At 59.8% G+C, this 68,955-nt stretch overlaps 1 protein-coding gene across 4 annotated transcripts; it reads left to right on the forward strand.

Annotated features, from left to right (window-relative positions):
• The first annotated feature begins 5,710 nt into the window (after window positions 1–5,710).
• On the forward strand, window positions 5,711–56,685 carry PRR5 (proline rich 5). 4 transcript variants are annotated; one of them, XM_088025404.1, is made up of 9 exons: window positions 5,711–5,729; window positions 29,287–29,406; window positions 38,854–38,934; window positions 43,974–44,022; window positions 45,147–45,204; window positions 49,880–49,971; window positions 50,404–50,544; window positions 53,941–54,076; window positions 55,710–56,685. In XM_088025404.1, exons 2-9 carry the CDS (start codon window positions 29,297–29,299, stop codon window positions 56,183–56,185), a joined length of 1,143 nt encoding a protein of 380 aa, XP_087881530.1. In that variant the 5' UTR covers window positions 5,711–5,729; window positions 29,287–29,296; the 3' UTR covers window positions 56,186–56,685. The 4 variants fall into 4 exon arrangements, with proteins under 4 accessions (XP_087881530.1, XP_027971349.1, XP_027971351.1 ...); XM_028115548.2 differs by lacking the exon at window positions 5,711–5,729 and having other exon boundaries at window positions 29,031–29,406; XM_028115550.2 differs by lacking the exons at window positions 5,711–5,729; window positions 29,287–29,406 and adding an exon at window positions 35,626–35,691.
• The last annotated feature ends 12,270 nt before the right edge of the window (window positions 56,686–68,955 follow it).

Consider the following 68,955-nt stretch of genomic DNA (forward strand, 5'->3'; position numbering starts at 1 on the left):
CCTCCCCCAGCCAGCCTGCTGGGCCCTGTCACCACAGCAGTATCAGCCGCCGACGGTCCAATGTCGAGCTGGCACAGCCCCCAGCCAGGTTCGAACCTCCCACCTCCCCTCCAGCTCTCTCCCCCCTCAGTCTGAGGGTCTGGAGAAGGAGCCTGTCCTCTTGGTGGTCCAGGGGAAGCCTCCCCATTGCCTAATGTCTCCGGCAGAGGCCACCGGGAGCATCCCTGTGGGTGAGCAAAGAGGGGCCATCACCCGTGGCCTAGAGGGAGAGCCACCACGGCAGCGGGGGGTGCTCGGCAAGGGGGTAGGAAGGACCTACGGGGTGTTGGGCGGGTGCAGGGGGGACACAGGGGGCCTGAGGAGGCGGGGCTCTGCTCCAGACTGGGTGCTGTCAGGAAGGGGGCATCTCAATAACCCTCGTCCAGGGGCCCCTGGCTGGTTCAGTCGGTACAGCGTGCGACTCTTGATCGTGGGGTCGTGAGTTCGGGCCCCACACTGGGCATAGAGCTTACTGGAAAAAATAAATAAATAAATAATAACCCCTAGTCCACAGGGCCTGCAGCCGGCTAGAACTGGGTTTGGTCATTCTGTGGCCTGCACAATGTTCACGCTGTCGTCTGTGTTCAGTGATGACCGACGGGTCTTGTCTTTGTCTTGATTATCAGCTAGCAGCCTTCTCTGATGTTGTTCTGTGTGGTCGTTTATATTTCACAGGAGGACAAGCTGTTCTGGAGAGGGAGGGCTCTCCAGAGAAGGGAACAAAAGGTGGACCCTCCCCACAGCCCCTCAAATGTTCAGGAAAATTCCCAAATGCACCACATGCTGGGATGGAGAGCTCAGGGGTGGACGTGGTGGACGGGCCAAGCTCTGCACTGAGGTTTCCCGGGTCCCCTGGATTTCCCCTGGGGTCCAGGGACAAGGGGTGGGGGCTACCAGGCAGTCTGGGTGGACTGGAATCCTGGGTGGACGGGGCCGGGGGACAAGAGTGGACACTCCCAAGATGAGCGGTTCAAGGTTGCATCACAAGGAGATAAACTCTTGGTACCTGCTTGTCAAGGTGGGCTCCATCCCGACAGTGCCCTCTCGAGTACAGCTGGCACTTCCAGAGGGAGAGTCTGGAGCCTCCTAAGAGAGACATAGCTAAGGACAAAGGTCCCCTCAACCTGCGTGGCCCCAGCCTGGCTGGAATCCAGATCCTTCCTGGCTCCCACAGCCTACTTGTCAACCTGAGCTTTGTGCACAGGTGTGATACCCAGGTATAGCACAGAGGTGCAATGTCCAGGTGCCATGCCCATGCATGGTGCCAGGTGTGCCGCGCAGGTGAGGTGTTCATTTGTCAAAACGTCTTTTGGGTGGCAGCTTCATACAACGTTCTGCAAGTTACTTCCGCCATTTGCCAGACTTCCGCTGAGCACCTACTGTGGGCCAAGCCCGGTGCCGCACCCCAGGGACCCGGAGCTGAAAGCCAGCCTCCCCACTTCCATTCCAGAAAAGAAAATGAGGAGTTGAGGGAAGTACCTCTGAGGCTCCTCCTGTTTGTCGCGGCTTACCAGCACACCAGCTCTGTAACTAACAGGTGCCTGCCAGTGAGTGCGTAGGGACCTGCCTGCTTAAGCAGTGCCATCTAATGGAGCATCTGAGACAAAAGGTCAAGTCCGAGAAGCTGAAGTGCAAAAGGAAAGCTGAGTACACAACGGGGAAACGTATGCAAATGTCATGTTATCATTGCTCAGAAAACCTTATCTCCCCTTCATGTCCCAAAATGCTACCCAGCACCACCCTTTTAAATCTATAATAGCAGATCAGATCTGCAAAGCAAGGAAGAGGGGCATTCTAGTTCTTCCACTGGGTAGGAGAGGCTGGGAGTCATTCTGTTTTGCTTTTTCCATTATTAGTTATTTTATGTATATTTTTTGCTACATGTTAAGCACCCTATGGGAGGAAAGGGAATGCCAAAGCACCCGCCAATCTCTCCAATCTCACGGGAGCCCCTGGATGGAAGGCTTGGAGGCAGGGCTCAGCTGAGCTGCAGGAGACAGCCTCCAAACCCAGCCTTGCTGTGGATACTAGTCTCCTGTGGCCGCTCTAACAAATGGCCACATATTTACAGGCTTAAAACAAATCATTCTCTGCAGTTCTAGAGGCCAAAATTTGGGAGGGGCTGCATTCTTTCTGGAAGCTCAAGGAGAGAATCTGTCCTGTTACCTTTTCCAGCTCCTAGAGACCACCTGCTTTCCACAGCTTGTGGCCTCCTCCTCCCTCAAAGCCATGGGCGAGGCATCTGTCATCCCCCTCCGTTTCTGATCCATGCCACCCATTTCTTCCTCTAGCCCTCCTGCCTCCTTCCAAGAAGGATCCTTGTGATGACAGGGGGCCCATCGGATAATCTAGGATCGTGCCCCCGTCTGAAAAACCTTAATCACGTCTGCAAAGTGCCTTTTGCCCTGAAAGGTAATATCCTCACAAGCTCTGCGGATTAGGACGTGGACATCTGGGGGCAGGGGGTGTGCATTACAAACCTCGTGTCATACACTATATGACACTGGGCAAGTCACTGCACATTGCTGGCCCCTGTCTCTCTGCCTGCACTGACTGGGGAGGTGTCTCCAAGTGTCCTCCCCATGCAGAGAGCCCTTAGAGTCTGCAGGCTTTCACCCTGTCCCACAACAGACACTCACCCATCGGAGAACTCAATTTTGCACAGGGCTGTAGATTTGCAAAGCACTTTTCTTATGTGCCAGACAATGAGCAAAAGCTCGTTAGATATTTTTCAGTGACTCAATCGACCCATGAATAAATATATAAATACACAAACTCGTGAAATACCAGGTGTGACCACCCCCATTGTGGGGACAAGGAGCCTGAGGCTCAGCGTGGACAGGTCACCTGACAAGGGCCTCAGCCTTGGTCTCCTAGCTGCAGAACGTGTGTCCTTCCAGCACCAGGACAGTCCGGGCACACGGGGTGGGGGGGGGCGGGCCACTGGCTTCATCTGCTCGCTTGGAGAGCAAAGGAAGGAAATGGAAGGTCAACCGGCTGCTGTGGTCAGGACAGGGGCCTCACCTGAGCCTCCTGGTGGTTTCCCACAGCCTCACGTGACCCTCGGAGCCGCTCTAACACACACGAGCGCTCGAACTGGGGTTTCCTGCCAGGCCCTAGGGGATACTCAGTTCTCACCGAGTTGCTAAAAGAGGCAGATGGTTATCCTGGGAGTAGTCACTGGCATGCTCTCCAGGGGCTCCTGGGGGTTGGCTGCCGTCTATACCACCCGTGTCTCCTTCATTTTCACTGTTTACCCCCAGACCTGGGCCCCTCAGGGGAGAAGAGCTCAAACCCCCCAAAAGTCAGACATAGAGGCTTCAAACCAAGAGGTCTTTGGGTTTAAGTACTGGCTCTGTCATTATTCACTGCATGGTCTTGGGCATTTTTTTTAACTTAATATTTTTAGAGCAGCTTTATGTTCACAGCCTAAATGAGAGGAAGGTACAGAGATTTCCTATGCCCCCCTGCCCCCCTCACCATGCATGGTCTCCCCCATCATCAGCATCCCCCACCAGAGTGGGACATCTCTTACAACGGATGAACCTGCATTGATGTAGCACCCAAAGTCCAGAGCTGACATTAGTATCCCTCTTGGTGTGCATTCTGTGGGTTTGGACAAATGTGTGACGACATGCATCCACCACCGTAATGTCATCCGTGTGGTCCAAACAAGGGACATACGAAAGGGACTATTTACAGAGGCGTGGGCAGGTTAAGGAAGCACCCAGAGGCTGTGATTACAGGGAGCTGCTACCATCCTTGGGGCTGAAAAGAACAAGCCAAGGACGTGGTGTTTCATATGGAAGCCAGGGGGAGCTACAGCTGCGGGGGGAGGGGGGTCCCAGCAAGAGCTATGATCACAGGGGGCACAGCCAGTGCCAGGGATGCGGCACGTGGTCAGCGGCAGGAAATGCCCCATCCTCTCTCCATCTCCTTCCTCATCTCCAACTGCTGCTTCTGTTGCTGTCCCAGCCCCAACCAGCTACCAGCGGAGGATGCCAACCATCAGCGTGGGCACAGAGCCGGGCAGAAGACGGACCTGGTGGGGGGACAGGGGTGCCACAAGTGAAAAGTGACCAGCGGTGCTCACTATGGGACCATCCATTACCCATTCTTTCCACAAACATCTAGTTGGCACCTTCTAAGTACCAAACACTCTCCTCACCGCTGGGGATCCTTTGGAGGAAGAAAAGAGACAAGGCCCCTCTCCCAGGGAATTCGCATCCTAGTGGACAAACTCAACACGAAAGAAATGACCAATTACAGAATAAAATGCCAAGCCCAAGCACTAGGAAGAGAACCAAAGCAGGACAAGGGAAGAAAAGAAAAGGAGGTTCTTTGAGATAGTCCGGAGAACATGCTGGACATCCCCAGGACCCACTCGCTACCTGTGCTTTCTCCAACTGGTCCCTCTGTCCAGATGCCCTCCCCACCTTCTGGATGCCCTGGCCCACTGCCCAGGCAGAGGTGCTTGCCCCTCGACCCCAGCGAAGCCCATCGGCACACTCCCTCTCCTGGCCTCCAGTCACCAGGAAGGCCTGCTGCCTAACCTATCCCATTTTAACAAGGGCAGGTGGCTTAGCTTCTCACAAGCACCATCATGGGAGAGAAAGTCCTGAATACAGACAGAAATATTTGCATAATTGCATTTCAAAACTTTAAAACCATCCCTACACTTTAACACACGTCTAAGGACCAGTACCCGCCAGGGAAGGCTCCAGCCAGATGGCCTTGCCCCTGAGGGCACTCTTCTCTGCCTGTTAATCCTGCCACAGAATTCCTGGTCCAGGAGCCACCCTCACCCCTGTCCCCCTTCCCAGCACAGTGTCACAAAGGAGACAGGGTGGACCTTTTTAAACAAAGGATGAAAAGAACCCCTTCTTTATACTCTCGGGTGTGGGACCTGGGTGTTCCATCTGGGGTATGAGATATGGGGTGCCCGACATTTCAACCAGGCCAGTACTTCTCAAACTTCTCGGAGCTTGGGAATCACCCGGAGAGCTTGGTAAAAACCCAGATTCCTAGGCCCCAACCCTAGATTCTGTAAGTCTGGGCTGGGGCCTGAGAACGTGCATAGCTAGCAAGTTCAGGGAGATGCCCCCCCAGCAGATGGGGCCAGACTTTGAGAACCAGAGCCCTGGGCCAGTCAGACGCTGGAAGCATCTCTTTGCTCCATCCCTGCCCCCTCTGCCAGCTGCCAGACCCTGAGCGACCGCCCCCCCCACCCCCCACCCCCGCCCAGCGGGGCAGGGACTGAATCCGAACGTCTGATTTTTCCTCCCGGCTCGCAGCGCCCCGCGCAGGCGGAGGCTCGAGGAGAGGGCGCTCGGTGGGCGTTAAAGGACCGCCGAGGGGTGGGTTACTGGGTGGCCGGGGACGCCCCATCCCTGGCGGGCACCGCCTACAGCCTGCGCAGTGCACCGGGGTGGGGGATCTGCGGAGGGCGCCCCGGCCCCAGCTCCCCGATCGGGCGGGCCGCTTCCCCGGCGGCCGCAGGTCGCGTCCTCGCGCGGGTCTCGCTCACTCGCATCGGCTGCGGAGCCCGGGCGGCGGTGGCCACGGCCGCGTCCGGAGCCCCAGCGCGGGCCCGGGGGCGGGGCGGGGCGGGGCCTCCGCGGCCCCCTCCCCCGGCCCGGGCTCGGGCTCTGCGCGGTGGCGGCGGCGGCGGCGGTGGCGCGGGGACCAAGGTGAGCGGCGGCGACGGGCCCCGGAGGCCCCGCGGGGGGGAAGGGGCCGGGGGGGCGGGGGAGTCGCACGCGCGCCCCTGAAGAGGCCGGGCCGGGTCCGCCGGAGCGCCGTTTATGTGTGTCTGTGTGTGTGTGTGTGTGTGTGTGTGTGTGTGCGCGCGTGTGCGTGTGTGTGTCTGTGTGTGTCTGTGTGTCTGTGTGTGCGCGCGCGCGCGCGTCACGCCGAGTGCGGGGACATGGGATGGGGTAGGGGTCGGGCGGCCCCGGCAAGGGGCTCCAGCTTCTCCCACTACGAGCCCCCCCACCCAGGACCTCCCAGCTCCCCTCTCGGGGTCTCTCCTCGCCAGCCCTCCCCCCCCCAACGCCCCGCCCCGCCCCGCCCCCTTCTCGTCTCTATCTCTGACTTTCCGTCCCTGCGGGTGGGTCTCTGCGTGTCGGTCCAGCTGGGTGTCCAGCTGCCTTGTTTCCTGATCTTCCTTCCCCAACACTGCCCCCTCCCCATGCCCCTCTTCCCCTCCCTTTACACTGCCCCCCCCAATAGAGCAAACAAAGATGGTCGAGGGAGGGAGAACCTCCTTTTGGAGCCCTGTCCGGTTTCAGCGTGGGGCCCCACCCCTCTGGCCTCTAGCCTGGGCCTCCTGCCACCTTCCTGTGGGGAGCTGGCCCTGCAGAGCCCTGGGTGGTGGGGGGGGGCGGTCTGGGGCGGCAGGTACATCTGAGGGCAGAAACCCCAGGGCTGGAGCACGGAGGGGTCTGTGGCCTCAGAACTAGGGAACCCCCCTCACATCCCTTGAGAGGTGGCCAGCAGGGCAGACTTGCCTGCCACTGGGTCTGGGCCTCTGGCAAAATCAGACCGTGCGCTGGACCTTGTTCACAGGAGCAGGGCCTGACGCTTTCTAAGATTGTTTCCAATGGAGCCAAGGTAGGGGAAAACTTGCTGGGCTCGGGGAGGGTCCCTGGCCTGGGGGTCACTGGGTGTGGTCTTAGGCCACTTCCTGTGGGCGGCCTCCATTTCCCCATCCAGGCTGCAGGGCAGCAGTGAGATGGTGTAGAGAGGATGGAGAGGCCATCGCTGTCCAGGTGATTAGTGATGCTTTTGGCGGAAGCCCCGCTGGGCCAGAGTTCCCCGGGATTCCAAACGGCATTCCCTGGACTGCATCTGGAGGGGGAGGGGGGCTCCCTGTGGCCTCTCAGACCTCCTGCACCGGGCCCAGCCTGAGAACCCTTCCTGGAGGGGTAAGCTAGGGGCTCTGGCGGCGGGGTCCAGGACCACCAGATTGTCCTCTTCAATGACAGTTCTTGATAAAATGCCAATGCCTGGGCTCTTGTCCTGACCTCTGATGAGGGCACCAGGAATCTGTGTCTTACAGCTCACCCCCCTGAGCCCCACCCCGTGCACATACAAGTGTGAACACTGCTGAGTGGTGGCCTTGGATGAGGGCACAAGATCACATACTCCCTCTGGCCGGTAGGCCGTGGGGTGGACCCAAGAGCAGCCCAACCCAGGGGCGTGGACTTTCTGTGTCCCTGAGGAAGCCACTCCCCTTCCCTGAGCCCAAGTCCCCAGCACTCAGCAAGTTATGGCCTCCCAAGGGTCTTTCCTGCCTCATTGTCTGAGATTTTGAGCTGTTTGTTGAAAATGTGGGGGGTAGGGGAGTGCTCCGGAGTCAGGCAGACCTGAGTCAGCATCGCGGGGCCACTGCTGGCTGTCCGCATGGTCCTGGGCGAGGGACTTTGCTTCTCAGGACCTCCATTTTTCCACCTGAACACTAGAAATCATGCCATTCCCCACTCCTTACAGGCAGTCAGGGGATCCAAAGAGGCCCGATGCCTGACACATCGCAAGCCCGCAGTGAATGTGATGTAAGCCATGAGAGTGGTTGGCGTTCTGCATTTCAGCTACCTTACTATCTGGTGATGGGGACATTCGCGTGTCCTTAATTTCTCATCAGCAGGGAAAGCTGTGCAGAAGCATTTGTTAGCTGATGGATTTTGTTTGTTTGTTTATTTCTAATGGATGGATCAAAAGGCCTGGGGATGGTTGAGCGGCATCACCTGGGCAGAGTTGGGCAGCGTTCTATGCGGGTGCCGGGTCTTTCTCAAGACAGGCACTGTGAGATGACACCCGGGTCTCCCAGGCGACTCCCGGCAGAGCCAGGAGGACCTGGGGGGAGGAGAAGGAAGGAGAAAGCCCGGGGCCCTCTTCCCACCTCTCCGGGTGCCCTGAGTCCTGGGCGTTCGTGGACATGAACAAAATCATCTTCTGGGACATCTGTGAGGAGGGTGGGCTCCCAAGATGCACATAGAGGGGCAGGAAAAGCCATTCATTCCTTCCTTCATTCCCTTGCTCCTTCCCACAGGCCTTGGCAGATGGCAGGGGGATCCCCGTTGAGGCAAAGAGACCCACACGTGTAGGGAGAGGCCACAGGTGCGATCTGAACAGGGAGCTGTAGGGTCAGACTGTGGGGTCATTGCTGCTCAGGGTCACACAGCAGGGTCAGGATGTCCTGCTTTAGGCTCACCCAGAAGCCTCGGGTGGCCCCGGGGGACATGCCGAAGAAGACCCAGCCACGCCCCAAGTCTGAGTCAGGAGATACAAATTAGAGTCTTGGACTGCTATGAAGACATGGGTTTAGTGGAACAAAAAGGTAACTTCCTGGTGACACCATAACCCTCTTTTTGCCATTTAACCACATCCCTCTGATATGTCTCGGAACTGAATCTCAGTGGGGGAGCACCACTGGGGTGAGGGCTTTGAGATCTGTGCGTGAGCCCAGTTCTGGTGACTCTGGTGACTCTGGTGACCCAGACTTAGGGATGGGGCTCTGGGCAGGGCTGGGAGGAGGAGCCAGCCAGGGCCAGAGAGGGGCCGCAAAGCAGGCTCACCTGCTGTAAATCCTGGCAGCACCATTTAACAGCTGTGTGGCCATGGGAAAGCTGCCTAACCTCTCTGAGCTTCAGTTCTGTCATCTGCATTGGGTAGCTTGGACTAAACTGTTGAGATGATTAAAACCATGGGTGCTGGAGCCAGGGTGCTTGGGTTCGAATCCCGGCCCCACCTATCCCCAGCTGTGTGACGTTGGCAAGTGTCTTGACCTCTGTGTGCCTCAGTTTCTTCATCTGTAAAGTGGTGAGAATTGCAAGCACTTGGCGCCTAGGGTTGTGGTAAGGATCTGGTGGCTCCATGTAAGGCCCTGAGAGGGACAGTCCCCATGTGAGGATCAAGAGTGGCGGTACAGGCCCCTGCTCCTGCCGTCACAGTGCTCCGGTGTGTGGCCTTTCGCTCAGGCTGGCATCGGCCCCGGAGTTACTGTCCATATCCACATCAGCGTTGGCGTCGATGCGTACCTCTGGCATCCCGAGAGCACTCGACGCCTGGCGCAGGGAAGCCTTCAGCTCGTGCCCATCTGTACCTTCCGGAGAGAACAGTGAGGCCACCGACTGTCTACACCCTGGGAAAAGTGGGGGTGGGGGTACAGGCGCCGGGCCGCTTCCGAAAAGATTATCAAGAAAATACATGCAGCTCATTTCAGCACGGAGTACTGCTCTCCTCAGCTTTGATTCCAGGGCGTGGGCTGACCCCCGGAAAGAGGGGGGGCTGCCATTTCCTGAGCATCTCCCGTGTGCCTGGTCCTATGTGCAGACCTTCTCCAGGCACTAGCCAGCCCAGAGGGTGATCGTGGCCATACCCAATCAACAGATATGAAAGCTGAGGCTCAGAGAGGCCAAGTGGTTTGCCTAGAGACCCAGGCAGCAAGGAGCAGGGCTGAGGCTCAAACCTAGGGTGTCTGGCAGGAGGTGTGAATGCCCCCCTTCCATCCCCACCGCACTACCTGCCTGAATGTGAGAGAGTGTCACCAAAACACCTTGACATCAAGAGCTACCACAGTGGGCTCCTCTGACCCCAGCAGAAGTCTTGCTTGTTTTCTGGAAGGTTCTTAAGGTTTTGCTTTCTGTGCCATCCACTGAACTGGTTAAAAACCTTCTATGTGTTGCCCAAGCAGTTTCTCCAGCAAAACCAGTCTGCCCGGAGCCCAGAGGAAAACCCAGGAGGAAAGGCTGGGGGGATGGAGGACCCAGGCTGGGAGGGTGGCCCCCATTCAGCTCCAGGAGACCCGCGTTCTCGTTCCGGTTCTGCCACATACCCTTTGAGTCTGAGGGGTTATTCTCCGTGCCTCGGTTTTCAAATCTGTGACATGGAAATTTCGATGTCTTCCCTGCTTGGTTCCCATGAGGAGGAAGGGTAAGGTAAATCTACAAAATAATAATAGTCAACACATTGGCAGCCCTTGAGATGCACCTGAAGACAGCTTAGAAGCTTACATATTTGCCCTCATGTAACCCTCCAAGGCCATGGTATGATCCCATTGTACAGATGAGGAAGGCAAGGCACAGAGAGGTCAGTCTCTCGTCCAAGTCACACAGCTGGTAAGTGTTTAGGTCTGATTAAGATGGACTGAAAGCCAGCCACTGAGGCCACACATTGATGATAATAAACATGATGCCCCCTGCTTGATTATTTCCTGTGACAGGGAGCTCAATACCTACTGAGTCCCCAGGACTGTTAGTCTCGGACTTGAGTAGGTGGTGGTGATGGTCCCTGGCACAGTAGACTCAGCGTGGAGAGGGAAGCCTGGGAGAAGACGCTGAGCTTGGCTTTGGCTATGGAGAGGTGGGGAGCTGTGGCTTCCACTCTGCTACGAAGTGAGGGTAAGACCCCCACGGCACAGGGCTGCTGGGACGTGTGAACGTGGGGATGTGATGTCAAGTATCTGGCAATGGCAGGGGCTTGAAACGTGGTAGCTGTTACTACTGTCATGGTTTTGTTGCCGCTGTGCTTACTATTAGTATTATTTAGGTCCCGTGTCCCTAGTAAAATCGTGGACCCCTGCGAACAGGAGCCAGGTGCTAGATGTCCCTGTGTCCCACCCTGAGACACGCTCAATATTTATTGATTGGATGCCTGGTGTTCAGCTCCCCCCAAAGAGAATGTCTCCATGTGGGCGAGGTGCTGGGAGACCCTTCATTTATATAATCTCATCCTGTGCCCCACGAGTGGGGGTCATCAGCTCCATTTTAGGAACAGTCTTAGATAGTGCGATGGGCCTGCCCGAGGTCACACAGTAAGAAGGGGGGAAAGCCGGGAGTACTTCCTGGGGGAGGTGGCATGGCACTGGGCCAGCAGGATGGGACATGTGCCTGGGCCAAAGGGCAGAGGGCTAGTGCTCTAAGGCATGCTGAAGAGGAATGTGGGAGCTGTCCACAGAGCAGGGCTGAGCCCAGCACCCAGCACCCAGCACAGGGCAGGGTGGTGTGGGTGAGGCTCAGGGGGCATTTGCTGAGCTGAGCTGACCTGAAGTCTCAGCGGAACCGTAATGTGCTAGCAGTCTGGGCTCTTGACCCCACCCTGCACCCCACCCAGCCACTTCCTTCTGTCCGGGCAGGAAGGGGTGCTCTGCGGGCTCAGAGGCTGCCGGCACCTTCCTGGGGACTGCTCTGTGAGCAGTGATAAAATATTTATCCGAAACAGCAGCAGCTGGGCTTCCCTGCACAGGGACAGCCGTCCCTAGACCTGCAGCCTCCCTGAGTCCTGCTGAGTCACGGGGGAGCCCAGTGGGCCACCTGCCCGCGCCCTCCTTGGCCCCTCTGCCCTTTGGCCATGTGGGAGCCTCAGAGTGTGTAAGTCGTTCAGCTGCCTGCAGGGCGTCCAGCGCAGTTAGCGCTGGGGGCTCCGGAGCTTACCCAGCGGCCAGCGGCCAGGATCGCAGGCAGAGGAGGCCAGCAGGCCGGGATCGCGCCCCCGCCCCCCCCCGCCCTGCTCTCACCCCTGCAGGGTCCCACCTCCTTGGTCCTCACGGCGGCCCGCAAGGGAGGTAGGTCCTCTTACACCTCTGTTTCGTGGTGGGGATACCAAGTCTCAGAGCAGGGGTGCAGCGGGTCGAGTCTCCGGCTACTAGTGGCTGAGCGGAGATTTGGCCCTCGTCTGTCTAACTCCTGTCCCTGGGAGGCCACACTCGGTTCTCGCCCGGAATCAGGGGCTGGGGTGTCTGTCCGTCCTGATGCGTCACAGAGTTATGACTTGGGTTTGTGCATTTGATTTTCAGAGTAACAGCAACAACAAAAAACAGTAGCAGATGGCTTCTTCCTACTGCCGTGTGGTGGGGGTGGAAGAGCAGGGGGTTCAGATTCTTTTGTTCACTCATTCATAAAATATCTTCTGGGTGCACTGGCCGCAGGCCAGCATTCGAGGCTCCGCGGACCCATGGGGGACACTGATGCCATGGTGGGGGGAGCCCCCGGAACCGTCAGGGCTGGGTTCAGCGCCCGGGCCCACTCACCACGTCCACGCGGGTTGGGTGAGCTCTGGCAAGCCGCTCCGCCTCTCAGCCCTGGTCTCCCGGCTGTGACTTGGGGGCAAACCTCACTTTCCTGACTGGAGCGCACCTGTGTCCTTGTTTTCCGTCACCTCTGCACACCAGCCTGCTGGGCATTCATTGGCTTTTGGACCGGGTCTGGTTTCCAGAGAGGCCCCAGCAGGCTTTGTGGTCAGCTCTCCCAGGGAGGACCCAGAGCTGGTGCCTGGGAGGGGGCTTGCAGAGCTGCTAGCCTAAGGCAGTGGCTTTTCCCAAGGGGCTCAGAGTTCCCAAGGCAGGCTCTGGTCCTGGAGCCACGCTTGCCTCCAGCAGCTGTAAGAGGGAGCCAGGTCACATGCAAGCTATTGATGAGATACCTGTGGGTGGCCGGGGGTCATCCCCGCTCCCCCCAGACCTCCCACCCCGTGCTGGATCAGAGCCACTGTCGCCCCTCAGTGCCTGCCCGTGCACACAGGGCATCTCGCCTGCCTATTTGCTCCCCACTTTTCCCTCCTCTCGGCCTCCCCTTGTGTTCCTCTGCCTGGAACTCTTCCTGCCCTTCTGCACCTGCCTGGGGGGGGGGGCTTCCATTGGCTCTTCAAGGCCCTGTTGGAAGGTGCCCTCCTCCTCCAGGAAGTCTTCTTGGCTGCCCTGCGTCCACCCAGGCAAGATGGGGCAGCCCCTGGAATGGTTGCTCATATATTTGAGGCAGCATTTAGCACCCCATGCTCATCTGTCCCCAGTCTCTTTCCCTCCAAAGGCTCCCGGGTGGGGCTCTGCCTGATTCATCTCTAGGTCCCTGGGCTCAGCCTGGGGCTGGCACAGAGCGGAACCCCAGGAGTGTCTGGTGAATGAACAAGTGAGCGAGTGAGTGAGTGACATCCAGGACCGCGGCGGGGTTTTAGAAACACGTGGTAAGGGACGTGTGCAGAGCTAGAAGGTGTGCTCTGTGTGGAAACTCACTGCCTTTCTGGAATAGACTCTGTAGACAGGGACTCCATGTACCTGACCTTCCAAGACAATGGACATTTAGCTGGACGGGAAGGATTTCTGGGGCCAGGAGAGAGACAGGTGGGCGGGGGCTTGTTGCAGAGCCCTGGGGGTCAGGAGGGCTGGCCTCCCGGCCTTGGAGCTGTGTGACCCCGAGCAGCTCATCCCATCCATCTGTCAGGCCTCATGTCCATCCTGCAAACCCAGCATTTACCTATTGGAGGGAAGCAGGCCGGTGGCAGGGCGTGTTCATGGGTGTTGAGAGGCATGTGCCAAACCTCTGGGAGGCAGGTGCCACAAAGACACAGCTCCTGCCTGCTGGGTCTAGCTCTCCATCGGACTGGCCTGACGTAGTCCGATGAGGGAGGCTGACGGGATGCAGACCCATGCTGTGATGGAGCTGTCACAGAGGGAAGCCCAGGGGAGGCCCCAGCCCAGCCATCGGCCTTGCGTAGCTGGCACCTTGCTGGCGGGTGGGTTTGCTAGGAAAGCAGGTGTGCCAGGCCAGTGAGTACTGCATGGCTGGAGCCCTGGGGGAAGGTGAGGTAGGGGTGGTAAGACCCTGAAGGTGAGGGCTGGACGGGATCCTGAGTGATGCGGGGGGAGAGGGGGCGTGCCCCCCGAGAGCATCACGAGAGCTGCATCCTCTGAGCCCTGGACGCTCCACCTGCCAGCCTGCCACTGCGGGAGGCACTCTGCACTAAGGAGCCTGTGAGATCCTTGCCCCGACTTTGCAAGGCAGGCACTGCTGTGTCCCCATCTCACGGAATGGGGAAATTGAGGCCAAGTCACAGTAAGTGACAGAGCTGCGCTTTGAATCCAGGTCTGCTTGTCCCCAGAGCCCAACCTGGAATATCCGGCCTTTCCTGCAGCCCTTGCCCCTGACAGAGCCTCCAGGGCTTCTGCTGGGTCATCTGAAGAGAGGGGGTTAGCAGCTGACGTCATACAGCAAGGGAGCATCATCATAAACCTCACCACCTCGAGTCCTCCCTGGGACATGCTCTGTCATCTGTGGTCAGAGCATCGCCCAGGGTGGCTGGTTAGGGGACGAGATATAGCACAGGAGGCACCCTGGGGACAGGTGAGCCCCCAGAAGTGGGAAGTGAGTGTCATGTCACAAGATCAACCAGAAAGAGCTCCGAGCAGCAGTGGGCCCCTGCCACCGAGGTCTGCCCACTGAGTCACAGAGGGGGCGGGGCCAGCACGGGTGAGCCTTCCTCTGCTTTCCCTGAAGGTGAGGAGAACCAGCCAGTGAAGGGAAAAGGCCTCCTCTGTGCTGACGGTCAAGGTCAGGGGCCATCATCTTGGTCTGTCGGCCCCAGGGCCAAGAGGGTGCTCCAGGAGACTACAGGCCCTGGCGTTGGGTGGGGGGAGGGGGGGCGTGTTGCTGAGAATGTCCCTGAGGCAGATGAGCTTCTTCCCTGCACGTGTGCTAACAGGTGCTGTAGGCCCTAGGTGGGCAAGAAGGGAGGAGGGCGGGGGAAGGGGCCAGCCCCGGCCCCAGCCAGGGCTTACCATCCTTCCCTTGCTCCACCAGGCGAAGGTGAAGGTCCCCTACCCCCACTTTCAGCTGGACACGCAAGGTGGGGGTGGGCTGGGCCCCCTGGGTGTAGCCTCGGTTGCTGGGCTCTAGACTCGGCAACATGCCCAGGGCAGGCCTCCGTCCCTGGTTGATAAAATGGGGACTCCTCCCTCCCCCGAACATTGTCTCTTCCTCCCAGAACAGTTACGGTGGTCAGGTAGACACCAAGGCTGGCACAGGGTAAAAGATTTGGCCAAGGTCGGATTCAAATCCAGCACTTTAGCTCAGGGCCTGGCCCATGCTAGGTTCTCAAGAAATACTCACAAACGAAAAGGAGGGACATACACACAGCCTCTGGCCCTGCCCTCGCAGCCCTGTGTCCCCAGTGAAGGGCTGCTAGCTGCTAGCTGCCTGCCCACCCGGGAACACTGTGAGTGAGTGCTAGGTAGTACTTATGACCACAGGAACCAGCCAAGGAAAGTCAGGAACATGTCCTTAATAGAGAGGGGTCTCACTCTCAACATCCAAGCAGCCTGGGCAGTGCTGTCCCCCAAATGCAGATGCATACGAACTGTGGTGGAGCTCCTGGAGAAGACATTGCTGGGTGAGGTCACCCTGGGCAGGGTTTTGCAGGATGAATAGGAGTTGGCTGACCAGGCCTGGCTTAGAGGAAGGTCTTCCCAGATAGAGTGAAGGGCAAGCATGCGGCCATGAACTGGGCGGGGCCTCCAAGGAGAGCAGCTTTCTCCAGGATGTTGACCTCCATTTTCATTCATCTGGGAGGCCTCAGGGAGGCTCTTGACTCCTCTCTCTCTCTCCCCTCAGACATCCCCAGAGCTGACAGCTTGGTGGGGTACCTGCAAGAGGCTGGGAGCTTACCGCCAACATCCTCTTGTCTCATCCCTGTGGTGTAGCCCTAGAGACCCCTTCCTGTCACCTGCCCCTGCAGTGGGGGGGAGATCGCTGTGGGTTGAGGCGGTATGGGGGAGCAGTGGAGTTTACAGGTGCTGCAAGGCTGCCTCACAGCCTCGGTTCCTGGGCAGAGATATTTCACCTCCGTCCCCACCTTATCTGCCACCCACGCTGTGAACCACAGAGAGACAGCCAAAGCCTCTGTTATGCAAAACCAGAAACCACCGAGAAGACCCGAACAAGGAGCCCCTGGGGGACCAGGCCAGGTGTCTGGGCAAGGCCGTCCTCCCATGCCCCAGACCCAGAGAAGGGCTCAGGGAGAGCAGGTGGCAGGACGCCATGTGTGCCTCCAGGTCCTGGCTCTGGCCCTGTCACTGGGGGGACTTGCAGACCCGTGGGGATCCCTCTCTCTGATTGTGGCTGGCAAGTCATCTGGCTGTACCCCAGGATCCCCACCCAGCCCAGGAGCACACCCCTGCAGCCACTGCAGTCAGAGCAAATGAAACAGGTGACAGTAACAGGGACCTGGGCACACCAGTGGAAGCTGGGGAAAGCCCAAGCTCCTGCCGTTCCTGAGGAGCCTGGTTTCCTGGCTCAAAGGATTCAGCAGATGAGCAGCGGGGACCAGGGCTGGGGAGACTGCATCATGCTCTTGGGGCCCCACGGTGCCTGGATCTGAGGCCAGCCAGCTGACCTCGCCCACAGATACGGGGTTCCCAAACGGATGCGGGTCCAGGAGGGCTGGGGTCAGAGGGGCAGGCCGGGCGCAGGTCCCGGGGCTTTTCAGCTCAGCGAACCACGTGTAACCCCCCCACCCTAGTGCTCACAGAGCCCAAAATATGGGCCCACCTCATCTCAGCTTCCCGGTGGGAGGGGGTTCCCAAAGGCCCCCACGCCTCATTTCGCATCCATGGCCCCTTCCACCTGAATCACCACAACCCCGTGAGGTCCTGCCATCGTCCCCACGTGACATGCGCGTGTTCTCATGCTGGTGATGGTGGGACCAGGTGGGAGACTCAAGCCGGCAGAACCTGGGGGCCGGCCGGGCTTGCGGTGTGGGGAGGGGAGGGGAGATAGCCCATGGCCTCGAGAGGCCTGAACCCCAGGCAGCGGCTTTTCTGAAAACTTCACACACCCCAAGGCCGGCAGCATGGCACACACTTTCCCCCCTCAGCCTCCACACCCCCTGCCTGGTAGGGCTCTCACCCTTCACACGCCCCACAGGTCTGGTGCTCCCCTGGAATGGCCCTCCCCCTCACCTGACTTCACTCCAAGCCCAGCTCTTGGGGCTCTGGGGAGACAGGGGCCAATCCTGGAGGGAGACCCTGTCTGTCTGAGCTCCAGCTATGGCCCGGTGCCGGGCAGGTCTGGGACAGCAGGTGCAGTGGGTGAAGGGCACAGGAGGGAGGCCCGAGGGTCACCTCCTGACTGCCTGTGTGGCCTTGTGTTTTCCGCGCCCGAGCCTCTCCCAGCGGGCTGCTGGGAGATTGCATCCGGCAGGTGGAGTTGCTGAGCACAAGGCCGGCCCCTGCTGAGGGCGCGGCCCACCGGGCCCTGCCGAGCAAGGTCATCTTTCCAGGCCTGTTTAAAATGTCACAGCTGCTGAGGGCTCTTCAGGACTCCCCAAGGCAATCTCTGCCCCCCACCCACTGCCCTCCCGTGACTCGCCAGGGAAAGGGGAACGTGGCGGCCTCTGGGCACAGGCTCTGGCATCCACGAGGTGCTCACAATGACTTCATGGTGGCGGCCTCTGGGTCAGAGCTGGGCTCAGATCTCAGCCCTTCCCTTACCTGCTGTGCGCCCCCCAGGGCCAGCCAGTGCCCTCTGAACTGCAGGCTCCTCCCTGGAAAACGAAGCGGGCATTCTGACTGGTAGGGCGGCCCCACGAGGGAGGGAGGTGGGTACCCAGCACCCAGTAGGACCTCAGCATCCCCTCCTTTTCCCCACACGTTAGGACAGTCCTGCCTGTGGGTGACCTGTGTGCCCCACCCCCGCCTGGGGCCTTGGTCTCCCCATCTGTAAAATGGACAGCTGGACTCCATGAACTCCTGGAGCCCTTTGGGCCAGGCTTCCTGCGGGAAGCAGCGGCGTGCGGAGGGCCTGGGGAGGCAGTGTCGGGCAGGGTGGCCCGCCACCCTTCCCTGGGAAGCCCGACTCTCATTTCCTCCTGCTGCTGTGGTGTTGAATGGCCTTTTTTGGAGGAAAGGGGGACCAGGTGGTTTTTGTTAAATGCCTTTCTTAGACACTGTGTCAGTTCCCAAACTTAAACCACGTTCACGGACGGGGGAAGTGTAGCAGCTGTAGACACAGGTGTGTGAGGAGGGGACTGTGTAGGAGGGACCCCAGGGGGTGCGGGAGAAGGTCCCTTCCCCCCCAGACACCTCTGGGAGTGGGATCCTGAGTCTCTTGCTCCCTGCCCTGCCCTCTGGGGTCCCGGGGAGGGAGTCAGGCTGTGGTGGCTCCCCTGCTCTGTGGGCCACCTAGGAAATGCCCCGTCTGCTCTCCCTGACCCCCTGTGTGCCTGCAGGAACATCGCTTCGCCTCCCACAGCTTCAGCGGCCTGTCTACACAGCAGGACTAGGGATACCTGCATCAGAGGGGATTGCGATGCTATGACTGTGTGTGTACCTCCTCGGGCCTGTGCTTGGCTGTTAGAAAAATGTTCATAAAGGCATGCCCGTGGTTGTGTTGTTGCCGTAAGCATTATCAAGATGCACCTCAATTGAAAAAAATAAATAAATAAAGCATGCCAGGAGGTCCAGTATACCTGTGAGATATGTACTGATTTTTGATTATTCTGAGCTTCCTAGCAACAAGAGCAAAGAGAAAAAGAGGGCCGCTCGCTAGATTTGAATGCCCTTAAGGGGAAAGCACGGGTTTTCCTGGTAATGAAACCCGAGGGGTGATCCTTCTAGGAGCCCATGAAGGGGTCCCCGTGTGATGTGCTGAGCAGCATCCTTGGTATTCCTGTGGTCTGGCTTGATCCAAGGACCTGGTGTCTGGAACAGGTCCCCAGGCTCCCCTTAACTGCTGGGGAGAGGGGGGCCATCCTCAGGGGGTCTGCAAGAGGGACCCAGTGAGGTCCCATAACCTCGAGATGACTGAAGCGTCCTGGCTCATCTTCAAAATCCACAGGGATTTCACCTTCATCTGTTATAGAGCCACATATATTTAAGTACAAAAATAATCTTTTCCCTCCTCCAAATCTGTCCCCTCGTGCACACCTAGCTGGGTGCCCGATAAGCTGGGACCACTGAGCCCCATCCCCAAGCCCAGGACGCTGGCTTCCCAGCAGGCAGCTGGCTTTTATAACACTGTGCTCTGTTCTTGTTTTCTTGTATGCCTTTGACTGTGTTAAGCAAATTCGCTTTACAGTCTCTTTCCAGCCGTTTCTTGGCTCAAGTTCCCAGGAGTCTTGTCCTGATATAGCTGTAGTCTGTGTCTTCTTCCCTCCTGGTGGCCTGTTTCCTTGGGTGCCGTGTCCTTGGGATCGCGAGTTTATTTCCAGCCAAGGGCTGTCTATGGGCACCCGGCCTGGCTTGGGGGCTTGCCCCTCCAGGGCACCTGGAGGATGGCTCGGGCGGGCAGCCCCGAGCTATCACCATCCTGGTCAAGCCGCGTCCTCTGTGAGGGCGGATGCCCGCACAGGTTCCAGAGGACTTGTGTGCTTTTCCAACTCCCTTGAGCTCAGGCAGAGAAACACCAGTTTTCTTGGTCATCTCTCCTCGCCAGGGGGCCGACCTTTTTCTCAACTACCCGTTTATTAGAGGCGCAGCCCCTCGAGAGCCCTGGCTTTGTGTGAGCTCAGTTGCCTTTCCAGCACTGACCTGCTCGCTCAGCGTCTTCCCTTCTGACCACTGGTTTTACCCTCTGTCTCAACACCCCAGCTTTTAGTTCATAGCCTTCTTCTGTGACGTGCTGATTACAGCACAGTGAGTAGAGCGTAAGACTGAAGAATACAGCTCTGGGAGCCAGACTGCCGGGGCTCGGATCCCAGCTCGACCAGCACGGGATGTGCTCAGTTTCCTCATCTGTGAAATGGGCACAGCAATGACTGAGGTTGCTGGAAGTGCTAAAGGGCTTGATGCACTAAGGCACCGAGAGTGTCCCTCTGCCTTGAATGATCGAATCTTTCAAGCACTCTTCAGGCCTTCAGTAAAATCAATACTAAATACGATCAAAGTGTAGGAATAAGACAGTCTGAATGATAAATATTAGTATTATCATTCTGGTCGCTGGTGATTTTCCTCACTTTCTTACAAGCACATATAAAAGTTACGCGTTTAGAAGATGTGCCATTTTTTTATCTAGCGTTTCTAGGAGATGTGTTTAGGGAGAGAGCTTTCAGGTTGTGTCATTCTTTAAATCGTCCAGCCTCTTGACCTTTGAGTGGTCAATGCAAAAGAATCCTAATGCCCCCAGGGGTGACTGCTTTTTACAGAGCACTTTCCAGAGTCTGCAAAGTACCTGTCTCCAAGGCTCCTACTAAACGGCAGGCTGTCTCCAGAATCCGGTGGAATCCCGCTCAGCCACCGACCCGCTCTGTGACTCAGCTTCCCATCGGTGCAAATCCTCCAACCTCCATCCCTTATCTGAGACCCTCAGGGCCAGATGTGACTTGGGAACTCCTGCTGGATTTTTGAATGATGATTCAACCTGTTGATAGCCCACAAGAGGTTATCAGGGCAACATCCTAGGGACTGTTTCTGTCCTAGATCCACACGGAGTCGGGTACACAAGGACTCCAGGGAGCCTTACATCAGGGTGGATCCAGATTTTGCGGCCAGTCTCTGAAAAAACTTGAGTTTCCAGAGCTTGTGGGTTTCCTAGCTGCGGACGGGGATCCGCAGTGGGGGAGAGAAATTAGCCTCAGCTACCCCTCCAGCAAGCAGAAGTAGGGATTTAGGGCCAAGGAGCAGGGCCGGGGCCAGTGGGTGGGGAGGAAACCTGGGGGGTAAGGGGCACTCTTGTGACTACTCGAGGGAATTCTTGCTGAAGGCAGGCCAGGGTGATAAGATAGGGAGAGTGGGGGGTTGGGCTCAACTGGCCCAGCAGGATTCCTGCTCCGACTGGGTCCTGCAAGGACGGATGGGGAGCCCAAGGTCGGTCCAGCAGAGGGCTCTGAGGAGCCCGACCAAAGTCAGTCAAGAAGAAATGTCTTTGTCTGTGTCTACCGGGCACGGCACTTAGCTCGTGCCTCTGCTCACCACAGCCACGGCCTCAGCAAGCACCCAGTCTGAGGGAGGAGGCGGGCCCAGTCAGAGGGAGGACGGCCTGGGGGTCACTGGCCGAGTTGGGTCAGAGGAGAAGGGGCTCTGCATCGCCAGGGTGGGGGCAGCTGTTGATAATGGCTCGGACCGATGAGCACCCACTGTGCGCCTGGCCTGTTTCATATCTGTGGACACATTTTCAGCCTTGGGAATCACCCAAGGAGGAAGGTGTTGTTATGGTTCCCATTGTACAGATGGGGAAACTGAGGCACAGTTGAACAGCAGTCATCAGCCCGAGGTGGACCGCTGTTCACCGGTAAATCCACAGCCCATGCCCTGGATCAAGACACTCTGCTGTCTTAGTATTATTATTATCATCAATATTGCTGGAGAAGAAATTAGTTGGAGAGGGAGGAAGGGCTTCCCAGGTGGAAGGCAGCGCCCGGAAAAAGGCCCAGGGGTGGGAAGCAGGCAGAAAGTCTGGGGAACAAGCAGTCACTCTGTCTTCTGCTTGGAGGTTGGTGGCAGAGAGGGGCCTGGATGGGCTCAGCGAGGGGATGAAGCAGTAATGGAAGGATTGGAAGCCTGTGTCCAGATTGTGGAGGGCCTTGGACACCAGGCTTGGAAATGTGGAAATCTTGCAGGCAGAGGCCTTCCTCTGAAGCCTCTGAGCTGAGAAGCAAGTGAGTGTGCTCACAGCAAGGTGGACCCCAGCAGGCTGCAAGGCCAGGAGGCCGTGTCTGGGGGCAGGGAGGAGTCCCGAGCTTACAGGGGCTTGTGGGCCCAGAGGGGTGGGTGAGTGGCGGGCACAGGCCTGGGACCGGTGCTCGCTGGCCCAGTGGGGGCTGGGAGGAGGGCGGGGGAGCAGTACCTGCCCAGACTTCAGGTGTGGAAGGGCCTGGCCTCCAGGCAGTTGAATTCAGTCCAGAGTCCACCGTGCGGTAAGCCAGGGACTGGAGTGGGCACCCCAGTGTCCACCCTGGCCCTGCCCTTCACCGGCCTGTGACCCCGTGGGCAACATCAGGATCTGGGACCTCAGTGTCCACCTGTAGTGGGGAATGAGGCTGCCCAGCGGGCCGGGTTATGGTGGAGATATGTGGGCCAGGGACTCCGGAAGGGGCACCTCCCACCCCTCTAGGGAGATGGAAGCCCCCCCCCGCCCCCAACCCCTCCATGAATCTCAGCAGTACTTTCCCCATTCATGAAATCCGTTCCTTCGTGGACTTTGAACCACATTCTTGCAGGAGCAGGGGAATGGCGTTCCACGAGCCTCCAGGAGCACAGCCCCGCACTTGGCAGCGTCCAGATAACCCAATGCCACCTCCTTCCCGGGCTCTTTGGGCTTTATTTATGAAGTCAAGAATGCAGGCCAAGTTTGGATGCCTCCTCTTCCTACATACCCTGCTGGTCCAGAATGCCCACCTGGGGCTAGTAATTCCTAGGGCCCTGGGACCGGCCTGGAAGGGAGCACTGAGTGACAGAGCACTTCCTGAGGCCCCCAGTCCTGCACCAAACCTTCCCATTCTCTCAGGCTCCCCCTCCTAGGCCTTTGTGTTGTCAGTGTGAGTTCCGATATCCCGAGGGGTTGTTCTTTCCAAGGATTCTTCCAAGAAAAGTCTGCTGGCCAAGGAGGCGCCTGAGGGAGAAATAAAGCTGTCCACCCCCAACCCCCTCATCTCCTGGGATTTATGCGTTCCTATTAGAGAAAGCAGGGGTAAGGGAACGAAGGTGTCTCCGGTTGGCTGGCCTTGGGGCCCGACCTGTCCACGTTTGGATGTCGGGTTCCCGGATGCGGAGGTCAAAGCCAGGGCCTGGGGGTGTGCAGACCCCGTAGGAGGGAAGGTGATGGTCGTGTCTTGGGTCCGCCTTAACGAGGGCCCACAGACTGGAGGGCTTGCAACAGAAATTTATCCTCTCGCGGTGCTGGAGGCCCGAAGTCTGAAATAAAGCTGTCGGCGGGGCAGAGACTCCTTCCTTGTCTCTTCCAGCTTCTGGTTGCTGCCGGCACCTCGTGCCGCTCCTCGGCGAGCGGCCACTCTCACCTGTCCGCCTCTGTCCTCACGCAGCTGTCCTGCCGCCGTGTCTGTCTCTCTGTGTCTTCACAGGGTCTTCTCATAAGGACATCAGTCATTGCATTTAGGGCCCACCCTCCTCCAGGATGACCTCATCTCAACCTGGTCACATCTGCAAAGACCCTGTGTCCAAACGAGGTCACGTGCACAGGGACCAGGAGTTAGGACTTCAACGTGTCTTGCTGGGGGACACCAGTCTGCCCACAGCAGGAGAGCCGATACCCCCCGGACTCAGTCCGGCAGGCCGACTGCTGGGTCTGTATCCAAATCAAGGTTGCAGTGCAGTATGGGGCAGGCAGGGTCGTTCTCCGGGAGGAGGCTGGGAGGGACGGGCACCCGGGTGGCGGTGGCCCCCAGCTCCCCCCACCCCGCACGCTGCCGACCTTGCCTCTCGAGGTGATGCTGATTACCTACGAGAAGCAGCGGTGGCTGCCGTTTACTCCAGGCCTGCTCTGTGCCGGGCCCCCGGCAGACACCTGCGACCTCATCAGCGAGGGAGGTCATCGAGTGCACCGACGTGGAGTCCGGGCAGCCTGGGTTCGAATCCTGGCCTGGCTGTGTGACCTTGGACCAGTCATTTAATCTTTGGGGGCCCCAGCTGGCTTCCCTATAAACGGGGATGACGGGGGCAGCTGCCTCCGTATAGAATTGCTATGGAAAGTCAGGGTGGAGGCGGTAACGTACCAGCCCCTAGTGAGTGCTCCCCAGGCATGGTCTGCGGTCACTGCTCTCATGGCACCTCACCCTCATGCTGGCAGGCCCATGGTTCTGTCTCCCCATTCCATTCAACAGAGGAGACAAGGCGCCAGGAGGTTAAGAGGCTGGCAGGAGAGGTGGCCCCCCAGGGAAGGGCCCTGGTTTTGGGGGGCCGTGAAGCCTGCAATCTCTGCTCTGCCCCACTCCTGCTCTGCTTTTACCCTCACTGTGCCTCGGGCACCTATTTATAGACCAGAATCGGGGTTATCCAACGCCTGCCCCGGAAGGGCCTGGGGAGCTGGTTGTTCAAGACCTCATTCACAGATGGGAAAGTCGGGTTTGGAGAGAGGGTCATGTGAATGTGGTTACGGGGTGATCGTGTCGGCGACAAGGGACCTCTGCTCATCAGAACCTCCTCACCCGCCCCTAGAACTGGATCCAGAGCAAGCGGAGGGGAAGTATTCGGAGAACAGAGGCCAGAGACCACCCGCTTGGGGAAGAGCTCAGGATGGGGTCCTGGTGGCCGTGGGATGGGGCTGGGGGCTCAGCCGGTCGAGAGGAGACTGGAGGGGCACATGAAGATGTGAGGAGGTGTTGGACAGCACGGGAGCTCACCCCATGACGGCAGAGACCCTGTCTTTCTTGTCCGCTGCTGTATCCACAACACCTAGAACAGTGCCTGGCCTATAGTAGGTCTGAGATGACCAACCGAATCACGGGCGATGCTGGAGTCACCCAGCATCACAGCTCTGACTCGGGAATCTCCTTCTGCCCCGCGGCCCTAACGGGCACCAGTTACAGGCCCCTGGCACACAGCCCATGGTGACGTGAATTGTCTCATCCCACCTCACCCCCTCGCGGGGCAGGCATGTCGCCACCCCTATCCACCCCGGAGAAGGGAGGAGTGAGCCGGACACTCCTCCCATGGCCATGGCTCCCTGTGCCCGGCACATAGCTAAGCCGCACCCCGAGTGTCCAAGACCCCAGGGTGCAGGAGGCACTTTCCCAGCCGGCTTCCGGGGGAGCACCAGGCTTCGCCACCAGGGGGCAAAGCTGCCCCCTCATTGCAGGCAGTGCCTGGAAGTGGGCAAGACGCGGGCCGGCTGAGGACAGTGCTAGTGACAGTGACGGAGATGGTGGCCGTCCACCCCCCTTGCCCCCCAAGCTGGCCTGGCTCCAGCTTCCGCTCTACCACTTGCTGACTGGGACTTTGGGCATGTGCCTCGCCCCACCCCACCCCCCCCCCCCAGCCTAGACGACCTGAGGACCCAGTACAGCTCTGGTGTCCGCGCCCATGCCCTGCCGCCCTGCCACTCCCTGGGCCCCCTCACGGACCCGCGTCGGGGTGGCTGACTCCCCGCTTCGGAGGGCACACAGACACAGGCCGGCGTCCTGGAGCTCCAGAACTCTCCCTGGTGACTCGAAGTCTGGAGGCCTGGGGTGCAGAGCTGTCCGTCCAGGAAGTGAGGGGCTGAGCCAGGCTCAGGGCTTTGCAGACCCCGGGGGACCATGAGAGTCCCCTTGTCAGTCCACCACTGACGAGGTGCTCGTCAGTGACCCCCAGGCCCTGCCCCCACAGATCCTGACTGAGGTTCCCAGTAGCAGCTGGATGGGGCATTTTGAACAAACCCCAGGGCGCTTTCTGGTGCGAAGTCTCAATGCCGTGAGCCGGTGGACAGGGGCCAGGCCCGTCCCACAGGTCACCGTTGGTCGAAGACAGAACCTCTGGGCCAGCCCCTCGGCACAGCCATACTGCAAGTATCAGAGACACCTGACTCGCCATCTCTGGCCACGTCTGTGGGGAGCACGTGGCCCCCAAAGGGCTTTATGGTTCTCATTTTCCCCTGTCCTTCAAACTCACCCGTGGACACTTGGGGCAGGGGAGCGGTGACAGGCAGGGCTCCTAACCCTCAATCCCATCTGTGTTATAGACAGGCAGACTGAGGCCCTGGGAATCACCGGACTTGGTGGCAGGGCAGACGGACCCCAGCTCCGGCTGCTCAATCTAGGGCTCTCTGTCCCAACAGAAGGACAAGTCCTGGGGTCCCTCCTGGTGACCAGGGCCCTGTACCAACTCCCGACACCCCACTGGTGGGTGGGAGGGGGTACCTAGAGCTTCGGTCCTGGGGGAGGAAAGGGCATGGTTGGGGCCATCTGGCCTGGCATGGATCCAGAGCAAGGTCACTCTGGCAGTTTGGGGGATTGGGACCCCAGTCTCCCAATCCCTTCGACAGAGGGCATTTCCCTCCCCTGAGTCTCGGCACGGATGGGCCCTGCCCAGGGCCACCCTTGCACTACAGTTGCTCAGTCCCCAAGCCCTCATCAGGCCTGGAAGGCCCCATAAATGAGTGGAGGGCCTGGTGGGCGCCCAGAGCCCCTCTGCCTGCCTGTGGGAGCAGCAGCTCAGCGACGGCCGTCACGTGGGGCCTCAGGCCCGGGAGGCCTGGTCATCTGATGCTTCCCAGGAAGCCAGAAATCAGGGTTTCTATGTCAATCTCTCCACCGTGAAACCTTGGCTGCGTACAGTGCTTGTTTTTTGTTTTCTCCCCCACACTGCAGGCTGTGCAGAACACATTTAGGGGCTTGACTTGGTTCGTGGCCGCCCCGTTGTCCCCGGTCCTGGGGGATTGGGACGGCCTTGTCTCCTCCTGGCCTCTGCCCCAGATTCCAGCCCTGGGGGTTGGCTTCTCCCCTGGGCTGTTGAGCCCCACCCCCATATCCCTGTACCCCTCACTGCCTGTCACCCGCCCAAACACAGGGCAGCAGCACCTTCACCTGAGTCCCCACTGTACCCTGGCTCTGGGCTATCGGGTGTAGACAGATTTTACGGACGTCCTTAGCCAGGGCTAGGGGGCAGTTACAGCAAATTCCTTAACACAGACTGCAGACAGCCTTGAAGTCCCTCAGCCATCCCCACCTCTGGAATTTCTTGCTGGCCGCGTCTCCCAGAACCCTGGTCTCCGCCGCTCCCAGGGCCCCCTTTCCACTGCTCCCGGAGCGCTTCCTCTTCTCCCTTCCTCCCACCTCCCCCTCTGGGCTGCCCTCACCCACATGCCACCCATTTTCCCTTTAATTTCTCATCCGGAGGGGTCCACCTCCCTCCCACATTGAGCTGGCCGCTCCTGCCAGCCTGCCCGCCAGCACCAGAGCCCGTGCTAAGCGCCACCCACCTGAATGTGCCGAGCAAGCAAAGCCAGGCCTCTCCCCTGCCTCGGGAAACCACCATGCCTCCCATCCTACCCAGGGCCCACCCCCAGGGCTCTGCTCCGCCCCATTCACACCACTGGTAACCACCGCCGCTCTGTCTCGGTGCAGTGGGGCACCTTCCACAAAGCATCTGCACTCCTATGGTCTAACGTAGTCCCTCCACTCCTGTGGACAGATGTTTATCCATCCATTCGCCTCAATCTGCACTGCATGCCTACTGTGCAGCGGGCTTGGGAAGAGAGTACTGAGCCAGTTTAACAGTCCTCATGGCACTAGGATGGAAAAGTCACCAGATGACCAGAGGGCAACCCCGGAGCCTAACCCCCGGGGTGAAGGCAGCCGGAGAAGGGGGAGATGACTGGCATGGAGGGAGGTGTCTGGTTCCCGGCCTGGGCAGGTGGTGGTGGAGGTAGAGGGAGCATACAGGCTGCCCAGGTGTTTCTAAAGGGGTGAGAAACCGCCGGGGGCGAGGAAGGGGCCAGCTCAGTCCTTCCTGGCCTGTCAGCTCACACCAGGTTGTGCAGGTCTCAGCCTTGGGGATGATGCGCTCTGCGGGATTCCACGGTCTCTGGTCTCTGCTCCGTCGATTTTGCGCTCAGGGCCAGGGAGTCTGATGGTCCTGCCTCCTGCCTGCCAAGGGTGAGGGTAATGCCGGCACATAACAGGTGCTCAGGAAAAAGGCGGATTGACTTTAACTGGACCACGCATCCCTGTGAGGTTCTTGTACATTTTATATGGGGCTTTCTTGGCCCTCAAAGCCACGCAAGAAGCTCATCTGCTGCTTGGCCTGATCTTGGCAGACCATCCCACCTGGGACATTGGGCAGATAGAGCCCCGCTTTGGGGGCGAAGCCACTGCCTCCTTCAGACTGATTCCTGTCTCTACACTGCATCAGACTGAATAAGCTAGCCCCCGAAGGAATCGCTTTCTCAGGGGGTGGGTGCTTTGGTCCTGCCATTGAGAGGAAGCAGGAGAGGCACACATCCTGGCATAAAGGACCCAGTGGCCTCTGGGCCTCAGTTCCCTGTTCTGTACAACATGGGGGAGGGGGAGGCTCTGAGCAGCCATCACCTGCTGAGAGTCTAGGATCAGCCCCTCGTTTCTCCCCACGGATTTACGAGGGAAGTGTCTATGGGAAGACAGGGGGCAGGGGTTGTGGGGCCACCAGAACTTGCTCAGCACAGGCATGGCCCCAGGAAATGCCCAGGAGGTAGGATGAGGGCAGTGATACTGTGGTGCCCTGTCTGATTTGGGAGGGGGGGCAGGGCCGGGGGGAGCTGTTGTGCGTGCCTGTGCTGTGTGCTTAGGAGGCCTGGGTTGGCCCAGCTTTGCCATTTGCAGATTGTACGACATTGGGCAGGTTATTTCACTTTCTAGGCCTCATCTCCTCAACTGAGAAATGGGAAGGAAGCATTCCTACCTCTGTATCAACTATACTCAAAAATAAATAAATAAATAAATTAATTAATTAATTAATAAAAGAATTCCTACCTCTTAGAGGGAGATTGGCCTGAGACCAAGCGCCCAAAAGTGCTGTGTAAAGCGTGGAGAGCACCAAGGCTGCACCCTCCCTTCACTGGGGTTACTCTCCGCAGCCACAGAGTCTTAGGGGACCCACTTATTTTTACCATCACTGATACCCGGAGGGTGGGTGGAGCACCAGCTCTGCTGGTTTCTGAGGTGGAGAGGCCACTGATGATTCCCCCAGCCCCCAGTCTGTCAACCCCTCCACGCCAGAGGAGGGTGGTTAGGCATGCTCAGGCTGGGCTTAGGCGGCGGGGGGAGGTCCCAGCCCAGTGCCCCAAGGGGGCTGGAGGTCTCCACCAGGTCTTCATGAGAACCTGGGAGGAGTCTGTGTCCACCTGGCAGAGTCTTGAGGGATCTGTGTGGGCACAGCCTTTGTGGGGATGGCAAGGAGGGGGGTGACTCTGGGTGAAGCATTGGCAAAGGGATGAGGGGTGAAAAGGAGTCACTGAGCTTCGTGCGTGTGGCCCCAGTGGCCGCCTCGGGAGGGACGCTCGGGATTGGGTTGTGCGTCCCACGAGTGTTGGTTTCTTGTGGGCATAGGTGGCCCTCGGAAGACCCAAGGGGTCCAAGCGCGACCCGGAAGGGATACACCGAGGGGGCTTTGGGGCAGTCGCAGCCAGGGAAGGGCAGACCCCGCCCCCGCTCGTGATCCCGCCCCCCCGAGCCCGCCCCTTTGCCTGAGGCCCCGCCTCAACCGTGCATAGGTCCGCCCCCGGGGCCGCCCCTGGTCCGCCCCCGGCTCGGGCCCCGCCCCCTCCGGCGCGGCCCCGCCCCCGGCCCCGCCCCCGCCTCCGTTTGCGCCGGGTCCGCGCTGCCGGCCGCGCTCCTCGCTGCGGCCGTTCGGAGCAATGATTAACCCGGCGGGCCAGCCGGCGCGGGGCCCCGGGCGGAGGCGCGGGACCGGGGCGGGACCCCGGAGGGCCTCTCAGCTTCCTGCTCTCGCCCAAGTTTCCTCGTAGAGGACCCAGTGCCGGCCGGGGCCCACGGCGCGGCGTGGCGTAGGGCGCGGCGCCGGGCGCGCGTGGGCGCGGAGCGGGCCGCCGGGGTCACCATGAGGACTCTCCGCAGGTTGAAGTTCATGAGTTCACCCAGCCTCAGTGACCTGGGCAAGAGAGAGCCGGCTGCCGCCGGCGCGGACGAGCGGGGCACGCAGCAGCGCCGGGCCTGCGCCAACGCCACCTGGAACAGGTAAGGCCGCGCCCTCCTGGCGGGGGAGAGGGAGCCTTCCGTCGGGCCCGCAGGCAAGGAACGGAGGCCTGAGCGCCGCGGCACTTCACAGTTCGCAAAGAACTTGCTCCGCCGGAGTTGTGCGGGCGGAGAGGGAAGTTTAGTGCAACGTGTTTCTAGAAGGGAGGGACGAGACCGCGGACTCGGGGATCGTCCCGGAGCGCCCAGCTGGTGGGCGACGGGGTGGGCGTGGAGCCTGCGTGCTTGCCTCCCACCCGGGGGTCTTCCCACGTCTGCGCCCCGGTGCTCATGGCAATCTGGGAGGTAAATAGAGCAGGAAGTATTTTTCCCATTTCGCAGTTGAGCCTCAAGGGCGCTGTCGGTGGGTGGCCGCTGCGCTTCCTGTCTCAGTGAAGGTCCCTTTGGTCGGAGGGGGGTGGGCGGGTAGTTTCCCCTGAGCGGCCCCTGTCCTCCCAGCTGTCAGCAGGGGTGCAGCAGCTGCCTGGCATTCCTGAGACGACCCTCCCCCCTGGGGGCCTTTCCCAAACTAGCAGGGGCGTGGGAAGTCACCCCACCCCCAAGCTTTGTTTGAAGAGCAAGGCTGGGATCGGAAAAGAGATGGTTTATGTAGTGGGATTCCCCAGCGTGTCTGCTCCTGATCCCTTTTCAAAGTAGACATTTCCACCAAAAGGAAAAGGGAGGGGAGGGGAAGAGAGTGAGAGGCTGTTCAGGGGGGCTGTGGATGCCGTCCCCCCTCCCCCACACCACACACCTGGCAGAGAAGTGTTGCCAGATGCTCCGCTGGCTGTGGTCCTAGCCCCCAGGAACCCGGCTGTCAGTGTGGCCACACATTGATTCTGTTCATGGAGACTTTGCTGAGCATCCTATGGGCACGGGACCACCAGCCTGAGATCCTTGTCTGGGCACTAGGCAGGACCCCATCATCCACATGCTTGGCTTCTGTCCCCTACCAAGCTGCAGACTGCCTGGGGCTGGGTTTGCCTCAGTTTCCCTGTCAGTGGGCGTGTGCATTCCTCCTTACCGGGCTGATGTGGAGACAGTAAAGGAAGGACTCTCACTGGGGAATCTCAGTGACCCACTGACTGCACAGTGTCCTAAGAGTTGATTTCTCGTCTCAGAGTTCAGTAGATAAATGCCAAGCACCCCCGCCCCCCCCCCCATTCTCTGGTTTAGTGGTAGGAGCCAAATAGATTTAGTTCAATTCCCAGCTCTGCCTCTTCCCTGTTGTGTGGCCTTGAGCAAGTCACTCAACCTCTCTGGGCCTTAATTTCCATAGCCATAAAATGGGCTCATAAGGGTGTCCACCTCACAGGGCGGTTGTAGGGATTAAGTGCAAACATACATATTCAAGCCCTCTGTGCGGTGCCCGGCACATGGTAGGTAGTGTGGAACTCAAGCCCAAACTCATGCTGGGGTGGGCCAGTAGGGATGAGGTTGGAGGGGCCCTCAGGAGTCTGCTGGTTCCTGAGCTTTCACCAACAGCAGCTTTGTGAGCCCCTCTTCCCCAAACGGGGTCTCCTGCTGGGGGGTGTCCAGACAGAGGGGAAGGCACTGGCTTAGACAGCCACCTGCCCGTGTGACCCTGGGGCCAGCTCTGAGTCTTGCGGAGCTCAGGGAGGTGCCTGCTGAGAGAGGCTGCCCGAGTCCCTCCACTGCTTTTCACTTAATGGAATTTAGAACTCCAGCACCTGTCAGGCCTCAGAAGAACACGTTTCCTCTCCCCCAGCTTGAGTCTTCCATCCCTTGGGCACCTGGCCACTCCCACCTGCCATCCTGTTCGCCCGACCCCTTCATGTCCCTTGGTTCACTTTGCCCAGCGAGGGAGTTATTTCTCACATCCCCCCTTTGGAGGTGCAGAGGGGGACACAGAGCACCCAGCAGACCTGCCCATGTGACTGTCACCCATGTAGGACAGGGCCGGGCCTGAGCCCCTTTCCTCCCCAGGCAGAGGGGATGCCGAGCCAAGGAGAGGCAAAGTGCCTTCCTCTGCCCGTCCCTGAGTGGGAACAGTGCAGGGCTGGGGTCTGCTCTGGTCTCTGCCCGGCCACCCCTTCTTGCAGGGCTCCCCGCGGGGCCCCCAGGACAACAGCCCTCATGCAGGACAGCTGTGTCCGGCCCCGGGGCCTGCCTTGCTGAGTTCTTCACTCCTTGTTTGGACTCCACGGCCATCTGTGCAACCATAGTAGTCTCATAGGGCTTCTGTGACAAATTGCCATGAGCTGGGTAGCTTTGAACAACAGAGATGTATCCTCCTGTGGTTTCAGAGGCCAGAAGTCCAAAATGAAGGTGCTGGCAGGACTGTGCTCCTTCCGAAGACTCGAGGGGGGTATCCTTCGCCTCCTCCAGCTTCAAGTGGTTTCTTGGCTTGTGGCTGTCTGCCTCTGTCTTCACGTGGTCTCTCCTGGGCCGCTGTTACCGAAACTCCCTCTCCTTTCCCTTACAAGGACACCGGTCATTGGCTCTAGGGTCACCCTCATCCAGAATGATTTTTGTCTCAAGATCCTTCACTGACTACATCTGCAAAGACCCTGTTTCCCAAGTAGACACGAATTTCTAGGGGACTCTCTTCAGCCCACCACAGTGACCCTGGGCACATCCCCTAAATTTCCTCCCCAGAGCTTGCTCTCATGAGAACGGGATCCGTGCATTCACTTAGACATTCATCGTTCAGTTCGTTCGCTCATTCGTTCCTTCGCTCCCTGGCACTGGGCGGCCCCCAGGGCCAAGAGTCAGCAGAGAAAGAAGAGCCTCCTGAGCCCGGCTTTGGGGGAAGGAGTCAGGAGGTAAACAGGGACATAAGTAAAGGAATGAGGTCACTGCAGGTCGAGTTTAGTTCCCGGAAGAAGATACACTGGGAGATGGGTGAGTGCTGACCGCTGCAGCTGCGCCTCTTTCTTTCCTCCAGAATGTCGGTTCCTGGGTGTGCAGGAAATGTTTGAGTGAGTGCTGGGTGCCAGGCCCCACGGGCCGAGGATTCTCTGCTGGGCGGGTTTGTGCCCGGAGCCAAGCCGAGTGCAGGGCCCCGGACAGGCCGGGGCCCCAGGAGGCTGACCTGCTGCTCCACCTGGAGTCCCCACCCATTCTCCTCTCTCAAGGGCCCGGGCATGGCGGGTGGCGTCCCGCTCTGTCCAGGCATTCCTCCTGGGCCGCCCCAGTTAGCTCCTCACAGGGTCTGGAGGGGTGGGGCCTCTAGTTCCATGAAGGTCATGCTCTTGAGCTGAGGGGCGAGAGGGAGCTCCCCAAACCTCAGCCCTAAAGGCCCTAAAAGGCCTGCCTAACACAGGTCCCCTGGGCATGTGTTTGGGCCAGAGGGCGTTAATCGTTATGGAGTTAGTGTTAACTCTCGTTCTTTGCGGGCCAGAACCGGCCCGAATGCTTGGGGTTTAGAGAGCCCGGCGCCCACCCCACCTTCTAGGTATGGGAGGGGAGGCCCCAAGCAGGGTGGAGTGTGGCCGCATGCGGGGCCAGGCACACTGCCCTGCGTGGGACACTCCCTCCCTCCCGCGTCATCTCCCTCCATGTAGCTGGGATGATTATCTTCGGCTTACAGAGAGGGAAACTGAGATGGCGTGGGGGCATGGACTTGCTGAAGATCCCACGCTAATGTTAGGGTCTGGGGGTCTGACCCCAGGTCTGATTTGAGGTCATGGCGCAGGGATCAAGAGAGGTGGGTGTTGGTAAGAACCTGGAGGCTGGAGGCAGCCACCTTGTATGCACTCCCCTATCCTGGGCATCCGGGAGCCCTGCACTCAGAGTGCTGACCTGTGCTGGGCCCTGACCAAACCGCAGGCCTGACGGTGCTCCTGTTATTCCCCAGCAGCCCTCAAGGTGGGGCTCATCGGCCCCATTTTGCAGGAGAGGACACTGAGGCTCAGAGAAGTTTGGGAACTGCCCAGGTCTCCCCAGGGAGTCAGGGCAGACGCTAGGATCTAACCCAGGTCCAACTCCGAAGCCTGCGTGTCTACCACCCCCTCGGGGGGGGGGTGTCTCTTGAGGGGCCGGAGGAGGTTGGCTGAAGGCTCCAGGGTGATCCATTGATTGGGGGGTGGGGGGTGGAGGCTGCTGGGGGCCTGTGCTTGGCTCCCCCTACCCCACCCCTGCCTATTTGCCGCTCCGGGGCCTGAGCCTCCTGCCCCCCTGAGGCAGTCTGGGTGTGGTCTGCAGAGGAATGGCCCCCCAAAATGTCCACACCCTGGCCTCCCAGAACCTGAGAATATGTTAAAGGCAAAACGGGACTTTGCGAGTGTGATTAAGTGAAGGATCTTGAGATGGGGGTCCAGTGTCGTCACAGGGGTCTTCATAAGAGCGAGTCCCGGGGGACAGGGCAGGGGAGGAGGTGGCCAGATGGAAGCAGAGATCCAAGGTGCCACAGTGCTTCCCGTGAGGGGGGAGGAGCCTGAGCCAAGCACCTGGGCGCGTCTAGAAGCTGGAAAAGGCCAGGAAACAGATTCTCCCCTAGAGCCTCCAGAAGGAGCCCGTCACACCGACACCTTGATCTTAGCCTCGTGAAGCTGAGTTAGAACTTCTGGCCTTCAGAAACGTAAGCAAACACACCGGGGTTGTTTTAAGCCACTATGTTTGTGGCGTCTCTGACGCCAGTACACCTCCCTCCCCGCCGCACCACCGAGCGCTCTGGGCCAGCACTTCTCACACCCTAGCCCGGGCTCAGGGCCGTGTGCAGCCCTCCCTATCCTGGCTCCAGAACCTGCTTCACAGCTGGGAAATGGGGAGCCGCTGAAGGACACGGGCACTCCACTGTGCCCTCCACAGTCCAGCGGGTCAGGGCCCTTGCCAGGTGCCCAGGGAGGAGTGCAGGTGGGCACGGGCCCCTCCTGCTCAGCCGGGAACCCTGTTAGGGCTGGGGGCTAGCATCTGAAACCAGGGTGTGAGTGGGACCTGTTTGCTGAGGAGCGGATGAAGCGGACACGGCTGGAAGTGGCATTGTCACCCCAGTTACCAGAGGGTCACGTCGGGGCCTGGCCCGGGGGCACGGTTGGCTTCCAGGTTGCCTACCTCCTGTACCTTTCACCTGGATGTGAAGAGGAAGCCAGCGGGCCCTGCTCCCGGGGCAGCTTGCGCAGAGCCAGGTGGCCCCCCCCCCTTAATCTCTCGGGGCTCGGCATGACCCCCAGGTACCAAGGAAGACACTGGGGCTCCATTCAGTCACCCTTGGATAGACAGGGGAGAGGGAGGACTAGAGCCTTGGCTGTCAGTGGGGTGGCAACCAGCAGGAGGAGGGGCCTGGGGGGCCTGTGCGGGACCCAGTGGAGCCCAGCTCCTCTGCCCTTCCTCGTTCACTTGACCATCCCTTGCCACGGACTGCAGGCCGGGGGCCGATGAGACACACCAGGCCTGGACACCAGTGGGAGGGCACCCAAGGAGGTGCCCACCCTGCTCAGGGTCTGGATCGGCCTTCTGGGGTCACCTGGTGTCCTCCGAGGCCTCTGGAGGCCATGTCCAGATCAAGGTAGGCACCAGAGAAAGGCCGGGCTCTGCCTCCAGGTCCCTGCCAGGGGCCTCACTTTCTCCAGGGGTCCTCGGAGGTGTATCAGCTAACCGACCAGAGGCCGGCCATTCGCTCTCTGCTGGGGCTTCCTGTATGGGCAGGTGGGGGCGACACTGAGAGGCCCTCACATGGGGTCCCCTTCAGCCCGCAGCCCCACGTGGGCTCCAGCCCAAACCAGGGTGGCCACAGGCAGGTGGCCCCAGGAGCCCTACAGTCAGCCCTCCCTCTCCCAGTTTGGCTCTGCCCCACCCCCTTCCTGGGCCATGCACTCTGCAGGGGCACCCGGGAGCCTCACCAGGGCTCTAGCACCTTCTGCCCCTTCACCCCAGGCCCACCCAGGGCCCAGGCAAGAGATGCTGGGACTCGGCCCTGCCCTCCTGTCCTGCACTGGGGAGGGGGACAGGCTCCACAAAGGACTGCCCAGTGGGGGGCGGCCACGGGTCTCACCCGGAAGTGCCCTTGGAGGCTGCCTGTGGTTTGCACAGGAGCATCTGCCGGTGCCCGCACTGGGCCTGCCCACCTCTGGTCAGGAGGCCACAGACCGGGGTGGCTGGGGTTTCACTTCTATTTTGGAGGGAAGATAAGTCACATGAGGGCTTCTTGTTCCCCACCCTTCCTCTCCCCAAGTGGCTCGCAGCAAGGTTTTTTTTTGTTTGTTTGCCCAGCTTGGACTTGGGCTAGAAAGGGAACCTCAGCCCCTAGCTGCAGAGGAATGGAAGGAGGAGGGCCCGTCCGGCTTGGGGCAGCGCGGGAGACGGTTTCCAAGCCGGCGCACCGGGGTAGGAGGACCGGGGGCCGGGCTCGCTGGCTCTGCTGGGTGTCACGCTCGTGTGACTCTGGGCAGTCCCTTGGCTCGCCAGACCCTCCTCGTTTCCTTCCATAGCCTGGGGTGTGACAGGCCCCCCATGTGGTGGTTAGAAGGGAGAGACTGAGAAAACCACAGAGCGGATGGTTGAGCTGTGGTGGGAGCTTCTGGGGACACACCTGTCCTCAGAGTCACTGCCGAAGATGCCCCAGCAAGTGTCCCCCGCGGGGCACGCCACTGCCCAGGCACGGTCTCCTTTGGGCGCTGGAGTTCCGAATCCATGGTGTGGATGGGGAAGCCGAAGCCCAGGTGGCCAGCGTTCACAGTGGGCGGAGAGGGAACGGCGGGTCTCAGGGTGACCCCCTGGGCTGGGCCGGGGGCTGCTCAGATACAGGTGTTGAGAGACTCAAAGGGGGGGGGTGATAAACTCCCTCACTGGCTGATGCGCTGGGTGCAGCACCAGCCTGAGCCTGGGGGTCAGGGATGGGGGCAGAAGAGTCAAGCAGATGGACCTCCTCTCCCCTAAAAGACCACTGAGGTCAATTTTTTTCCCACAACACCAGTGTGAGGGAGGAGGGACCCGACCTGGGGGGATTGGAGGAGGGTTTGAGGTCCACGGGGCAGGTGGAGGGCGAGCCTACAGGGGGAGGGACAGCATTCAGAGAGCCGGCCTCACCGTCCAGAGCCACTGCGTGCAGGGTCACCCCTGGGCTGGGGTCCCTCCAGAAGGCTGACAGGAAGAGGAGGAAGGCCCGGGAGAGGCTGCTAGGAGCAGGTGTGTGTGACGAGCACAAGAGGCTGCCCCGGGCTCGGCCTGCGCTGGCTTCCTCCCCGCCTCGGGGTCCTTGGTCCTCTCTGCGCCTCAGGAGCAGCTGGGCCCCCGGGTCCCAGGGCGGTGCGCAGGACTGCCGTGCGCCTCCGGCCCCCCAGCAGCCCCCTCTGGGCCGGGAGCGGGTTCCAGCGTGGCAGCACTGGAGGACCGCTGGGGTCCCAGCGACCGTTAGGCTTCCTGGCCGATTTTTCTCTCTTCGAGCTGTAGATGGGGAGCAGCCTTCCGGGGACACAGTGGTGGGGCTGGGTCCACCAGGGACTTCCAACGGGGGTGAGCGAGGCTCTGGCCGGGCGTTTCATCCTCACAGCGGCCCAGGGTTGGGGGAAACAAGTTGGAGGACGTGTGTCTTGGACACGCAAGCCAGTGGCATTCTGATGCCAGGCCCGGAGCGGTCGGGCGCCCCAGGTCAAGTGACCGGTGTCCCACGCGGTCTCGGCCAGCACTTGTTGAGAGGCTGGTAATTCCCGGTGGAGCTGGTCTCGGCCTCGGTCCTGGCGGGGACCAGCCGTGGACTTTGGATGTGGCCCCGCACGGCTCATGCCCCCCCCGGGGGTGCAGGGCCCTGCGCGAGCCCTGCCCAGACCCGGCTGCATGGGGACGGGGGGCAGCTGTTGGGTGAGGAGCTCTGTGCCCTCCCAGGGGGACGTGGCTTCTGTGAGCCTCTGTGTCCCCATCTGCGAAGTGGGGGGCCAGTCTGCATTCCTGGGAAGCATGGAGCTAATGCCAACGGACAAGGGCACCAGGAGCTTGGTGGCTGCTACCTGGTCTGCGATGTGAACGGCAGCGTGTGTCCAGCTGTCCCCTCCACGCTGAGAATCACGGCAGCAGGTCTGTGAGCTTTAGAGCAGTGACCGGGGCCTAGACGGAGGGCGGTGGCGCCACCCAGACCCGGTTCTCGCCCTCAGGAGTGTGTGGCTGAGCGAGGGTGGGGTGCTAATAGGAAAGTAAATCAGCAAAGTGCCAGGATAGGAGTCTTCCTGGGGAAGGGAGGGGGTCAGGAGGGCTTCTTGGAGGAAGTGGCTTCTGAGCTCAGTCTTCAGTATGCTTACCTCGTATTCAGGGAAGGGAAGGTCCGGGCCGGCAGAAGGGGCAGTGGGTGCAGAGACCCAGAGGTGTGGTAGCCCCTGGCCCGTCCAGCAACTCCGAGACTCGAGTGTAGGATGCCCCGGCATGCAGGGAGGGGCCATTCCTGACAAGCCTCGAATGCCATGTCCGGGCCTTGGGCTATATCTGCAGGGCAGTGGATGCCTCACAAGACCCTGGTCGGGGAAGTGACGGGGGTGCTGGTGTAATCAGGTCCAGGCATACAAGGAGGGGCCCTGGCTAGAAGGGAGGGGAGGGGCGCAGCGGAGCTCCAGGAGGTAGAAATGGGTCTGACTTCAGGAGCTTTGGCTTTGGAGGGTGAGGGAGAGTCAAGGATGAATTTTGCTTGGGGCTTTATGCTCTTGGGGTTTATAGACAGTGATAGAAACAATTTAATCAAATCACACAGAAATACGTGGTTACACAGTGACCAGTCTGTAAAAGCTGGCAACAACATGTGATCTAAAGGGAGCAGATAGTGGAAGTAGTAGGAGAGGACCAACCAGCAGAAAGGGCACATGCAAAAACCCTGTGGCTGGAGGCCGCTTCCCCAGTGGGGCCCATAACACAAGCATTCAGTGCTCAGGGACACCAGGGGTCAGGAGGGGCTGGCTCAGGGGCACCTGGAAGCCCCTGGTAGGTGTCGGGTTGGGATATGTTACAGGGTGCGACAGGTGATCGAAGGTATCCTTGGGGAGAGGGTTCAGGAACAAGGGAAGGGGAGCAGAGTGTGTGCAGGCTGCAGAAGACATCCTGGAGAGGTGACTCAGGCTTGGGGGAGGCTGGGGCTAGGGGTGCAGGATCTTGGGGTCAGGATGGGAGCTGAGGCTCTGGTGTGGACAGGGTTCATGAGGACAGCCAACCCCTGCTCTCCAGGGCCTGCCTTATAAGAGAAAAGACGGGCACCTGCTTCTGACCAGGCCTCCTTCTTTTTTTTTTTTTAAGATTTTATTTATTTATTTGACAGAGAGAAACACAGCGAGAGAGGGAACACAAGTTGGGGAGAGGGAGAAGCAGGCTTCCCACTGAGCAGCGAGCCCGACGCGGGGCTCGGTCACAGGGCCCCGGGACTGTGACCTGAGCCGAAGGCAGACGCTTAACGACTGAGCCACCCAGGCGCCCCTGACCAGGCCCACTTCTGTTCCTCCAGCCGAGCAGGGTGGGCTGCTCCAGAGAGGGGTGGCTGGGCCTCGATGTCACTCTTCTTTCTCCCGCCTGCAGCATCCACAACGGGGTCATCGCCGTCTTCCAGCGCAAGGGGCTGCCTGACCAGGAACTCTTCAGCCTCAACGAGGGCGTCCGGTGAGTGGCCACGTGTCCTGTCCTGGGCCCGAGACTGGCAGGGAAGGCTGTGTCAGGGCGGAGGTACAGCCAGGCCCTGCTCCCCCAGCCGCACCTGAGATGCCGCCCTTACAGCCGCAGCGGGCAGTGACCACAGGGCCACGTGTGGACCTTGACTGCGGGCCCTGGTCATGTGGCTCTCGGGCCTGGTGGGCCTTCACCCCCACCCATCCTGAGCACTTTCTCCTCAGGGGAAGCAGGGTAGGACTTGGACAAGGGCTTGAGATAACGCCCACATTCCCCGCTGGTGTTGAACATCATGAAGGATATTATTCTGTTAAAGAGGAAGGACCCACCTGCCTAATGACGGGAGTGTCGTTCCCGGAAAGGCAGTTACGGCCCGGCCGAACGCCCCTCATTTCCTGTGGATGGCCAAGCAGTGAGCACTGGTGAGGGAGCCCAGGACAGACCAGCCCCTCCAAGCTGCCACTGTGAGCCGGGTGCCATCTGTCATTCAGAGGGAATCTGCAGGGCCAGCCCCGTTAGTCCTGCTTTGCAGTGGAGGGGGCTGAAGCTCAGAGAGGTCAGGACACTTGCCCGGGGTCACACAGCTGCCTCAAGAAGGCATTTCCTACCTCTGTGCTGTTGCCTTCCCGCCCTGGCCCATGCTACCCTGTCCCTGTGTCAGTATCTGGGAAAAGTAGGCAGCCTCGCTCATCAGCTCAGGGTGAGACTAGATGATGGAGACAGGGATCATTTTCCTACAGGGCTCCCCAGCCCAGTGTGGCAGAGCTGAGAGGGGCCTTACCGACAGGTAGACTGAGGCCCAGGGAGGGAGAGGGGCAGCTGAAGTCACAGAGCAGGAGCTCGTTGCCTCTCCTGGGCCCCCTACGTGTCACCCGCCCAGGGGGCCCTGCTTTTCTCGGGCTCCCATTTTACAGGTTAAGGAACTGAGGCAGAGGTCACATGCTACGTGTGCTCACAGGGCTGGTCAGTGGAGCTGGGACTTGGGTTCCTGACCCCAGGCCTTGTGGGTCCCTTGGGACAGCCCCCTGCCCGGCCCCCGCCCCCTCTTCTCTATCACTTGGCCACGTTAAATCGAGTGACTTTAATTATGCGTGATACCCATAATTATGCGTGAGTCCATCACTGGATTAGCCTTGATCCCACGAGAGAGCCCGGTGACAGGAGCCATTGATGGCGCTGTCACTCTAATGTTTTCCTCGGTTCTCGGGGCCGGGTGGTGAGACGGGCGGTTGGGGGTGCTCCTCGGCTGGGCTCAGGCAAGGCTAAGTCCAGGGAGGTGAGTAGTCACAGGATCCTGATGTCTGGCCATCACCCTTTCTTTCCCATTTTTATATACATATGTGTATACAAGGACATATAATCCAGTCTTAAAACATACGGGTTCGGTGGTTTTTGGCATAATCACAGAGTTGTGCAGTCTTCACCACTATTTGATTCTGGAACATTCTCACCCACTCCCCCCCCCATAAAAGCCCGTCCCCATTAACAGTCACTCCCCATCCCTCCTCCCCCAGCCCTTGACAAATGCCAATCAGGTGTCTGTCTCTGTATGATTTGCCTCTTCTGGACGTTTCTCATACATGTCATCAGCCGACACGCCCGTGGCCTTCGGTGTCCGGCTGCATCCGTGACACCTTCAAGGGTCATCTGCTTTGGAGCCTGTGCCCTCACTTCATTCCTTCTCGTGGCCAAATAATATTCCACGCTAGGGAAACCACATTCCGTGTATCCGTTCACCTGCTGCTAGACGTCTGGGCCGCCGCCCCCCCCCCGGGGCTGTAACGCGTACGGCCCTGAACGTGCAGTGCAGGGCTTTGTGCGGGCGTGTGTATATGTGGTTTCTCCTGGGGCCACACCTGGGGTGTGCACAACAGCTGCCCCAGCCTCCCTTCCCACTAGCTGCGTCTGAGCGGCCAGTTCCGCCAGCTTCTTACTGGCACTTGCTACTCTTGGGGTTTTGTATCTGACAGCACTGTGGGTGTGAGTGCCGTCTCGTGGTTGGGGTTGGCAGTTCCCTGATGACTATGACAGGAACATCTTTTCACGGGCTCATTGGCCATCTGTATATCATCTTCGGGGAAATGTCTACTTGGCCCATTTTTAAATGGGATGACTTACCTCTTCCTTGTTGAGTCGCGGGAGTTCTTCATATATTCTGGATCTAGACCCTTACCAGGTTCTGATTTGCACAGCTGCTCTACCATCCGTGGGTTGTCTCTTGGCGTTTCTGGCAGTGTTCTCCGAAGCATGAAGGTTTGATTTTGATGACGTCCAGGCTGCTGGTCTCGCCTCTCTCTCGACCACCTTCTCCTAAGGCCCCAAAACAGACACACTTGGCATAGTAGTTTTCCCAGATAGAGACTAAGTCACTCTGGGTTGCAGAGGACACCTCTTTACCCCGTTTCAGATGTCATTGCCCCTGAAGGACTCCTCATGCACCCCACCTTCTTAAACAGAATCAGGCCCCAGCATGCCCTAGTTGTGCTCAGCTGTGAAAGGCCTCTTGCCCCGTGCCCAGTGGTCCAGGCTGCTCTATGTTCTCGGGCCTGTCTTGACCCTGCAGCTGCTGCCAGGGTGTCTGCCTCGGGCCAGGAGAATCATCTGGAAGCTTATGGGCAGGAGCTCGGCCACCTGCTCTGCTCCTGAGAGGCCCCTTCTCCTGCCTCCTGGGCTCTGGCTGGGATGCAGATTATCTGGCCGTGCCCCAGCTCCAGCCCGATGTCCCACTGGCCCTGTGGCGCCCAGGAGCCAGCAGGCCCATCTGGACAGGGTGGCCCTGGCCTCGGTCTCTGCCCCCCCACCCCCTTTCTGTGGCTGTCCTTCTCCCCTCAGATGACACCCGGGCTGTTCCCCTTGCAGTGCCTTCCCCAGGTGGTGTCCCGGGGTGCATAGGCTGGCCTGGAGGCTCCACTGAGGATATGGGAGTAAGCTAACCAGCAGGCCCCACAGGGACCTCACCACTCGCTCCCCAGGGCCTCAGTCTCCACATCTGTGGAATGAGCATGGTTCCCCTCATCGGCAGCTGGGAGAGCCGGTGAGCACAGCACAAATTGGGGGATGCTTGGCTGGCCATGCCCCTCGCCCTTGCTCAGGGGCTCATGTAGTGAGTTAAGAGGAAATGTTAGGAGGTAAGGGGAGCCCCCGGGCAGCCAGCAATGGGGCAGAGGGTCTGCTAGGCCCTGAGGGAGACAGTCATTCATTCATTCATTCATTCATGTTCATACTCACTGTCACTGACTACGGGCCAGGGAGAAGGTGAGGAGGGCTTTACTGAGCACCTGCTGTATATACCAAGTGTAAGCCATGGTCTCACTTGACACCCCAGACCCTCCTCCTCCACCTTCTGGCATGTCTCAGACCCCAGATGAGGGTGCTGGAGCTCAGGCAGCGGAGGGGACTTGCCCAGCGTCACACAGTGGACTGGCGGCGTTGGGGCTGGCTCTCTGGCCCCTCACGGGCTGAGGGGACTCACCCAGACTCAGCCTTGGCCTAAGAGAAGACCCTCCCTCCTTGCCTTTTGCTCTCTGGCCTTGCCCAGAGTGGCCCCTTGTGTCATGCATGTGGTGACCCTGAGATAGACACTGAGCTTGCACATGGGGTCACACAGGAGCTGAGGTCATGTTTGGTCCTTGGAGGCGCAGATGATTGGGAGCAGAAGGTGAAGGGACTGTGGCAGGGGCTGACCACAGGGGGCCGCTGGCTTCACACCCCCTCGCTGTCCCAGGTGGAGCTCAGCCTGGTGAGTGTCGCCCCCGTTAACCTCACAGTTACACGGGGATGGCGTCGGGTGGTGACGTGGGATTGGTCCTGTGCTAAGAGAAGCTGCCGGCCAGGGGTTGGGGACAGGGCCCCGGTCGGGGCTGCCACCAGACAGCCGAAGGTGCTCTGACCCTCAGGGTCCTCACTCATCCCATCCAGGGACACCAGGACCACCTGTCAGGCTGTCGTGAGCTTCAAGTCTGTGACTGGCCTGGCGTGGCCGTGGCCCCTGAGAGCTGCTCAGGAAACGTGGCCCTCTTCGTGTCCCCGCCCCATCTTCTCTGCACCTTCCAGATCCTGCCCGAAGCCCCGGGTTCCAGGGATGCCTGCCGCTCAGCTCCTGGGGTGCTGGTCACCTCACACAACCCGCCTGCCCTCTCTCTGCTTCACTTCGCCCCCAGGCCCCCATCCCCCGTGGGGACAGCCCGGTCCTGGGATGCCCACTTTCAGCCCCAGGAAGGTAGAGCGTAGCCACCCTTAAAAGGCCTTGGAGGACCAGAGCACCCTCTTCGCAGGTATGGGGGTGGTGAGTTCAGTGCTCCCCAAGTGTGCACGTATGCACGCGCGCACACACACACACACACACAGCTCCAAGGCTGACCGAGATGAGAGCGGGGGAGGTCAAGTGTTGGGCCGAACATTGACAGTGCCCAAGTGTCTCCGGTCTGGACCAGGACGCCCACCCTTCTCTCGGCCCCCAGAGGTGTGCGGTGCAAAGAGCTGTCAACCTGAGTACAAAGGACGGGGTTCAGACCCTGACTTGCTGTGTCCTGTGTGGCCTTGGACAAGTCACTGGACCTCTCTGAGCCTTCCTTGCCTCGCTTGTAGAAGGGAACCGGAATGAGCACCGACTGCTCGGTTGACGGAGTACAGGAGGGCTGTGAAGATGCCCTCGGGAGCCGTGCTCCCTGCTCGGGGCGGGGTGGGGGGGGAGCGGAGGGTTAGAGGCCCAGCACTGCCGGTGTCTCCCTGAGAACGTGACAGATGCCTGTGGCCCTCACTCTCGCTGTGGGGAGCCTTCCACTTCTGCTTGTGTGAAATGGTGGTGGGGGCCGACAGAGCCACAGCTGAACAGGACGGGGGCCCGAGGCCCACCCCGCCCCCTCCCTGCCCCCGGCCCCCTGCTGGGACGGGGCTGACGGGGCTGTGCCCACCCTTCGCCCCGGGCTGAGCGGGTCGGCCTCCCAGCTGCACCGGTGACCCCCCCCCCCGTCAGCACTGCGTGGTCTCTGAGCCCTGCTGTCCCTCACTGTCCTGTCTCCTCCCGTCCACAGGCAGCTGCTGAAGACAGAGCTGGGGTCCTTCTTCACCGAGTACCTGCAGGTGGGTGGTCTGTGCTCTTGAGCGGGCTGGGGTTGCTTTCTGAGCTGGCCAGAAAGGACAGGGGTCACCTACTCTCCATGGGAACACGGAGCGCTAGGTTCCAAGGACTGCCACACCACCGTGACTCAGTTTCCCCGTCTAGCCAGCGTGGCCGTTGTGCAGGTTAATGATAACGATGCGGGTGAAGTCTTCGTGCTGCGCGAACCCCGGCATGTGGCAGGACGCAGGGCTGGCTTCGTTCAGGGCCGTTCACCTCCTGGAATATAGGGTGGGCTCCCAGACGTCCACGTGTACGTTACTGCACGACCCCAGCGCCCTGAGCCACACGGTGACGCCGTTGGCCTGGCGTCAGCATTGAGAGGCCGCTCTGTGCCTGCCTTTGCATTTGTCACACCTCCTCGGGCCAGCAAGCCTGAAGAGTCCACGCACACACGGAACCACAGGCCCGGGGCACATGGCCAGGAAGGAAGGGTGGGGAGCAGCAGCGGGGCTGGGCTTCGAGCAAGGGCCCACCTGGCCGGCGGAGCGGCCTCCCCTCACGCGGGGTCGGGGTTGGCGGAACTCACGTGCACGGTTTAAAGTGCACGGTTCGGGGGCCTTCAGTGTCCTGACACCGCTAATTCCTGGGTCAGTCCGCGCTTCGCTCCTTTTTTGCAACCATGTGAAATTCCACTGTCCAGAGACACCCGCTGTGTCTGTCCACCCGTGGGGACGCTGGGACGCTTCTACCTTTTGGCTGCTGGTGGCGGTGCTGAGACCACCAGGTGTCATTCTCAGCCCAGACGCCTGGGGCAGCGTGACAGCATGACCCCCGCGCTTGGGGCGTCAAGGTTCACACGCCAGGACTTGAGGCAGGGGGCCCCTCTTGCTTGAAAGGCCTTCCTCCATCGGGGGCTGCGAAGGCGGCCACCTGCCCTACTCGGCTTGTCTCCGAGGGGCCATCTCTCTCCTCCCAGGGCGAGCTGAGGTTCAAGCTCTACCGGGAACAGGCTGGGGGGTGGAGGGGGGCATGGGTAAGAGCCCCTGCCCCGGGCCTCGGCTGCCGGCTTGGGAGGGACTCCCGGGGGCCTTGCTGGCCCGGGCACCCCCGCAGCAGTAACGGCTTGCCTGTGTGTGCTTTTCAGAACCAGCTGCTGACGAAAGGCATGGTGATCCTGCGGGACAAGATCCGCTTCTATGAGGGTGAGTGTGGCGACCCCGCAGCTGGGACCGAGTGTGGGGACGCGCCGCATGCCGGTGTCCCTGCTGGGACGTGTGGCCCTCCCAGCCTTGCCTGTGTCCCCAGGGCTCCGGGTGGGAGGGCAGCAGGGGCAGCAAGGCCAAGATCTTACCCCAGGAAGGGACCTTAGTCGGGACAGCATCTGCTCCCCCACCCCCACCCTGCAGCTTGCTGGGGCCCGAGAGGGCTGAGAAATCAGGGAAAAGGCCCTGCTTCCCCTCACTGCTCCTGGGGCCTTCTCGTGCCAGGGCACCCCATCTCAGCATCTTGGGAGAACCCCGGACAGGACCTTTGAGGACCTATTGTTGCCCTGATGTTCCTGAAGGAGGAGGTGGGAGCCAGGGGCTGCCCCCTGGCTGGAAGGAGTTTGGGGCCTGAGCCTGGTGCTGGACCTCCTAGACGGGTTTTCTCTTTTAATGCTCCTACCCACCCATGAGGCCTTCAGGTCCCTGTGCCCATTTCGTAGCTGGGAGCAGCGTAATGATGGCAGGCGATTTGTCTGCAGGCACACTGTGAGTAGAGGGTGGGGGTGCGTTCGAGCCCGGGCCAGCCTGGCCCCAGCGCCCACGCCCTTGGCCCTTCCGGAGGCCCACAAGTTCCAGCGCCAGGGAGCAGCAGCCAAAATGTTGTCTCCTTGTAGGAGTGAATCGGCAGAGAGAAAGCTCAAATTACGGGAGGGCCCAGCTCAAACCACAGTGCCTTTGCTAAGGCCTGCTTTGTGCCAGGCCCTGTGCTGAGTTCTGGCTCCGTGAACATTGGTTGAGCGTCTCCTATGCACCAGGCCCTGGGCACTTGCTTACTCTCTGCTAGACCGTCCTGAGTGTTCTCCGGCTCCTAACTCAGGGCTCTCCCAGCAACCCTGCACAAGAGACATCACTGCAGCCACTGCACATACAGGGAAACTGAGGCACCAGGGCCACACGACCCTGTGTGGCAGCCTGGTTCCACTGCCGCTTCGGTTCTTCCTTCGATCCTTGCTCTGATCCTACAAAGAAGGGGTGTTAGCCCATTTCCCAGAAGAGGACACTGAGGCCAGTGGCCTAGTGTGCTCTGGATGAACTCAGCTGCGTGTCCCCTGCTCTTCCTGTGTCTCCCGCTTCTGTCGGGGGGGAAGCTCTGAGGCAGGAGCCTGGGAAGGGCCACCAGAAGCACAGTCAAGGGGAGGGAGAGGCACAGACTGCCAGGGGTCGAGGCTGACTTCCTGGAGGAGGCGGCAACGGAGTCCAGCAGTCAGGGCGGTGAGGATCTGGCACCTGGCGGAGATGCCCTCCCACGCCCCTCTCCTTACTCGGCACATTCCAGCAGTGCCTCTGCCTCCCACCGGCTCCAGCCCAGGGGAGCTGGGAGCTTCAGAGAAGAGCAGCTTTGTGCAGCTTAGTCGAGCCCTGCCTGCAGCGGCCGTGTCCGCCAGGCCACCCAGTGGGGAGTGCCAGCCCCGTCCAGCCTCCCCAGGCCTCGGGGACAGGCACGGAGCCCCAGTCTGGGGGCCATGGGCCCTGGCCTCCAGTTCCCATCCAGCCACAGACCTCAGCCTCAGTGTCCCAATCTTAGAACCGTGGGGTTGGATGGGCTCCACCCGTGTGCTCACTCTGGGTCAGGCCCCAGCTAGCCTCGGGGGGCCTGGAGATGGAGCAGATCCAGCCCTGCCTAGCAGGGGCTGACAGTCCAGTTGGGGACACAGACGTGGACCAGACAGTGACAGTTCAGGGTGATGAACGTCAGGGTGAAAGGAAGCCCCGGGGAAGGAAGGGTTAGTTCCGTCTTGGCAGTCAGGGAGGACTCCATGGAAGCAGTGGTCCTTGAGTCAGGCCTCAGAATGTGGTCTGTCCGGGAAGACGTTCGGCCCCGTTCGGCCCCCGTCAGTCCATGCCGGGGGGACAGTCGCTGATGCCACACCCTGAGGGGTGGCCTTTGGAGCCTTCCCATCCACCTCCTGCCCCGGTTTGGCTCCCAGGGCAGCTCTTCCTTGAGACTGCTCCCTGTGGCCAGCCACGTCCTCACCTGTGCCTCTGCTGGAGGGTAGTGGGTGGCCTCATGTAGGCCAGCCCCAGGACCTTGCCGCCCGTCCCTCCCTCCAGCCTCCAGCCTCCAGCCAGGCCTTGGACATCAGCTCCCAAGCACAGCGATTCCTGGAAACAGGAGGCCCGGAGGGACAGCCTTGACATGGAGTCTCCCTCCCGGACCACGCCTAAGGCTGTGGTTCCGTGGTCTCCAGGCCTGGCTTACAGGAGTGGGCTCCGGCTGCCGCCAGGATGACTCCTCAGCGGCCAGAGACCCGAGGACTCCAGGGAGGAGCTCAGGGGCTCCTGCAGGCTCCAGGCCCTGGGCTCAGCCCTCTCTTGTCCAGCAGGAATCCCAGGCTGTTACGGGCCATCCGGCCAAACTCCCCAGTGGCCTTGACACACTGGCCCCGGGGGCCTGACTCCACCAGGCCGTCCTCCTGGCCAGCTCTCCTCCTCGGAGCTCCTGCTGTGGCCTTTTCCACCGCCCCGTGGTCATCACGGGGTTGAGACCCGAGCCAAGATCAGCCTGGTGCGCTCCGGTCTCCCGGGCCCTCAGCAGGACTGAAAGAGGAAGACGGACCCGCCCACCAGGGGAGAACCTGGGTTCTGCTGAGCTTCTGCCGGTGGCCGTGCCCCCAGCCGACACTTCGTGAGCACTTGCTACGTGGCAGCCTTCCGCCCCGTGCGCACGAGGGTGTTCACACCCATTTTACGGAGGATCACCCTGAGGCTCTGGTTGCCGGACTCCCCGGGGGTCCTGACGCTGTCGCCTCCGACAGCCCTGCCACCCACCTCGCCTGCAGCCCCAGACCACGGGCCCCAGCAGAGAACTTGGCCGGTGGGCGCGGCCGTGCTTCCTGGCCTCTCGGTCAGCGTGCAGTTCTGATGGGGCCTCGAGGCGGTGTTTTACAACATCTCCTTTCCACAGCATTTCCGCCCCGTGGGCTGGAGAGCAGCCTGCGGACGCCTGCCTGGCCCGTGCCCAGAGCCACCCCACGGCCAGCCCAGGGAACTGAGCCGCCTTTCTTCTTACCAGGGACGGTGGGGACCTGAAGGGACCTTTGTACAGGCCGAGCCCCGCGGGCGGCGGCACCCACCCATCCTGGGTTCTGCAGAGCTAGGTGTGGGCCCCCAGGGAGGGTCGGGAGCTGGCTGCCGGGCAGAGAGCCCCAGTGCCGGCCGATTGGCCACGCTCAGAGGCCACAGCACCCTGGCCGCCCGCTGGGCTGGATGGGCTTCCTGGGGACGCCCCCAGCAGGCTCCCCTCCCAGAGCCCCCGAACCTACATAGACTTGGGCCTTAATGGGCAGGGAAAGTGTGGGGCCCAGAGCCCATGGAAGTAAGAAGAGGTGAAGGCCTTTGTCCGGCTCCGTGATTCCCATGGAAGCCTCGAGGCAGTCTCACCTGGGCAGTATAGTCTGGGACGCCGGCCAGCATGTGGCACTTCACCCTCCTCACCCAGAGACCCCGAGCACACCCAGGTTTTCTCCACCAGTCCTTAGTCTGACTTCCAGGTCGGGGGTCCCACCGAGCAGCAGAGGCCTTGGGCGACACGTCCTGGGGCCTGCTTATCCCAGACACAGCAGCTTTCATTCCAGGCAGAAGGGCTGAAGGTTCAGCACTTTGCATTTCCTGGGGGAGCCCCGACCCGGCTCGGGGACACCTCATCTGTCCTCATCCCTCAGGGGCTGCCCATCCTGAGGATGGCATGCTCCTTCTGCAGGGCTGGCAGAAATAACCCAGAGCTTGACCAAATGGCTGCTTTTCACACATCTACTTGTGTGGATTCCGCACTGAGGATGTCCATCAACCTGGCGAACCCAGCGTCCTAAATCAGCTTGGGGAGCACCTCCTCCAGGAAGCCCTCTTGGCCTGATCCTCTCCGCTTTTTCTGCTTCCCTTCCCTACCTGGGACATGCTGTTCTTGGACGTGGCCTCCCTGGCTCCCCAGATCCCACCCCAGGCAGCCCAGGGTGGCGGGGACCAGGGCCCTGGAGGAAAAGGACCTGAACCTCTCAGAGGCTCTGTTTCTCGGTCTGCCCACTGAGGTCACCCCTTCAATGGGACGATGATTGTGCTTATAGTTGCCATTCAGGGTCCTGCTTCCCTGTCCTGGGATGGGTCTGGGGATCTTGGAGGCTCCACTGGGTCCCCAGTGCCCAGTGAAGGTGCTCTGCAAACGCCTGCAGGGGTGGACAGGTTCCCCACCTGCTGGTGGCGGGGGGGGGCTGTCACCACGGGAATTGGAGGAGACGGGCGTGTGCGGCAACTGCCCTCAGGCACGGGGGGCGTTCCTGTGCGGGTCTGGTGTGGGATGAAGGAGTGGGAACCAGCAGCAGTGCTTACGAGCTCGTCCTCTGCCCTGGACCCCGTCTCCGCTCGTTTCAGCCCCGCAGCCCTGGGAGGTCGGCCCTCGCACTGTCCTGTTTTATTAGTGGTGGAGCTGAGGCACAGGGAGACTACACCATGGACCCCCGACCACAGAGCTGCTAAGTGCTGTGTGCTATCAACCTGGGGTCAGGGGGGCGCCTCCAGGGCCCAGAGCCCAGCCCTCAGCTCCCGTGTCTTCCTGCAGACGGGAGAGAGGACTCCGGCCTGGGGGCTGGTGAGCAGTGATGGCTGTCTGTGCCCACAGGACAGAAGCTGCTGGACTCACTGGCGGAGACGTGGGACTTTTTCTTCAGTGACGTGCTGCCCACACTGCAGGCCATTTTCTACCCGGTGCAGGTGAATGGCCCCTGCAGCCGTGGGACCCCTGGGGCCCAGGCGACCGCCCGTCCCAGCCTTGCTGCACGCTGCCCCCGGCCTGGGGATAGGCTCGTCCCCGGACCTCTCAGAACCGCTTTCCCACCCACAATTTGGAACTAAGGACAGTTCCCTCCTACAGGCCCTATAAAGCCCTGGGCAGCACATAGTAGGCCCTGCCCAGCACACACGGGCTCGGTTTGTGACAGTAACCCTTTCCTTGCCTGAGGAAGCTGACTGGGGCCTCTCCTTGGGACAGGGGTCATCCAGGGAGGAGGACGGGGCGGAAGGGGGCCCGATGGTCTGTGTGTGAGGCCGTATACCCGGGATCTGGTCCCAGATCGTCTGATGTGGAGGGAAGCGGGGGTTTCGCGTGACGGCAGCGGGGCGGGGCGCGGCCTTCTGTGTCTGCAGGGCAAGGAGCCGTCCGTGCGCCAGCTGGCCCTGCTGCACTTCCGGAACGCCATCACCCTGAGCGTGAAGCTGGAGGATGCGCTGGCCCGCACCCACGCCCGCGTGCCCCCTGCCATCGTGCAGATGCTGCTGGTGCTGCAGGTGCGTGGGGCCCCGAGGGGGCCACTGCGCACTCCTGTGGCAGGAGCATCCCTGGTCACAAGGCTGGGCTCCCCAGAGGCAGAGCCTGAGGCGAGGATCTGGTTCCATGTGACTTGTCGATGGAGAGACTCTCAGGAGAAACCCGGAAGGAGAGAGGGAAGCAGAACAAGCCCAGAAGGTGTTGGGGGAAGATGGGATTTAACGAGAAGTGGGCCTCAGCCTCATCCCATGGGGAGCCCAGGAGTGTGAAGGGGCCCAGAGTTGTCCCTCGTGGGCAGGGGCTGTTGGTCACCCCCCGCAATGGTTCCAGATGTCTCTGGTGCGGATGGCTCTTACCGGCCAGAGCAGCTTTGGGAAGGGGGCAGCCGCAAGCTGGGGATGAGTGGCCTGCCCAAGACAGCGGGGGATCTGATGGGCCACCAACAGCCTTTACCGCAAACAGGGCCTTTTGCAAACTACTGCATCCTGTCACCGCCCCATTTTACGGGTGGGAAATGAGCCCTCGTCTGCCCAGAGCTAACGAGGCCGGGGCTCACCCACATCTGACCGCCCCGAGGTCCTGTTCATTGTTCTGCATCCCCCCGTGCACGTGGGTATCCTAAATTAGGGTCTGCGAGTTTGGTCCTAGGGTCCAGGGCAGCCAGTGAATATCCCCGGAGCAAGGAAGGGCCTGATGAATGTGGAGGTCTGAGGGTCGAGGGACTGCACTGGGCATGAGCTGGTGGTCGTCCTGGCAGCCAAGCAGGGTGCCGGGCCTGCTGCTGGGATTTGGAAGGATTTTAGCTAGACCTGGCTGGGTTGAAGCAGGGGACCTCGAAGGACTTTGTGTCTCTCAGCCTCTTTCCTCACCTCTGTGACGGATTGAAACTTCTGCCTGCAGGGCAGGTTCAAGGACAGTGGGGAGAAATGACGTAAAGCCTTCTGTGTGCTTCTGGGAGCCCACAGTGGCCGGACTGGGATTTAGAGCCAAGGAGGCCCCACTGTGATCCCATGAAAGCCCTGAGGTGGGTGGCCAGACTGGGGCGGTGCTGCCCCCTGGTGGCCTCTCTGCCTCACGCAGCTTCCTCCGCTTGGCCCCTTTGCCCCCAAGACTTGCCCTCCTGCCCCTCTGCTGTAGCCCCACTCCCCACCTGGCCGGCACTTTGAGTGAGCTTGTCCCCACTGTTTTCGAGTCCCAGGTGGATCTGAAGTCACAGCTGCTGGTTAGCATGTGCCGAGGGCCTACCGTGTACCCCGTGCTTCGCGGGCAGAGTGACCATTCCTCTCCCAGGGAAGCTGGGGGAGCAGCTGTGCCTCTGAGTGTTCACCAGTAATGCAGCCCCTGGGCCCCCATTCTCTCACTGTGCAGTGGGGAGCAGAGACAGACATCCTTTACAAGTCTGGGGAATGAAACAACGTGAAGGTCACGAACGCCCTGCTGAGCGGAAGCACCTTGCTCATCTGTTGCGCTGTTGCTGGGGGTGGAGGTAGTTCCAGGGAATGTGGGGTTTTCATTCCTGACGTTAGGAATTAGTGTCGTCTCTTTGGTAGTCACCCTGGCTGGAGGCTTAGTGATGTTACTGGGCTTTTCAAGGAGCCGGCTTTTGGTTGCATCGATTTTTCTCTCAGGATTTCCTGTTTCAGTCTCATTGAGTTCTGCTCTTATTATTTCTCTTGTGCTTTCTTTGGACTTCGTTCTCTCTTCTTTTTCTAGTTTCCTGAGGTAGAAGCTTAGGTTATTGACTTGCGGGCTTTCCCTTTACTAATATATCTGTTCGATGCTACAGTTTCCCTCAAAGCACTGCTTCAGTGCATCCCATCGATGTGGATCTGTTTTCATTTTCATTTCTTCAAAACATTTTAAGATATTTGTTAAGATTTCCTCTTCGGGGGCACCTGGGTGGCTCAGTTGGTTAAGTGTCTGCCTTCAGCTCAGGTCATGATCTGAGGGTCCTGGGGTTGAGCCCCGCGTCGGGCTCCCTGCTCAGCGGGGAGTCTGCTTGTCCCTCTGCCTCTGTCCTGCTGCTCATCCTGCTTATGCTCTCTCTTTCTGTCAAGTAAATAAATAAAATCCTTAAAAAAAAAAATAGAAAAAAGATTTCCTCTTTGATCCACGGGTTATTTAGAAGTGAGTTGTTTGCTCTCCACATATTTGGGGATCTCCCAGTTACCTTCCTGTTCCCAATTCCTGGTTTCACGCCGCTGTGGCCTGAGAGCAGGCGCTGTATGATTTCTGTCCTTTCCAATCTGTGAAGGTGCGTTTTATGGCCCAGAACATGGTCTGACTTGGCAGGCGCGCCCCGTGAGCTGCGGAACGTGTGTTCCGCTGTCGTGGGGGGAGGCAGTCTGATGGCGATTAGGTCCCGTCGGTTGATGGTAGTGGTAAAGCGCGGTGTGTCCTTCCCGGTTTTCTGCCTGCTGGTCTGTCTCCCCTAGTGGATTAATGATCTCTCCCAAGCTTCTAGTGGTTTTGCCTCCCGTGGTCTGGTGCTCTGTTTTTAGGTGCCGGCATGTTAGGGGTTGTTACGTCCTCCCAGAGAATTGACCTCTGTATTGTTACATAGTGACCTTTTTGGCCCCCTATGACTAAAGTCCGCCCCGTCTGAAATTAACCTTGAAATTAACCTTGAAATTAACCTAGCTGCTCCAGCTTTCCTGTGACTGGCGTCAGCATGGCATAGCTCTCTCAACCCTTTGCATTGATTGATTGATTGGAGGGAGGGAGGGAGGGGCAAAGGGAGAGAGAGAATTCTAAGCCGACTCCGTACGCCGGGAGCCCGAGGTGGGGCTCGATCCCACGACCCTGAGATCATGACCTGAGCCGAAATCAGGAGTCGGCCCCTTAACTGACTACACCACCCAGGCACCCCTCAACCCTTTGCTTTTAGTCTGTGTGTGTTTTTCCAGTTGAAGTGGGTTTCTCGTGGGCGGCGTGGCCGGGGGCTCTGGCGCTGTCCAGAGCTGTCATGTAACGTTCTAAGAGTATCTTGTGCTGTGAGCAACTGGCGGCCCCTCGAGGAGGAATGTCTTCCCGTTTCTTCGCGCTCACTAAGGGCCTACTGTGTGCCAGGCCTCTGCTGGGGGTGCTGGGGGCACAGAGCTTGCCCCCCCCGTCAGCCAGACCAAGCCTGTCCTGTGGGCGGCTGCCTTCCTCAGGCTTTGGCTCTAATGGAACCAGAAGAGGTAGAGATCTCCTCAGAGCTCTGGACGAGGGGCGTCAGGGAGGAGAAGGTGGGCAGGGCCTGGGTGGCCCTGGGGGGCAGCCTTTTCTGCCTGTAGCACTCCATGGGATGAGGAGTGAGGGCAGGGGTCCCCAGGGGAGGCCTTCAGTGGTGACAGTCGAGCTCAGCCTGGCTGGGCCAGGGCGGCAAGGAACAGGCTATCTAGTGACCACCTGCCTCCCTCCCTCTCTTGCAGGGGGTGCACGAGTCCCGGGGTGTGACCAAGGACTACTTGCGCCTGGAGACGCTGATCCAGAAGGTGGTGTCGCCCTACCTCGGCACCTACGGCCTCTACTCCGGCGAGGGCCCCTTCACACATTCCTGCATCCTGGGTAGGGCTTGACCGGGTCTTGAGCGGGGAGCTGGGTAACCTCAGGCCCCATCCACCTCTGCCCAGGGTCCAGGCCTCCCAGTGAATAGATGGCCACAACCAGATCCCACTGGGGATTTGCTTTTCGGTCATGCATGAGACTGTCCTGAGCATCCCCCAGCCCTGCTGTGTGCTGGGCCCGGGGCACGCGGGGCCCAGGGTCCCTCCTTCAAGAAGTGAAGGGGACCTGTCAGGCTGACACCGTATATGGTGATGTGATGACTTCCCCGAGAGCCCCGCAGAGGCTGCTGTGTTCCTGGTGAGGTCCTATCTGTGTTCAGTCCTGAAAGGCGGGAGGTGGCCGGCGGAGGGCACAGCACATGCAAAGGCCCGGAGCCCAAGAAACCTAGCTTGTGTGGGGACTCACAGGGGAGGGGAAGGGGGAGGTGGGCGTCCTGGGGCTGCCTGGCCTGCCTGGCAGAAGCCCGCCACGTTGCTCCTTTAACAGACAGCCCATTGGTTCATTCGCCTCTGTAAACCGAGCACCTGCTGTGTGCCTGCCCCCGTTCTTGGCCGTGGGGGATCAGCAGAGACCAAGGCCCACCCACATGGGCTCTCAGGGCCAGGGAAGGCAGACCAATGAGTAAACAATCCCCAGATGAGTCTCCACGGGGACCCATACCCAGGTGATATGAGGGCCATGTGGGGGAAGGCCAGACTGGAAGTGACAGGTGAGCTGAAGGAGGAGGAACCAGGCCTGGGGAGAGGTGCACAAAGACCATCCTGGACTGGGGGGGCCCAGAGGCACAAGGGCCACTTGGGAGTGCCCACCTACCTGCTGGTGTAAAGCCCAGCTACCAGGCAGGCCCCAGCAGCTGGAGGAGAGCCCCTGCTTCCCCCCCGCCCCGACTCCGTGTGTCTCTGGACTCCAGGCCTCTGCTTGCCGGTGGGGGGGGGGGCGGTGCTCTGTCTCTTGCCCTGGAAAGGCCCCTGAGCTGCTCACCGGGCTCAGCCCTGCCACATGGTGGTCACTCGGTGGAACTGCAGGGCCCTGAGTGGGAGCCTGAGATCAGCCCGACGCCATCCTCTTCTGCCCCCCGGGCACCCGCCACACTCCGAATAAAACCCCAGCCCTGACCACCTCACGTGAAAAGACCCTGTGTCATCCTGCCCCCGCCCTGACACTTAACCACCGCCTGACCTGTGGTCCACCTACACGGGTTCGCCCTCTCCACGCACACTGGGACTCCAGGAAGTGCCGCGGGTGGTTTAACTTTCCATAGGTGGGGAAACTGAGGCACGTGCGCATTTGAGCCAAGCAGCTGATTGAGCCTCCCCCTCCCCCAGCTCCTGACCATCCAGAGTGAGGCTGGGACGGAGGAAGGAAGGAAGAAGACACACAGGGACAGACCCAATGTCAGAGCCCTCTTCCTCACGTGCAGGGGCGTGAGGGGGCTGGGCTGAGGATCTGCACCAATCGGGCTTTTCCCCGTGGCCGCCCTTTGTGCGGAGCTAAGCACACAGTGGCTGCCGGCTAGCCTCTGGCCTCAGGAAGGGCCTGGACCACACAGGTGCCTGGGTTTGCCAAGTGGCCCCCTCCCTCCTGGTGGCCCCTGGCCCCCCGTGCCCGACACCTTGTCTGTCTGTCTCTGCAGAGAAGCACTTCCTGCGCCGCTCCCGCTCGGGGGACGTCCTGGCCAAGAACCCGGTGGTGCGCTCCAAGAGCTACAACACCCCACTGCTGAACCCCGTGGCAGAGCACGAGGCCGAGGGAGCAGCACCCGGCGGCCCCGGCATCCGCAGGCACTCGGTCTCGGAGATGACATCCTGTCCCGAGCCCCAGGGCTTCTCCGACACACCTGGCCAGGCTCCCCCTGGGGCCTTCAGACCGTCTGCGGGTCCGCAGTCGGGGCTATGCCCCAGCAGACTCTATCCCCCCACCCAGCCCCCCGAGCCTGGCCCAGGTGCTGCCCGCCCCTCCCCACCCTCTTCCAGTCCAGAGAACCTGGTGGACCAGATCTTGGAGTCCGTGGACTCAGATTCGGAAGGGATCTTCATTGACTTTGGCCGGGCCCGGGGCTCAGGCACATCGGAGTTTGAGGGGGCCGGGGGTCGGCAGAGCATCGTGTGACAGCCTCGAGTTTCTACTGACCGTGTGTGTGCCTGTGGGGTGCGTGTGTGCAAGAGTTTTTTTACTCTGTCCCGTGTGGTCGGCTGTGGGCCCGGGCCACCTTGCCGTTCCTGAGTCTTGGAGGGAAAAAGTGTCACCACCCGAGCCCCCGGCCCTGCTCCGTTCTGGGTGTTGGCCACTCCACCGCCCCGCGCGGGTCACCAGGCGCACCGGTCAGCCCTGTGGGCACCGAACAGACCTGGCCACCCACCCCCGGCCTGCCGCAGCCCGTCAGCGTCCACACCCACGGAGACTGAATCCTGTGGCTCAGCCAGGCCTCCGGAACGATCCCCAGGGCGATGGGGGTCGGTAGCACATCCGCCTTCCCCCTTCCCACTCACCTCAGGCCATGGCGTGACCTCCTGTCTGACCCTGTTCCAGGCCCTCCTTGCAGCCTGTCCTCACTCTGCCCAGGGCAGCTGGGGGGCGGGAAGGGGATGGAATAAAGCTGTCTGCCCCGATCCCGAGCTTGTGTCTGCGACGCCAGGCCCCAGACATCCTTCCCTAGTGCTCACCCTCAGGTTGCCCCTCGCCTCGCTGGGGTCTCCCCCCCGCTCCCAGGGCGGGCAGGCTCCTAGCGTCTGGTTTCTCTGTCCTGTCCTGACGGTGGGGCCCAGGGGCCCCAGAACGAAGAGCTGGAAAGCTGAGTAGCCTCTCAGGAGTGGCTGGGACCATGGCAGGGAAGGGGCTCGCTCAAAGGGTCAGGGGTCAGCGTGGCCAGCAGGGGGAGAAGGGCATGTGAGGTTCCTTCTGGGCTGGGTGGGGGATGTTTTTTACACCGGGTTGGAAGCCAACCCTCTGACCCCATTCCGAATGCTCACTTCGCCTGGAGTTAATTTTCTGTTGGAGGTGGGGAGGGAGTGCCCAGGGAGCAGGCCTGACGGAAGGGGGCTGGGGAGTTCTGTGAGTCAGGTGGTCAGGGAGGGAAGGCTGATGCCTCACCTGCTGCCAAATCACAGGGACCACCAGCCCATGGGGATGGGCGGGAGGAGCCGCCTGCATGCACGAGCTTCTGTCCACTAGGATTCAGTTCACGATGCACACGTGCGGTGAGGGGCCAGAACCGCAAGGAGCTCGGTCTTGTCATTTGTGAGATGGGAGTGTACTGACCTAACGAGCTCCGTGGCCACCCAGCCCTTGGAGGGTGCTCCAGGAACAGGCGGGGGGCCCCAGGTAGGGTGCAGGCTAGGCACCTGGGAGAACAAGAGTGAGTGACCCCAGCCTCCGGGGAACCGGGCGTGGGGGCTGGGAATTGGGCCAGAAGCTTGTCCCTGGCCTGAGAACCAAGGAGAGCGGCCGTTCGGCTGAGCTGAGGGGGCTGAGATCCCTGAACGACTCTCCGTGGCTCCCAGCTCCTTCATGGAAGCTGGGATAAGCCCGAGACCAGCTAACGTTGGGGTGGGGAGTTGGGGGGGGGACCACTACCAGCAGGATCCCCTCAAGGCAGACGGGCCAGGCAAAGGGCAGAAATGGCAGGGACCTGTCTGGGCTCTGCCCTCACCGGGGTGCTGAGCCCTCTGTTATGTCCCCACGTCCTAGTGTGAAGGGCTCAATTGTGGAGATCTGAGCATCCCAGGCCTCTGGGGACTCCGGTGCCTTTGTGGGGACCCCTGAGCTCCCTGCCCTGAGCTGAGGGAGGCCCCATATGCCAGCCAGTGGGGCCTCACCTGTGATGGGGAAGCTGAAGCCCCAGGAGGACGAGTGCTGAGCCTGGGTCCTGAAGAAGCCAAGGGGCTCCTTCCGCTGGGGCTGCCCCCCACCCCCTTAAAGGAGCAGCTCCTCGTCTGCTGGGCTGGGAGCAGGTCTCTGTGTTATATCCAGCCTTGTTTAAAAAACTTTATGGTAATCTACATCAAAACATTTGTTATAAGTTGGCAAATTACATCCGAAAAATCAGGACCAGGGATTTCATAAATTAGGATAAAGGACCTGCTGCCATAGGTCCCTCCCTAACCCACAGAACCTTTCACACACAGATTTGTGGGCCATGGCCACCGGTGTCCCCTCCAAGAACCAAACTCCCTACAATGAAGGTCACATCCCTGATCAGGTCTCGCTTTGGCCACCAGGGAGCTCAGGCCGAGCCCCGAGCTGGCTGTGGCCAGTGTAGGCCTGTGGCTCTGAGTCTGCGCCAATGGCCCGCCGTCCTCCCAACCCACCCCATCCCCCGCCTCCAGTCCCTCCACCTGTTCCCTCGAAGGGACTTGTCCCTGAAATCTCAGGGGTGGAAACGGGTGGTGGGACCAGAACCTTCTGCAGGCCTTCCAGTTGAGGAGAAGCCCGTGTGTATGCAACCCCATGGCCTGGAAGAGAGCTGAGCGCAAGAGGGGCCGCTGGGGCTTTAGCTTCGTGAGCTCCTGGGAGACCTGCTCAGACAGAGGAGTCTGTGATCGGTCTGTCCCCCACGAGGCTGCCTGTCCTGTCCGCATTGAGGCCCCAGCCACAGGTCAAGGAGTCTGTTGAGTGAGTGACATCATTGGTTAATAGTTGACTGTGCACGGCGTCACCAGGGAACCTTCTCCGATGGAGCGTTTCCTGTGCGTCTCCGGGGCTGGGCTCTGAGAAACCGTCTCACTGTTTTTCTTTGTCTGTTGTAGGTCCTCCGGAGATCGTCCTGCCCCTGCCTCTCAGGTGTGGAGTCTCAGGCCAAGCCCACACCTGCCGCCGCCGACTCTGCACTTCAGCCAGATCCCGGGGGATCCGTGTGCTGTGACCCGCCTGCCGGAAGACTTCTCGTTCCGAGGCAGGTGCTCCAAAAGTCTGAAATGAAAGTCCCCCTAAATAGTCAAAGTCCGTAGCGCTTCAGGCAAAAAAACCTGCCCAGAAGCAGGCCGGGGAGCATCACGGTTGTGGAAACGGGGCACCCGCTCTGCCCGGCAACCTCAGCAGATGAGGAGGTTGGTGACGAGGGTGCGGGGGCCACAGAGGGCCACACAGATCTGGGGGAAACCAAAAAACCATCTGAAAAAAATTATCCGGGGAAACCCCTGTCCGCGCGACAGAGTGGGGGTCCCTCCCTCCATCTCGGGGGTCTTGACGTGGTCTGTGTGACTCCTTCGGGCACCTGGGAGCCCAGGGACACTTTCTTAAAATAGTGTTTTTACAATAAAATACCTAAGATCACGAAGGAAACCAAAACCAACCCTATTGAAACCACTACGTCCGGCGCATCTTTAAAATGTGTCAACAGTGGTATCCGCACGTCTCTCCGGACGGGTCAACAGCCAGATCTCACGCGGGGCCCGTGCTCACCGGGACATCAGAGTGGTCGGGAGCAGAGAGGATATTTCGGGGTCTCAGCACCCCCCTGGGTGTGACGTGAGCCTCTGTGATCTCTGCTGGGACCAAACCTTGGGGGCTGCTACCTGAGTACAGGACCAAACCTTCACGGGGCTGGGCTTTGTTGACCATGCTCTTCACGGGAGGGAAGCTAACCAAGCTCATGAGTTCTTGTGTGTGCACGAGTTCTCGGCCCCCGAGTTTTATCCGCCGGCAGCACAGGGAGTCTGAGGAGTGGCCCGTCTGGGCTGTCTCTCTCCCCAGCTGCGCCCCCGGCCAGCCAGGCCGGCACTCGGCGGCCAGAGGGGCTGCCCTCCCACTGCCCGCCCAGAGCCCTCCGCTGCTGCCCGGTGCCCTGGGTGGAAGTGTCCCGCTTTGTAGCCTGGGCTGGAAGGCCCTTAATGGGGAGGCCTCTCTAGGCCGCCTCTGGCTGCTGGCTCCCCACGCTCGACTCCCTCCTCCATGGACGGACAGCACACACACTCACCTCCCTGAGGCCCTTTGCTGCTTCCTACCTGCAACCTCCACCCCCCCATTCTTCGCTTTCCCTGACCCTGGACCCATCTACCTGAGTACAGGATGTTCCCGGTTTCCCTGTGGGGCAACCTGGCCCAGCCTCCCCTGGGCCCCACCCGTACCTAAGGCCTGACATTCCCACGACACCGTGAGCCCCGGGAAGGCAGGCTTGTGCTAATCTGGCTGAAGACATAGGGTGCTCCATGGCCTGGGCTGCCCACCTCTCTTGCACCCCTGGAATCCAGGAGGGGTGAGGGTAAAATAAGGGTCCCCTCCTGGAAGAAGACACAGGACGGGAACAGCGAGCGGCTGGAGCCCAGGCCCCGAAGCAGGACTGGTTCCTGCATCGCGTTCTCCCTGAACAAGCCCAGTGCACCAGAGCATTCGGGACAGGGGGGCTTTCATGGACCTCCCACAGGGTGGGGGGAGCCCTGCAAGAGGGAGCTTCCACCTCCAGCGCCCCCCACACACCTCTGCATCCCCTGTTAGACTTCAGGTTCCCCTCCAGCACATGCTTATCTATGCAGAGATTGTGTGTGTGTGTGTGTGTGTGTGTGTGTGTGTGTGTGTGTGTCCTGCCGATGGCACCAAACCATCCTGGCCCCACCCCCTCAGCATCTCCCTCCTTTCTGGCAGAAGAGTTGAGCTCAGTCCCTTGGTCTCAGACTTTCCTACCCAGCCTGCCATCCTTCTTAACAAGCAAAGGCCCTTTCAGCCACCAGGACCCACCTACTTTTGGAGGCAGGAGAACTGGGTGTGTGGACCAAGTCACCTCTGGGGTAGCTCTCCTGGACCCCCGGTAACGACACACGCTTGCTCTGGACCAGTGCCTGCATCGTCCTCCCGTCCCCATCCGCAGGGCCGGCTGCTGCCACCCATCCTATTTCACAGATGGCAAGGCTCCAAGAGGTGTGAAGCCGGTGGTGGTCCCTCAGTCATGAGGCCGGTGCTGCCCGAACTCACTCGGTCCCAGCTCTGTCCCACCGCAGACCTCTGGTGGCCACCGGCCTGAGCATTCAGGGATGGGGACTTGGGACCCGCAGCTGGGGAACTGCACCCCCCGGGGCCTGGCTCGGGAGGTGCCCGTCCAGCAGGTGTCTGCTGGAGGAGCTGAATGGCAGAGAAGCTCCTCCGAAGAAAGAAGGCCAGGCCAGAGGGAGCCTTGGTTCTTTTCTTGGAAAAGGTAGATGGAAACCCTACGGTACTTTTAGCCCCTCCTCGCCCCTCGTTTCCTTCATGTCGTCCTAGACTTCAGATCAAAATGACACTGGCATTTCTGCATGGATTCGTTTTAGGATGGAGCGCCCCGCAAACACATGGTTCCCCGCAGGGGGTGGAGGGGGTCCCACACGTGTACGTGACTGGCACAGCCTCCAAATTTTACAGGCCAACGGGCACGCACCTCCGGCCTTCCTGGAGCTTGGTCTGGGCAGGCTGAGCAGGGACATGGAGAAGCAGGGCACACCAGTTGGGGCCTCAAGTCCAAGCCCCCCGGGGATGTCTGCTCCTCAGCCTGTTCAAACCGAGGGTGGGCGGGTACGCCCAGCCGGCCACGCCGCCCCCTTCAATCGCTGCCGCCCATTGCTGCTCCTGGCAGCTGGGACAGAGGGTGCAGGACCCACTGGGTGGGGGAAGGCCACACCATGAGCCCTCGTCCTGCGTGGGAGGCACCAGGGCTACCGACCCTCTTGGGGTTACACTCAGAGTTCATCGCTGCCCCATCACGCCGAGGACCTGAGCTCCCAAGGATACAGGTCCCACATGCCCGCACGCTCTCAACAGCCAACGTTCTCCCCCCCGCCCCCGCCCCCTCGCTGCAGGAGTTCCAGAATCAACCTCCCATGTGCCTGGAAGCAGCCATCCTGAGACCGTGGGAGGCCCCTTGATCTTGTATCCAAAGAGTCTGTCCCGGTTCCACTGGCCACCTCCTGGTGGGGGGCTGGGAGCTGACGCAGGTGTCCTCCTGGAACAGGAGTCCCGTTCCCCCCCCACCCCCCCCCGCCCCCCGCCCAGCTGCCGCTGCAGCCTCAGGGAGAAGGGAACGCTTGAGGCAGGCAGGGCCACTCATCCACTCGCCCGGACTGCTGAAACTCCTCGCCTCTCTGCATCTCCATGGCCTCCCCAGGAGGCCACTCCAGAGCCTCGCAGTGGGAAGGCTCTCTGGCTGCTCCCCATCTTGCTATCGGTGCCTTTGCCGAGGTCTGGGCCATTCTCTCTTATCTTCCAGACGCACACAGGCACTCACATACACACTACGCACCTACCTGCATTCACATGCGTGCACATGCGTGCTCAGTCGCACACTCACACATACATTGCACGTATACACACACACGGCTCAGAGAGAGGCCTCCCTCCCCACCCCAGGGAGGGGGATTTCTTGCACAGGAGGGTCACAAATATCCCCTGGCCACCTCCCAACTCCCCAGAGAACCCTCTGCCCAATGCCACCTCAACAGAGGGGTAGAGGGATGGTCATTTGAGGCATCCGCCTGCATTTGCTGAGGCTCTATGTCTTAGTCAGCTCCAGCCGTGTAACAAATCTCACAGGCTGGGGGCCTCAAGCAGCAGACATTCATTTCCCACACTTCTGGGGGCGGGAAGCCCGAGCTCCGGGGGCCCACACCGTCGGGTTCTGGCAAGGACTCTCTTCCTGGCTTGCAGATGGTCACCTTCTCACTGTATCCTCAGGGGGTGGACAGAGAGCTCTTCCTGTGTCTCTCCTTCAGGGCACTAATCCTATGGGGTCAGGGCCCCACCCTATGGCCTCATTTAACCTTAGTTACTTCCTTGGAGACCCCAACTCCAAATACAGTCATTCTGGTGGCTTGGGCTTCAACATACAAGTTTTCAGGGACGTGGAACCCTCCCTGGTGGGGTGATAGGCCCATTCCTCAGGCAGCAAGACTCCCAGGCCCATCCTGGAAGTCGGAGGAGGGTCATCATGGGGCCACGACCCCAGCCCAGTCACAGGAGCCCTGCTGACACTGTGGCATTTAGGAAAACTGGGGAGGGGGGGTGTCATGGTAACCTTCCTTGTACCTTTGCCTGCCTGTACCCTTTCTAAGAGTTAACATTTGCTTTGGGGTGTGTGCACCCCACAACAGCCCCCACTAGCAGGAGACCTCAGTGGGGATGGCCCTGGATCACGAGGCGTCCTCCGAAGTGTCCACTTTGCTCTCTGTCATGTCAGTCTCTAGAAGGACTAACTCCTGCTTTTAAGAAGGTACCACTGGGTGCTGGGTGGCCAGAGGCCCAGAAACCACAGGTGGGCGGAGACCTGTGCTCTGGAGGGAGAGAGAGCAGGGGTTTCCCTCCCTGTGGCGGAGCTGCCTGAAGCTGAGGATGCCCCCAGCGAAGGAGGGGAAGACTCCAGGATAAGGGAGAAGGGCTGGGAGCACAGTGGGTGCCTCTAAAGATTTGACTCATTTGAGATTTCCCATTTGACCATGAAAGTAATATTTGGCCTATAATTTTTATTTATTTATTTATTAATTAAAGATTTTATTTATTTATTTGACAGAGAGAGACACAGCGAGAGAGGGAACACAAGCAGGGGGAGTGGGAGAGGGAGAAGCAGGCTCCTGCCGAGCAGGGAGCCGGATGCGGGACTCGATCCCAGGACCCTGGGATCATGACCTGAGCTGAAGGCAGACGCTTAACCGACTGACCCACCCAGGCGCCCCTTGGCCTATAATTTAAAAGAAAGACTGCTGGGTATAAACCTATAATGGCTGGAAGTGGGTACTTGAAATGATATTTGCATGTATATAGCAGCATGATTCACAGTAGCCGGAAGGTGGGAGCAACGCAGTGTCCGTCAACCAATAAGCAGATAAACCAAATATGTTCCAGCCGCACAATGGAATATTGCTCAGTCTTAAAGAGGAAGGAGATCCTGACATCTGCCACAACACGGATGAACCTTGAGGACATTATGCTCAGTGAAATACGCCAGTCACAATAGGACAAAGGCTATAGGATTCCATGTTATATGAAGCCCCTTGAGTCGTCAAAATCATAGAGACAGAAAGTAGACAGGTGGTCGCCAGGGGCCTGGGGAGGGGAATTAGTGTCTAGTGGGGACAGAGTTTCGGTTTTGCAAGATGAAGAGTTCTGCCCACTCACACCGTGCAGGTGAATGTACTCCACACTTAGAAAGGGTTCGGAAGGAGGGAAGGGGGTGGGAGGAAGGAAAGGAAGAAGAGACGAAGAAAGACCTCCTTCCCTCTCTGCAACACTTCCCCTGGGGAGTGGGGAGTGCCCCACGCTGGCTCCTCTGTTGAGGCCTGAGTGGGGGGAGCATTATTCCAGGAAGGGACTGTGGTCTCCGAGCTCCAGGAGTGTCCATCAGTGACCTTGGGGATTCAGGAGAGCATCAGCCGGGGATGCAATGGGCACGGGCTCAAGCCCCTAATATCACGATGCTCTTCCGCTCTCTGCCTCCTGGGCACATGGAAGGCCCACACTTCCTTGTCCGCTTGTGGTAGGTGGGGCCACGTGACCAGCCCTGGCCAATGAGCTCTATGCAGAAGTGGACGTGGGGCCCTTTGGAGGTGCCAGGTGGAGACTCTCCCGAGTTCATCTTCCCTCTGAGTGGTGATTGGCAGGATTCCAGATGGGACTTGTTCTGAGAGATGGGGTCTTGGGGGCTGCAGACATGTGGTGTGAATGAGAAGGAGACCTAAGTCTGTGTGAGCTCCTGAGCCTGGGGCATGTGTGTTACTGTGGCATAAGCTGGCTTAACCTGACTGATACACTCCTCTTTCCCAAATACTCTAGAAGAAAGTGGTTCGTGACTGGGGAGAAGGCTGATTGAGATATGCTATTTTATGTGTTTATGGGTATTGTGTGCCCTCCTGGGTAGAGCCGGGACCCTGGGCTCTGATCCTGAATTGGTCACTGCCTTGCTGTGTGATGTTAGGCAAGTCCTCCATCCTCAGTTTCTGGCGTCTGTAGCAAGGGTTTTTCCAAATATAAAATTCTGTGACCTTGGTGATATTTCTTTGCTTGTCCATGCACTGTGGACACATGCAGAGCACGAATGTAAGATTCTAAGCTCCCAGACGCCAGCATCCCTGATTAAGCAGCTCCATGCAGATGACAATGCACTGGGCAGACAAGCACTTAATGGGTTTTGACCTGAAAGTAATAATGGCTTAATAATAAACGGATGGTCTTACCCCAAGAACTCTTTTCTTCCTTGACTGATGTGTTTGCTTAGAGCTCAGAACTGCTTTAACAGGCTGTGAAAAGCTATAAAAATGTAAAGTATCATCCACATCATCACAAGAAGAATTTCTCATGCTGACATTTCTCTTTTCACTACGGGGATTTATGTCAGCCTGTGTTTGGCAGGGGAAGAGGAACGAAAGACCTGGAGGATGTGGCATCAGGCAGCGTTCTCGTTTGCAAGCAGCCGAAGCAGATTCTGGCTGATTATAGAGAAGGAGTTTGTTAAAAGGACGTTGGGAGATCCCAGAGTTGTCAGGAGGTGGGAGAACCAACACGGAGGTACAGTTCCCTTCCAGGAATAGTGCCTCAACCCATCCCAAAGGACAGACCTGATGGGAAAACAGCCACTGCTGCAGTCCCTGCATAGGGACACCCCCCCCCCAGTGCTGAAAGGCCCCCCTGCACAGAGATACAATGATCGCACAAGATTCTCCTACTGCACGGGGATGCCCTCACTGCACAGGGATACCCCCACTGCACAGGGATGCCCCCACAGCATAGGGATGCCCCCACTGCACAGAGATGCCCCCACTGCACAGAGATACCCCCACTGCACAGGGGTGCCCCCACTGCACAGAGATACCTCCACTGCACAGGGATGCCCCCACTGCAAAGGGATGCTCCCACTGCACAGAGATGCTCCAATTGCACTGGACCGAACCCATAGCTACCACCAGGACTGATACCAATCATGTCCCAGGTACTTACTTGTAGCTACTGCAGCCTCCCCCACCCCCCACACTGCACATTGCCCAGCTGCCCTTTCCACTATAATATATTCCAGGACTGCTTCCTCCCTAAGCGCCGACATCACAATGGTGGAGCCTAAGTCCCTGTCTGGGCCCTGGTTGCAAAGGAGGCTGGGTAAACCCGTTGTCTGGCCACCTTGCGCAAAGAGACTAGGAAGAGTAGGAATCCCAGTGTAGCAGGGGTGTGTGAACAGCGCATGGGGCCAGAGCACAGCCAGTGTCCCACCCTGATGTCTAATAGGGCATCAAGAGTGTGGCCTGTTCAGTTGCAAATCAAAAGGATTTCAATAATTAGGTCCAAACGATCCCAGAAAACATTGTGGAGGGTGCACAAGGGTGGTTTGCAGTTTGCATGGAGTGCTAACAACCAGATGCATTTGCTCTGAAACGCAGGCGGGGGCCCCGGCTTGGAGGGTGGAGTAGTAAACCTGCCCGGAGCTGGCCTGACAGCTGCAGGGAAGCCCCTGGCCTCGCTGGGTCTCAGGGGCCTGGCCCGTGAGGGAGAGGAGTGGGGCGTGATCTAGGTAGATCCCTTTAGGCTCAGTCCAGCCACCGCGCCCACACTCAGCAGGGAAATTCTGGTTTTGAGGTTTTAATAAGGTTCAAAGCAGGGCAAGTCTTGGCTCTAGCAGCTGGCCGGAGAGTTAATTTGCGAGAAAACAAAAGTGAAGCCTGAGACCTTGGACCAAAGGATCTTTGTTTCCTCCTTCCTTCAAGCTCTCCAACCCCCAGTGCTTATTAATGTGGAATTTGCTGCTTGGGGGAGAGCCAAATCTCCGACTTCATAAACATTTGTAAGAGCAAATTTAATAAAGCCGGGTATAATGCCATTCAGATGTAATTCCTTCGTTTCGCATTATTATTCTTTGTCTTCTATTGCAAGGCATTTGAAATGCATGGAGTTATTGTTATAGCAACAAAAGGAAATGAGTAACTGGTGGCTTGCTGATTAGACGCACTTGGGGAAAAACAGAAAAAAGAACCTAACTGAGACCCGCCTGGGTTTTGCTGTTTTGCTGTTCCTTTCTGTTTCTCTTTCCTTTTATCATGAATGGTGGAACACACCTGCATTGTTTCCCCTGTAGTCATTCCGTATTATTGCTTTATTGTACATATTTTATTATCACTAAGCTATAGTTGTGGAATTTGTAAGAGATTTTCACCAACACAAATGCGAGGAGGGTGGCATCCCCCCTCCATGTCTTAATACCATGAAATTATGGGGCCAGCCACACACCAACTGGAGGATGTTTTTTCTTACTTCTGTCCAAAGTTGCTTTTTAAAACAGAAAACCTGCAAATTGTCCCTCTTTCGTGGGAGACCGAGCTTGCTTTGATACTAAAAAAAGACGTTTGCCTCTCAAAAAGGAAAAGCGAAACGGCACAAAGCACTAGATCCACCCGATCAAGTGTGTGAGTCGCTGGCATAAATCAAATCCTTGATGTCATTGTCATGTTTTGAGAGCGAAGTATTTGGTGTAGAAATAGGCCCATTCCTGCTCCGTCCAGAGGCTCCGGTGCGTATGTGTGTGAGAAGTTAGCACCACAGTCCCCTCCTGGCTACCTGGAGTCCTTCCGGAGCAAGGAGGGTACACAGCAATACTATGCAGGTGCACTGTTAGTTGAACAGGCCAGCTGGTGGGGGCGGCTACAGATTCTTTGCACAGCTGCTTGCATGATGATGTCCCCGGGGTGCAGGGATGCAAGAGCACCTGGCTCCGGGGCCCCAAACAGACCAGGTGCGGCCACTCACTGCTGACAAGATCCTAAGGCAGGGAGATGAGTGGCGGTGACATGGGAAAGGAGTTTGTTTCAGTGAGGCCGACGCCGGGAAGACAGCGCACTGACATATCAAACACTGTGCCCAAAGAGCTGAAAAGATGTCCAGGTTCATATAGGGCAAATGTGGGACAAAGGTCGGTGGGTACGTGCGGATGGGCCGTACGGGTCAGGTCAATCATTGTTGTGGGCCCAGTCACCTGGGGGACTTGCTGGCTCAGGGTGGGCCCCATTGCTTGAGGGCAATGGCACTCTTTTTACAAGAAAAAGCCGGTGGAGAATGAGATAGGAAGCCCAGGAGAGGAGCTGGAGCTGTGCTCTCAGGCCTCCCCGTGGAACTGTCAGGTGGGCAGTTAGAGGCAGGACTCTGGTCAGGAGACAAGTTAGGGATCATCAGGGTATAGACCATATTGAAAGCAGGACACTGGATGAGATCGGAGAGAGTGTAGGTGAAAAGGGGGTGCAGACACGGCCCTGGGGCGTGCTTCAGGGCAAGGACAGTGACTGCTCCCATGGACAGAAATACAGCACTTGGCCAGGAATGACCCTTTAGAGGCCCAAGTCTTCATCACACTGCCTCCTCCAGGAAGTCCTCCGTGCTCCTCAGAATGGGTCAGGGCCACCTCTGGGATTGACCAGCCGCTGTCTCTGTGGAGTTCTGGGCTCAACGTGGGGTCCCCACCGCAGTCCCGGGAAGGCAGCACCTGGCCCAGAAGACGCCTTGGGAGATTTTTATTCAATGTTTCCTCTCAGCTCCTTGTACATCTCCCTGCTCGGCACCTCACTTTGCAGGTCCCTAAAATGGGGAAGTGGATCAGCAAGGAAAGTGCCAGCCCCAGGGATGGGTGCTGTGCCAAGTAGGGGCTTGAGCAAGGCAAGACTCAGGGAGGCCTTCCGAGCTAAGGAAGAGGGGCTCGGCGCTCGCGGCACCTCCCCCTTCGGCCCCGCCCACCAGGCGGGCTCACCTGTGCTACCGGGGCGACCCCGGGGGGGGGGGGGGGGGGGTCCCTGCTCCAGAAAAGTCGCGCCGCGCGGGCAGGGGCGGGCCCAGCGTGGGGGCCACTCCCGGGGCGGGGCCAGGTGAGGCGCCGGCGGGGCTGTAGGCAGGTAAGGCCCTGTCCCCGGGAGGGAGCCCGCCTGTGCCTCGCGTGGGGACGCCACGCGGTTCCGAGG

Source organism: Eumetopias jubatus, unplaced genomic scaffold, assembly GCF_037043125.1.
Source record: "Eumetopias jubatus isolate StellerSeaLion01/CBP00866 unplaced genomic scaffold, mEumJub1_p1.0 scaffold_8, whole genome shotgun sequence".
In the NCBI taxonomy this organism is placed as follows: domain Eukaryota; kingdom Metazoa; phylum Chordata; class Mammalia; order Carnivora; family Otariidae; genus Eumetopias; species Eumetopias jubatus.

What these genes read in the sequence shown, in the direction of transcription:
- PRR5 (XM_028115548.2), top strand. Translation starts at nt 29,270, where the DNA reads ATGAGGACTCTCCGCAGGTTGAAGTTCATGAGTTCACCCAGCCTCAGT. An exon ending in AGCCTCAACGAGGGCGTCCG is followed by an intron (nt 38,935 to 43,973) that starts GTGAGTGGCCAC and finishes TCCCGTCCACAG; the next exon opens with GCAGCTGCTGAAGACAGAGC. An exon ending in AGATGCTGCTGGTGCTGCAG is followed by an intron (nt 50,545 to 53,940) that starts GTGCGTGGGGCC and finishes CCTCTCTTGCAG; the next exon opens with GGGGTGCACGAGTCCCGGGG.